A 72,089-nucleotide genomic window follows, 5' to 3' on the forward strand; every position below is an offset into this window, starting at 1 on the left:
TTTGAAGTAGACACTGATTATTGTTATGTGAATGTTGTGGAACCAAGAACTCAATATTTATCACCTATGGGTTACGAGATTGATTTTGACATCACACAACAACAAATTGATGCATTTCTTACATTACCAAGGCAGGCTACCGAGTTGAGGTATGGAACCTATGAAGAAGTGAAAGAAAAAGTGAAAATGAGCATTGTAGTACCCAGAGCTACAAGAAAGGCAACAAAGATGATAAATGCATTATCAGAAAAATTCAGAGAAGATTCTTCCTCCACACTTGTCAAAGGGATTATAGTCATTATTGAAGAGGAATCTGAAGCCCAAGAGGCAGCTATAACACTGAGCACCGAATTGCCTAAGGGAAAAGTGTTGAAAAGAAAGAAACGGGATTCATCAAAGGCCTCACCAACTCTTCCAGCAAAGCGAACTAACACTAGAGCATCTATAGCTTCACTAAGTAAGAAAACAAAGAGTGTTACTATTCCCAAGGTAACCAAAACTTACAAGAAATCTACTCGGAGACTCATTTTGGCAAAAGAGTCTAGTGACACCAAATCTAAGGATGCAAGCAAATTTCAGATTGTCAAGAGCAAGAAGGTAAATGTACATAGTGTTGAAAATTTTTGTACTAATCTGAAGGAATATGGTGGATTTGGATCATTTAGATATGTTAAGTATGAATCCAGAAATGATGATGAAAAGAGACAAATAGAAGAAGCTGTTATCTATACACTTCTAAAATTCTGATTGGTCCCATTAGAAGTCTCTAATTCTCTTCCAAAAGAATTATATGCACATATTGATAATAGATGACAATATGCCCTGGACTCAGAGAAATAGATCAGAGAAAGAAGTCTGGTACATCTCTTTCCTAACATGTCAGTAGCTGAAATAAAAGAACATCTAACAACCTACCATACAAAGTTCCTCATCAAACAAAAAGCCTTGAAACTGATGAATGGGCTGTATATTGAAGTGGAAAATGAGACAAAAGAAAAGTGGCAGGAAATCTTTAGAGACAAGGATGCCAGTGAGCAAGTTGAAGTTGAAATAGTTGATGTCACCGAGCAAGATCCTGATGTTACTGAGCAAGACCCTGCTGACACCATTCAAATAGATGAAGATATCATGGATATAGAGGCACCTGAATAGGAAATGATAGAAGGCAATGCATATGCAAAACTTTTATCTAGTGAATCAGTCTTGGAACAAGTTCAGCCTTATCCACTGGTCAAACAACCTGTCTCAACTAAAACTCCTCAGGATACAGATAAAGGCACCAAAGGTCACAAGTCTACAGCAGGAGAAGGTACTACTCAAGAATAGACATCTCAGGATCCTTCTAGCACTGAAAATGTTGCAACTGAGACACCGAGTACCGAGACACCAAAGGACACTTCAGAGTCTAAAGAAACTAACCAAACTGTTGCCTCTACCGAGCAACCTACCGAGGGTCCTCAAGCCTCACAAGCCATTGTACTAGTTCAATCGGTGAAGGGAAAAGAAAAGAAGATGAAAAGCATAGTTTGAAAGTACATTTGTCAAAACCAATAGTGTTGCCCAATGTTGATATATCCAAGTTAAAGGGGAAAGCACTCATTGATTTCGGTGAACTGTGCAAAGCAAAGGCCGAACAAGAGAAGCAAATGGCTATTCAAAAGAAAAATAAAGTACTTCAGAAGGTGAAAGCACTCTTAATAGATATGCTACCTGAAGCTACAGTCACCAAAGATGCAGCCATCCACATTCAACTGGATGAACTCCTAACAAAGATAGAGACATCTGGAGTAGATGCATCCAAACATTTGAGCAAGCTACAAGACAAGGAGCTCACTACAAAAATGATAGAAGAGGTATAGAAAGCTATAGCTATTGGAAAAGTTAAACTTGTCAAATTTATTGTTGAGTTGTCCCCTCAACTCAAGCACATTCATTATTTATTTCAGAAACTCTATACATTTTCTTTATTCATTAAAGACATCAAAAATAAAATAGAAGCAATTGAGAAAGAGATCACCGATCTCTCAAATAAGTTGACCATAGAGCCAAATTTAGTTCAGAATTTCTATACAAAGTTACAACAGCTCATGGCTCAACAATTGGACCTAAGAAATGAAGAACACAAGATCAGGATGGACATAATGATACTTCAGACATTATTCCTTCCTCATCTTTCATCCATCCAAGAACAGATCAACCGAGCCAGATATTTATCTACTACACAAGAAGGAAGCACTTTAGATGGCTTAATATCATTATTGGCTGATATTCAAGTGCAAAATTCTTTAATGGACAGTGTAAAGGATGCCCTCTCTGTCGCTCTCACTGAAGCATGGACAAAGTACAAATCCATTTTTGACCAATTGCCACCACTGAATGGTAACTAAATTTTTATGTTTGTCAAAAAGGGGGACTGATATAGTATTCAAAGCATCAAAGTATAGCATCAAACAAAAGGAGTGTAGTAGACAGGGGGAGTATACTAAGCAGAGTGAGCAGAGTATCCAAGAGAAGTGAACAAAACAGTACGCAAAGAACAAGAGCAGATCACTGAGCATACAAATCAAAGTTTTGTACAATATACTGATAAGGGGAGTATATCTAGATTTGCTATTTCATTGACTATTGTATATACTGTCAATATTGTCAAATTTTGCAAAGTATATAGATTATTGAGTTATGACTTTGAAAGTAGTTTTGTCAAACATCTCAACTAATTTCAAAAGGGGATATTATTACTACTTATCAAGTTTCCATTAGTTTTATGTTCAAAGTTATTCTATTTACTCTAGTCGGTTATCTCTACTGAAATATTCAGTCGGTATGCATAGTCCAGTTGGTTAAAGAAGAAAGTAGTCAAGAACCTAGTATGCATCGAGCTGTCTATCAAGCAGCAAATATGACACACTGAGTTGATATACATTGAGTGAAACGTGTTACCAGATTCATTGAACCTGGACATACATATGAAAATGTGTTACAAGATCAAGGAACATAGAACCATTATCACATTGGAAATTGCACTTAAAGATTGTGTATGATTTTGATGTCATCTAACCAATGAAGTATTTTGCATGGTTATTCATTTGATAAAACATGTTTGTAAGATCAAAGAAATGAATGGATCACCGACATAAGAGATCTGTTGGTATTTTGGTATTGTTTTTTCATTTGATGTCAACACCTGCTAAAATCACCTACTTTGGAGATCCAGCAACATTCACCGGCAATCAATAAACTGTGCAAACAGTTACTGGTATATGGTTAACTGATAGGATATAATGTTCACCGGTACCTACATTGACATGGAAGTCACTTGGTAATGTCGAATACATCATGTGGACACTTTACTTTGAAATAATAATCATTGGTATATTCTTATTTGCATATTTGCTTTTGCCGGCAAATAGGTCCAGGTTATCTAGGGTTACACCGGCAAGTTTATTTTTTCCAGATCAGCATGGCACACTATGGAGATGATTTATTATTGTTGTAAATGCATTAAGCTGACATGTTCAATCAGTTATTGTATCAAATATTGTATTATTTGTAAAATGTTTTTATTGTAATATCTTGTAGAGCCAACCTACTAAAATTGGTCTTAGGGTATGGTATAAATGTAAGATCTTATTTGTAAGATCAAGTGGGAATGTGAAAAATATTTAAGGATATATGTGAGATCAAGCAAAGATATACATGAAGACATCATTTGAAGGTGAAGCTAGGTTTTTGTAGAAGCATATCAACATTACACTGGTATTGAATCCAGCATATGAAGATGCTATTTTGTGCAGTACATTCTCATTGGATTTAACCATCCAATTTTAGTCTATGTGACTCCCATCTATGATTTAGCAGTGAGCTCTAGGCTGTTGGCCTTTCTGCATGTGCAGACCCCTCTTTGTACACTTACTATCTGTAGTAGTATCATCTGATTGTGGGTAAGGTTTCCCATAGTGGTTTTTCCCCTTACAGGGTTTCCACATACAGATATTTGTGTCATGTGTTGTGGATGACTTTATGTTTATGTTTCATGCATTAATTCTTACTGGTATAAGCAATTTTCTGTTAACACTATTTACCGACATACTTAATTGTTTTACCGATACTAAGCATTAAGTTGGTTAATAAGATTTTGGTTTGAATTTATTGGACAACTGATTCACCCCCCCTCTCAGTTATCCCTGGGACCTACAAGATCTATTTATACAACATGGATTAAGATCAAAAATATACATGCAGCATGATAGAAAGGAAGATATAGAAATATATCAAACAAGACATGTGAAAGCACTAAGTGTTATGACTGTTATAGAGACATAGAGGTCATCGAGAAGGATTTCAGAGAATAGTCAAAGAACAGAGTAAATAGAAGGGTTTATCGAGTTACTATATGCGTTACCGAGGTATGCTATAAGCAAGGTAATCTTATTCTGAGCACATAGAATCTGCTATAACATTCCAGATGTAAAGTTGTAGATATTTGTAATGATTTTATTGTAATATTTTGAAGTAAGAGAAACCTTTAATAGGGTAAAAGACTCTAATCAAGTCTATAAATTGTAAAGCCTCTCACCAGGTGCAGCATTTAGATGATATGTTGTAAAATCCTTTAGCAAGGTAGATCTAACAGATCTTGATACTCCTAATAGGGTAAGCTATCAAAAATAGCTAAACATGTAGCTCTAACTGAGCAACCTTTATTATTGCAGTAGTGAAGTTGTGGGTGTCATCCCCACCATATTTTTTCTCTCTAACCAAGAGTTTCTACATAACCAAAATATATGTGTTATGGAGTGAATCATGTATGATTGTTATTTATTTGTTTTAGCATTATATTATGTTACTACACTATTCAATTTATGCATAACAGTAAAGATATTGTTAAGAAGAAAAGGATTTGATGTACTGATCCACCCCTCCCCTCTCAGTACATTAGCTTTCCATATTGGGCCTAACAGAAAAATGCCTTCATCACACTTAGCATCAAATTTTTCAGTGTAATCATCTCTCTTAATATAAAATTTACTCCCAAAGATTTTAAAATAGCTTACACTAGGAGTCTTTCCATGCCATAATTCATAAGGTGTTTTGTTATTACGTTTTTTGACAAGTACCCGGTTCAAAATATAGACAACAATGTTGATTGCTTCTCTCCAAAACATCTTCAGTACTTCACCTTGAATCAACATGGTTCTAGAAGATTCAACAATTGTTCTGTTCATTCTCTTTGCTATCCCATTTTGGTGTGGAGTTATAGGAGCTGACATCTACCTCTTAATTCCATGTTGATCACATTACTTCACAAACTAATCAGAAGTAAATTCACCTCCTCGGTTAGATCTCAAACATTTTAGATTCTTCTTGGTTCTTTCTCAACAAGAGATTTAAAGGATTTAAACTCACTAAGAGCCTCAGACTTTTCTCTTAAAAAATTTATGCACATCATTTTGGAATAATCATCAGTAAAGATCATAAAATAATTATCACCAAAATAGCTCTTAGTCCTCATAGAACCATAAAGATCAGTATGAAACAAATCAAGAATATTCTCTAAAGGAAAATACTTACTCTAAAAGGATAAAAAGGTCATCTTACCCATCTTACAATCCTTTCATAACACATTGTATGGTTTCACAAGATGTGGCAAACCTCTAACAATACTTGACTTACTAACTTTAATCAAATTGTCAAAAGTGACATGACAAAATCTCTTATGCCACAACCAGTTGTCTTCAATATTCACCACCAAACAATCATTTACATTAGTATACAGATGAAATAAACTACCTCTAGTCTTCTTCCTAGTAGCAATCAATTCTCCATTATTTCCCAGAATTTTGGACACTCCACTTTTGAATTCAAGTAGATATCCCTTATCATTAAGTTGTCCAACACTCAAGAGGTTATGTTTTAGTCCTTCAATCCAAAAGACATCATCTACATTACTCTTCCCATTTAATGAAATTGATCCTTTACCTTTAACCATGCAAGCAGAGTTATTACCAAATCTTACAACACCTCCATCAAACTCTTCAAGAGATAGGAACTTACTTCTGTCATTGGTCATGTGGTGTGAGCAACCACTATCTATTATCCATTCATCATTGTTATCCATATGAGACACCAAATCCTTCTCATTAGTCAGATCCTCCTTCACAACAACAAATACTATCTCCTCATTGTCATCTTCTTCTGATTCATCATTGGTCACACCTTCATCCACTGCAACATAACAATGTTTCTTTCTTTTTCCTGTGAATCTCTTAAACTTATCTTTCTTATTAGTGTTAGGGTAGTTAGCAGCTATGTGTCCAATCTTACTACAAGAGAAACACTTCAACGGTAATTTACCTTTATATTTACCCATTCCTCTTGGGAATCTTCTAGCCAGTAATGCCTCAAGTTCCATCAGATCATCTTTATCATCACCATCACCTTTTCTACCTCCATGACTAGACTTCCAGTCATGATTATGACAAGCATCTTTTCCTTTCCTTGCTGATGTACCAGTTACTGAAGCCTTAAAGGAAGATTCAAAAAGTTTGGAAACACTATTATCAAAACTGTTAACTTCAAATGCAGTTAACTTTCCAATTAAAGAATCAATAGTAACTTTATCTTTTGAAATGGATCTTAGTTCTTGAATAGGAGACACTCTGATAGAATAATGTGGTAAAAGAGTTCTAAGCATTTTTATAACAATAGTATCATCTGCAATCTTACCTTCGACACTCTTTATTCCACCTACAACTTCCTTAATTCTTTGTCCATATTGATTTTGTTCTCACCGTCAATCATTTTCATATCATCAAATTTTCCTCTTAGACTCTCTTTGTTTTCCCTTTGTACATGTTCATCTCCTTCATAGATTAATTTTAATTTCTCCCATACTTCATTTAAAATTTCTAATCCATGAACATCAATATATTTAGGGTTAGACAAAGTACTTACAATCTCTTCAAGAGCCTGAATGTTTTCCTATTGTTATTTGAGCTCATTCAGTGTCAAGGGACTGGTAGTAGGAGGAACATACCTGGTTATCAAATTATTCCAATACCGTGAACCCATTCCTTTAATGTAGATCTTCATCAGATCACTCCATATCTAGTAGTTGTGCTTGGTAAACTTGGGACCCTCCTTCTTCATCATCTTTCACAGAATCTTTCCCTCAAGCTGTTAGGCTTTCTGCACTTAGAGGACCAACACTCTAATACCAATTGATAAACCTAGAGGATCCAGTTAATACTGAGAGGGAGGTGAGTTAGTATTAACAAAAATTGAAACTTTCAACACCAAAACAAACTTATCTCAGATCTGAAAAACATTCAATACTTAAACCAAATCTTCATAACATATTTCCTTATTAGATCTAGATAATCATTTCCAGATCAGTCATCAAGTCAATATCAGATCAACAAAAAATGTTACCAACTTATCAACTAATTAGGATGCTTCATCAATCATATAATCATCAATACCGATAATCACTTTAAGATCTCTGAAAAAACAAACATAAACTGTCTTTACCGGTTATTAGAAATAAAACATGAACATCACAAGAAAAGCATACCACACATGAACACCATGATTTTTATGTGGAAACCCAAATAGGGAAAAAACATGGTGGGAATTGGTACCCACAAATATTTTGCACTCTTTCAGAATGCACCCTATTAGGAGCCAAGACCGGTTAGAAGCTTACAATGATGCCTTGTTAGGAGTAGACCATGTTAGGAGTCACCTTGTTAAGAGATTTACCTCAGCCCTGTCAGAAGCTTTTATTTATTATGATCAACCTTGCAAGAGGATTTAGAACTTAGATATTGAGTCACCTTGTTAAAGGATTTTACAATGTGAGGCATGTTAGGACCTACCCGGTTAAGGGATTTTAGTTGTTGTAATTGTTAGAGAACAATAGTGAATGATCCGTGTATAGGACTTTACTACTTGCTTGATCAGATGAAATTAAGTTCTAAGTTTTCATCTCTCTGGTAGATCTTCTCACACTCTAGTTTGTCTTCCCACACTTCTCAAAATCACCGACACTTCAAAACATCAATCTTGTCGACATAAATAACTTTTACAACTAGGTCAACGTCAAAACCCTAAGACTTACTACATAGATCATCACAAATCTTTACAATTCATTACAGATCATCATAGGGATCATTACAATCAATTACAAATCAATATTGGTCATTGAATGATCATAAATTGTCATAGCAAGTCAATCTGGTAAAAAGCCAAACCCTTAGCACATTTTGCTAAGCTTTTTTCACATTCCCAAGAAATGTATTCTCCAAATGCACCAAAACATCTTCCAAACACATCACATAGTTTGTGCCACATTATCATCAACATGTGAACTTGATGTAGATCACTGCCAAACCAAAAATCATTACCGGTTAAGAGAATTCTTTACCGGTCCTTAAACCCTTATTAAACCCTAGCAAAAGTTTATCATAAATTCAAAACATGCCTTTCGGTAATCAACATAGGATGTGGTTCTGGTCACACACTCAAATCCATCATAAAATCTTGTGTATCAAACTACAAGTCACCAAACATTGCCAATCATGTGATTCCATCAAAACTTATTTGCTTTATCAGTTAAGGTCCTAATTCGCAGTCTTGTCGGTAAAATCTATGAAACTATCAAACTCTTACCCTGGTAGACCAAATCACTTAGCAAACAAGTCAATCACCAAAATCAACTGTAAACATCATTAAACATCAATTGAACCTAGTTGACATCAATGCAAATAAAAATAACTGATCATGTCATCTCCTTCTACCAATATAGTCATTCACCATCATCTCATCTTCATCAGTTATGCCAAACATGCCAACAAAATCACCTTTTAAATGTTTTGCATGTAATAAGATAGGTCATTTTGCATCTAGATGTCCTAAAAGGAATTCAAGATTTGGAGAGAGAGCTAGAAGATCTTTAAATCCTAACCCTAGATATCAAAACAAGTATAAGTAAAGGAAAAACAAAGATAAATCATGCTAGATTGTGGGTGAGGAAGGTGTGACTGATTCTAATGATGAACTGACACAAGACTCTGCTAGTGGTTTTGGAAATGGGAAGGAATGGGTGTTCTTGGCTATCAAGGAAGATGTTTTGACACTAGAAGAGAATGTACCTAAAGAGAAGGAACTTGCTCCTAAATTGAAGATAAGGATGAATGGGTAATTGATAGTGGATGCTCACAAAATATGACTGGAGATAAAAGGAAGTTTCTATCTTTGGAAAAATTTGATGGCGGTCTGGTTATATTTGGAGATGATAAAGCATGTATGATCAAAGGAAAAGGAACTATATCATTAGATGGTAAGCACAATACTAAAAATGTTTATTATTTTGAAGGTTTAAGGCACAATATTTTGAGTGTAGGACAATTGGTGGATAAGGGATTTCAATTACAATTCAAGGATGGAAAATAAAAAATCATTAATAGATCTGGATTGGAGATTGCAACTAATACTCAGACAAAAGGTAATATATTTCATATAAATTCTAGTGAGAGGACATGTTTGATTGCAAAAATTGATGAGAGTTGGCTAATGAGCCAAAATAATGGCTCCGTTTTGATAGATTTTTGTCATAGAATTCCTTCTTACGTATTATGTCTGGGTGATATTTGGGTTAGAAGAATTTCTTGGTTAATGTTTTTTTAAGTGTTTCTGGAACTGGTTTATCATAAGGATGTTATCTAATATTGTTTTTTAATGGTCCATCTATGAAAATTATCGAAATCAATCTTAGAATGTGATTTAATTTATGTTATGTCAACATCAATAGATTCATATGTTTTTGTGCACATTAATGTCATGATGTAGGGTTAGCCAAGACAAAAGAGAGACTAAGCTGGCAGATAGGACGAACATTAGTGTGCCGCTAGGATGTTGGCCTAGTCAAAATGAAGTAGTATTGAAGAAGATTATAACCACTTGATCACTTCCTCAATAGAGTGGTTTGTGGAACATTCATAATTGATCCAAGTGGAGCTTAAATCTAGGAAGGAGGTTGCACTATATTTTCTCAACTATAGGATAGTTGTTATTCTGTTTTCCTGTATTGACTTCTTCTTTAATGTAATAAATCATATTCACCTATTCCTTTGGGATGTGAGTTGATCAATTAGGAATCTCTTATAAAGTTTCATTATAAATAAAGGGTCTCTATCTCCTCTCAAGGGAATGGAATGATCATATAATTTGTAGTATCCAATTTTCCAGACTTGTGTATTTTGCAGTTAATTTGAAATAAACAGGACAATGTTATTTTGAGCTTAATAGTTGTTATCTAGAGTTCTGTATATAGACACCCAAGGGGGCCCACTTGGTGAGTAGTCCCTTTGTTTTTTTAAGTTAATTTCCATTTTGTTACAGTTGTTATTTTTTCATTCAACTACTCCTATAGCCACTGGAAACAGTTCCCATGTCTGTTCCTCCAGCCACCATGGCCAGAGTAGTTCCTATCTATTGGCCAGAACATTATCATTCAGTAGCAATTGCTTAAGTTACCTTCAGTTGTGAGTTCTGATAAAGTATTAGTTCATCATGTTTTTTAACATTTATTTAAGAGAATTTCCTTTTTCAGTAGTAGGATAGAATGGTTGCAATTTGAACTTAGTGCACATACAATGCTGGCTCGTTTCAAGTTTTCATCCCTGGTTGATAAAATAAATGAGCCTTTTCTATAGGAGAGTTAGTTGTTCAGTAAGGATGTCCAATCTTTGAAATAAGTATTTTATAACCTAGTTGTTATGCTAGTTGTGAGGACCAAGATTTTTGGCATTGTTGCCGAAGATGGTGCCAAATTAAGACCCTATTGTAGCCATTAGTTTTAAATTTTTAGTTTTCTTTAAGAATTATCTCTTAGAATTCCTTCATAAAATTTTCATGCATATAACAAGAAGAGATGCATTAGGAATATTTCTTCCCTCACATTCCACTCGTGAAATAAGAGTAGATCAAGCCCCAGAAATAAATCCTTTTGTTGAGACTTTTGTGCAAGCTAGAAACCTAGGTGTTTTTGATTTATTGGAAGGAGGCCTCAACTTCTTAAATGAACCCCCTAAACAAAATATTTCACCTTTAGTTATTTATCAAGGACCAATGGCAGAAAATCCTCCACCTTCTCCTATGAACCCAACATTTGAGTTTCCTATTCCTAACTAGCATGATAATGCAAACTTGAAGAATATACCAACCTCCGCTCTTCCAAAGATTTATGGCTTGGTTATAGAAGATCCTATTGGTATTTTGGATATGTTGATATGGTTTTGTCATTGATGTCAACACCTATTAACAATTATCAACTCTGGCACTTTGGAGAATTGGCAAATGTTCACCGGCAAGCAAGTGACTTATGCACAGTCACTAGTATCTGGTACATCAGCAGGATATATTATTCACTAACACTTGGAATGACATGTAAAACACTTGGTTATGTTGAAGACATTGTTTGGACACTTTGTCTTGAATATTTTATCATTGGTACATTCAAGTTTGCATACTTGCTATTACCAACAAATAGGTCCAAGATAAGCACCGACGGGCTTATCTATTCTAGATCAGCACATCACGCTATGGAGATGATTTATTATTGTTGTAAATACATTAAGCCAACATGTTGTATCGATTATTGCATCGGTCATTGATTTACTTGTAAAAAAATATTATTGTAATATCTTTTAGAGCCGACCTACTAAAATTGGTCTTAGGTTATGGTATAAATTCAAGATCTCATTTGTAAGATTGATATGCAAATGTAAGAGGGATTGTAATTTGGTATATGCAAGAATAAGTAGAGCTATACACACAGACATCATTTGAAGGTTGAAGGAAGGTTTTGTGAAGGCATATCAGAACTGAACTGGTACTGAATCCAGCATATGAAGATGCTATTTTGAGCAATACATTATTATTGGATTTAACCATCCAATTGTAGTCAGTGTGACTCTCATTTGTGTTTGAGCGGTGAGCTCTAGGCGCTTGGCCTTTCTACATATGCAGACCCCATTTGTATGCACATACTATCTGCAGTAGTATCATCTGATTGTGGGTAAAGTTTCCCACCATGGTTTTTCCCCTTACAGGGTTTCCATATACAAATATTGGTGTTATGTGTTGTGGATGTTATTATCTTTTTGTTTCATGCATTAATCTTTACCGGTACTGCAATTAACTAATAAACTGTCTACCAACATAAAGTTTGGTTCAACGATATTAAGCATTAAGTTTGGTTAAGTTGTTTTTAGTTTAAATTTATTAGACAACTGATTCACCCCCCCCACTCTCAGTTGTCTCTGGGATCTATCAGATCTAGATACCTTTTTTTTGGATTTAACATCCTTTGTCAAAGTTATGACTATACCATTGATGCCCATAAACTCAAGTTATTTATTTCTACTCTGAAAGAAGGTGCTCTTAAGTGGTTTATGAGTTTAGGTAGAGATGTAATCACTACCTAGGATGAAATGAAGGAAAACTTATTGGAGAAGTATAAATATTATTGCAGAGGAATGGATTCGCATGGTGATGATATCTTCTAGATGACACAAAAAGAAGATGAGAGTCTAGAAGATTATCTTGAGAGGTTTAAGTTTAGTGTTAAGAAATCAGAGAATAACACCTTGACTGACAAATCTTTGAAATTGATTTTTCTAAGCAGAATCAAGGAGGACTACATTGACTCATTGGAACTCATGGGAGGAGGAAATATTAATCAAGTAAAATGGGATGACATTAGGAAGATCTGTCAAAAAATATTCTTGAGCTTCTGCCAAGAAAGGAAGACACTATAGGCCTAGGTCTTCAGCAACAAAAGCATCTACAATAGTTTCAAGGATGGAGATAACTCATATGCTGAAAGACATTAAAGAGGATATTATTAACAATATGGCTACTAAGTTGGATACGCTTCATGCAAGGAAGAAGCATGAAGAAGCAGAGGCGATGCTCGTGGATTTTTGTCTGCATTGTAGGCAAAAGAAAAAGGATTGCAAGTGTAAGCTCCTTGCTAAAATTGATAGCCAACAGGTTACTCCAAATTTTAAGCCAGTCTATGGGGATGATGAACAACTCTTTTATGTTGCACAACAAAAGCCTTGGCCTCCAAGACAAGGTATGTCACAAGATCCATTACCTTATTTTGGTCCTTATATGAACTATAATGCAAAAAAGAACCAGTGGCAACCTCCATATTCTAAAAACTTTGGGAATTATACTCCTCAGTCTTGGAATAACTCCAAAAACCCTTGGCCCAATTATCATAGCCCTTCCTCTCAATGGAAGCAACCATAAGGGAATTGGTCACCACCTTAGGGTAACTGGCAACAATCACCGCAATGGAGGGGAAGTTCACAATGGTCAAACCAATCATCAGGTTTCCTGCAGCCACCACAACAGTCCGAGCAGCCAACTTTAATTCCACTAGCTCCCAATGCTACTCCACGCAAGACAAGTCAACTATGAACATAGCCTATGCCAAATCCCAATAATAAACCTCAATAATAGCAGCAAGTTTATTTAGTCGATCGTAATCAATATCTTGCATATTCTCTTAATATAAGTGATATTCACTTACGGTCAGGAACAACTTTGCCTACCCCATCTCCTCCATTTATAATAGAATTACCATCTGAAGATATTTCTCAAGATATTGCACCTAACCCACCTGCAAACCCTAAGAAGGTACCTCAATCTGAGACTTTAGGCACACCTATTATAACACCTCAATTTCCTCAAAGATTGTAGGTAGAAGTAACTAGGCAGTAGGATGACATAGCTTTTGATCTTATTGATCAATTAAAACATATGTGTTAATAATCCACTATTCCAAGATATTAAGGAGGCATGTTTAAAAAAACTTGGACAAAAGAAAAAGGACCCACAAATAGTACATGTAGTAGGGAAACTATCTAATATTATGTTAGGAAAAGTTGTTGTCCCTAAATATTCTAACCAAGGTAAGTCCTATTGTGAAGGCAGTCATCAATGGAACTCAAATTAAAATTGTCCTGATAGATTTGGGAGCAACCATAAATGTGATGACAAGGGATGTTATGCAAAAACTTAGTATTACTAGTCTTAGGCCTACCCCAACAGTATTATAGCTTGAAGATAGCTCCACAGTCCAACCTGATGGGATGGTTGAGGATGTTGTTGTCACACTAGATTCTTGGGAATATCTAGCTCATTTTGTGATACTCTCTCGTAAAGAAACATTGGGGGGATATCTAATCATTTTGGGAAGACCTTGGCTTTCTACAGTTGATGCGTACATAGGTTGTAGATCAAGGGAAATGACCGATTCAGATGGTATTACTACTAAAAATCTTGCACCTTATTCTCCTACACAATGAAAACTTGATCAAGAGCAAGTAGTATGGTGAGATATAGGAGAGGAAGCAAAGGAATTTAATTTTGTTCAATAGCTTATGATGTTGAATAGGGAACCATTCATAGAACTCCAAGAAGATGATAAGGTACTCTCTAACATCATAGGAAATTATTATGGAGCAACTCAACAGTTGCCTCGTATGCCAATATGTCTTTTCTATACAATCCTTCCATCTACAAGTTCTTTGGATTCTCCTATAGCTGCAAATATATTTCATACCTTGTTGCCACAGGAAATCCAAACCTCTTGTTAGTCTGAAACATCTAATATTGAGTCAATCACTCAAGTAAAATTTGCTTTAGGAAGGAACTTGAATATCAATAGTTGACTTACAATAGACCAAAGATTATCCTTAATAGAACTACTGAAGACCCATAAACAAGCCTTTGCATGGGATTATCATGACATTAAGGGATTAGATCCTACATTGTGTACTCATAGGATTTATATCAGAGAAGAGTGTAAACCAGTTAGACAACCTCAGTGTAGGATTAATCCTACATTAAGGGAAATAGTTAAAGAGGAATTACAAAAGTTACTTAATGCAGGGTTCATTTATCCTATTTTAGATAGTCAATGGGTATTTCCTCTGGTTATAGTCCCTAAGAAAGGAGGTAAATGGAGAGTTTGTGTGGACTACAGGGAGCTCAACACTACTACTAAGAAAGATCATTTCCCACTTCCATTCATTAATCAAGTATTGGATTCTTTAGCAAGAAAACAATACTTTCCATTTTTGGATGGATTTAGTGGTTACAATCAAATTAGAATAGCTCCAGAAGACCAAGAAAAGACAACCTTCACTTGCCCTTGGGGAATGTATGCCTATTCAGTTCTCCCATTTTGTCTATACAATGCTCTTGCAACCTTTCAAAGGGTTGTCCTCAATATGTTTTCAAATATTTCCCATGATTGTATGAAAATATACATGGATGATTTTATGGCTAATGGGGTCACCTTCTAGGAAGCATTGCAAAATCTTGCCAAAGTGTTGCAATGGTGTGAGGATCATAATTTGTCCCTAAATAGTGAAAAATGTTTCATGATGATGCAATAAGGGATAGTGTTGGGGCATTGTATTTCTCAGTCAGGCATTCATGTTGATCCAACCAAAATTGAGGTAATGCTTAACCTTCTTGCTCCTATAAAACAAAAGGATGTAAGAAGATTTTTAGGCTATGCAGGGTATTATAAGATATTTATAAAGGACTTTAGTAAGATGGCATGACCTCTATATTTTCTCTTAACACAAAATGCTAAGTTTGAATGGACACCAACATGTGAAGAGGCATTTTCTAATCTTAAGGGAGCCTTAACCCAAGCTCCTATACTCAAAGGACCCAATTAGTCTCTTCCTTTTCACATTCACATTTTGCAATTGGAGCATTCTTGGGGCAAAAACAAGGAGTTTTAGAGAATGCAATATATTATATCAGCAAAAATTTGTAGGGACCTAAGCTAAATTATACTGCTACAAAAAAGGAAATGTTAGTTGTTATCGATGCCCTCAACAAGTTCAGACACTATATCACTAGCTATCAAATCTTTGTGCATATTTATCATGTAGATATCAAATACCTATGAATAAAAGTTCCATTTTAGGTAGGTTGGTAGAGAGGTTATTGTTAATGCAGGAATTTAACATCATTGTTATCGACAAGCTAGGAAAGGCAAATGTAGTGGTAGACTTTGTGTCCAGACTTCAAAAATAGGATGGTCATGAAGCCATTGATGATTCCTTTCCAGATGAGCATTTATTTTCAATTAATGTGAACATTCCATGGTATGATGACATAGCTAACTACTTAGCTACTAGAAAAATCACCTCTTATTTCTCACCCAAAGAAAGAAGGTTACTTGTAGAAAAGAGTATCAATTTTTCATGGATAGAAGATTTCTTGTTCTATATAGGGCCAGATCAAGTTATGAGATGATGTATTAGAGAAGATGAAACTTATGATATCCTTCATGCCTACCATGATGAGAATTGTGGAGGTCACTTTCATGCCAAGAGAACAACTCTAAAGATACTGACTACAGGACATTATAGGTGTTACAAGTGTGGTTGTCATTGCACCAAAATATCAAACTATCAATGCCCGATACAACCACTAGACTTATAGAATCCATAGGAGGCTGTTAAACCATGTTGTGAATCCACATGAGGGACACTGGCCTAGTACCAAAAATCCCCCTCCCAGCATCACTCATCATGGCCTGCGTGATTCAAACCTATGACCAAGCTCTGATACTACTTGTTACAAGTGTGGTTGCTGTTGCACCAAAAGATCAACCTATCAATTCCTGATACAACCACTAGACTTATAGAATCCACGGGAGGTTGTTAAACCATGTCGCAAATCCACATGAGGGACGCTGGCTCACTGTTAATAATAGGTCAACTTTGCACAAAGATGCAGTCAAGTATACCCAAAAGTGTGATAGATGTCAATGTATGGGCAGACCAACTCGGTCTAATGAGATGCCTTTGCATCCACAAGTGGTTGTTACACCATTTGACAAATGGGGGTTAGATTTTGTTGGGCCAATTGATCCATCCTCAAATGGTAGGTCATACATTCTTGTGTGTACTGACTATGTTACAAAATGGGTTGAGGTCAAAGCATTCACACATTCCAGGGATAACAAGGTAGCAAAAATTTTGTATGAGGAGATCTTTACACAATATGGAGTTCCTAGAGAGATTGCGATTGATCAAGGGGCACAATTTACTTCCACTTTGATCACTACCCTAGTCAATGAATATAATATAATGCATAGAAAATCAAATCCCTACCATCCTCAAGCAAATGGGCAAGCTAAAATTACCAATAGGGAGCTTGAATCCATATTAACCAAGATACTAGCCCTTCATCATAAGGATTGGTCTAGTAGGTTGTTTGAAGCAGTATGGGCCTATCGAACCACATGGAAAACCACTATAGGACTTACACCCTTTGAGATGGTGTATGGGACAAGGGCTATGATGCCTATGGAATTTGAGCATAAGACACTGAGAATAGTCATAGCTTTGGATATGACTCTCTCTGCAACACAATAGGATAGGCTTCTGTAGCTTAATGCCTTGGATGAAATTAGGAAGTTAGCCCTGCAACACATAGAAATAATTCAGAATCAATGCATGAAATGACATGATACATATATAAAAGACAAAGCATTCAAGCCAGGTGATTGAGCCCTTCTTTATGATTCCAAGTATAAGGACAATTTAGGAAAACTGCAAATGTGTTGATTAGGGCCTTATGAGGTGATTGAAAGATTTTCCAATGGTGTAGTATGCTTGTCCATAATTTATCTTGTCAAATTAAAATTGTTGGTGAATGGTCATCGCCTACGCCTCTATCATTAACCTCTTTCCAAAGAGAAATTCCTATAGCAGTTCACTACTCCAACAAATGTCGAGATTCCTGTAGTAGCAGGCGGCGGGCTTGGTGTCTCGCCTTCTTCCTAAATATTTTTTGCATTCTCATAATAAATACTTCCATATTCCATGGAATTACTTGTCTTTGCAATAAATATTCCATTTCTGTATTCACCCATTCCCTTCCACTCCCATCACTCATTTCTCCAGCTCACTTGCTCTGCATTACGAATTGGCTTCATACATAATGAATTTATCCAACAACCATCATGATGGTATGATATTAGGTACACTTGTGTGTATTTATTTTTTATTGCATACATTTAATTAAACCATACTTATTATCATAATGATATTTGCATAGTGTACTTTTAAGTCCTCCTCTGCATGTGTGCACACTTTTAAGTCCTCCTCTACATAATGATATCATGGGAGTACGATGCCAATTATTCTCACAGATAATTCTTATGTCATCTCAAATTTAGTTTAAATTTATAAATTATTTTGGTTTGATGTGATATTATGAACTCTGTTCCTTTTGTCTACCATGAGTTAAAGTTGCGTTCTTGGCAAATAGAGCATATTTATTTTGAAAGTTTGCAGTTGGGCATATTTCTACCATTGGTGAGTTGAGAGTTTCATTATTATGATGGGTGGTCCACCAGTTCATCATGAACCTATAGTCCATGATATCCTTCTGCAAGACCAGGATTGTGAGCTTGCATTCTGCAATAGTGGGTGGTTAGATTATTTTCTGATTCTAACTAGGTTCAATGAAGAGGTTTCAAGAGAATTTTGTTGACAATTGACACTCTATTGGTTGGTTTCATTATGTTTTCATTGATGGCAACATGATTTTGTGTTCTGGCTTCATATGGTGTACAAACAGGCACTTCACAGATTCTTCATCGATACTGGCACCGACAGGTCAGAAAGATTTCTTTGGTCACTGACAATGCAAGCCAACATGGTATAATAAAGGTTATCAGTATTGGAGGCCAACATATCTTGGATCCGACATCGACAATTTATTTCAATGTTTATTCATTTTTTTTATCTGGCCGACATGTAATCTGAAATTGCATATATATTTGTAAGTTGACATAAGGCATAAATTTTTATAGGGTATATAGGGTAGTTTGATTAGATCATTTTGAGATAAGGAGATAGGCATGATATATGGAATGGATCATGATGAAATGTAATTTGATGTGAAATATATCAGAAAGATTATGTATGTGAGAAATATATTGTAAGGATTATTCTGGTAAAGGGGTTTAGGGTTTCTAACCGGAACAGATAGAGCTTAAACCAGAACTATATTTTGGTATAGAAGATGCTATCTTAGTAGTTAACACTTCTCCGGATTATTTTCTTGAGTTTTATATAGTCAATGAGGCTCCTATTGTGATTGAGCAGTGTTCTCTAGGCTGTAAGCCTTCTTGCAAGTGTAGGCCCCTCATATTGTGTAATATCTCTTCATATGGCCAGTGGATTGATATTATGGGTCACAAATCCCACAGTGATTTTTCCTCTTTGAGGTTTTCCATGTATAAATCTATGTGTTATGATTCTCATTTATGTGTTTGGCTTATTGGTTTCTTTACTTCTTTCAATTTTGTTTATACCAATATACCAGTTGGTGTATGCATGTTTTGTTAAGGCTAAAATTTACTATTCCCATATAATACTGATTCACCCCCCCCTCTCAGTGTTATTGTGGAAGTAAATGGGTTGCCAGCAGAGGGGGAAAAATACCCTAGATCAAAGGACGCATGAAGTACAAGAGCAAAATTTACATGACAAGGAGACCCACCTTTAGTAATAGATAAGCAGGGGGCAAGACGAGAATCCGTTCCACCTAAATGGAGAAAAATAGCATTATATGTCATGAAATATTTAACTTATGAAGGGAGATCCTCATGTCTACATTCCCATCATTTCAAACTTTTGACTCATCTACACCATTGAAGAAGAATGAATGTTCTGAATATTAAATACAATCTTCTTTCCATTAGTGCAATAGAAACGTAGAAAGGTAGGCCTCACTCTGTTTCTCATCATTATTTGATTAAGTTGTTGATTGAAAGGTGTTTAAGAGATGTTTCCCAGATGTCCTGGGATGAATTTGTGAAAGCTAGAAGATTTAGGGTAGATAATATGGGTCTAGCAGAATTGCTCCCATCTCAAGAGAGAGAAAAATTAGAAAGACCCAATCCTCTTATTGAACCCTCCTCCTCTGAGATATCACCAAATCAAAATGTTCCTACAGTAGAGGAACCCTTACAAGGTGAAGCTTTGTCTGATGCAGAAGAAGCCTCGGTAGGGGTTCGTTTGCAAATCCTAATAAGAAATGTGGTTTCTACAAGGAAGGAGAAAGGCAAAGAGAAGCATATTGACATTAAAAAATAAGGAAGAGAAAGGAAAAATTGAAGATTTAGCCTCTCCTATTGCAAAGAAAAGAAAATTTGCAAAAGAGGTTTCTCTTGCAACCACTGCAGTAGCTGAGGAAGCAACTAAGCAATTAAGTACAGTAATTTATTCTGCAACCACCTAAGAAATGTCTCAGAGAAGGAGTGGCAGGCTTCAGAAAAAGTCTAAAGATCAGAAGAAATCAGAGGAGCCAAATGTCAGCATTTTGGTTGATTCTCCAGAGCACGAGTCACATAGTCCATACCAGGATGATGTTCCTTCATCCTCACATAAGGAGCTTAGTAAGGAAGAAGATAAGGATGAGGAAGAAGAGCTACAAAACCCTCATGAGAAGCTATAGGAAGGTATAGGCTTTGATGGGCTTAATAGTTTGGCATCCGCTGCAGAGCAGATTGTTGAAACAGGAAGTGGGGCTGGAAATTCAAAGCCTAAAGTACCTATTCATAGACCCTCATCTTCTCTTATCAGTCATGTAGTTGCACTTGCCTTTTGCCAAGAATGGGAATTAGAAAAAGAAAAAATGCAGACGCTTATTGACCAAAAAAATAAGTTTATTAAACAGAAAGATGAGGAGATTGCTCAGCTTAAAATTTAGGTGGAAACAGTAGCCACTATGGTACCGCAGCTAATGCAATGTAGAGCACCACCTCGAGAGTACTCCTTGTATTTGAAGGAACAACATATTTGTTTTCAAATGATGATAATTGTTATGGATCTAAGATCCTCTTTAAAAACACCTGAGGAGTTCTATCATGTCTACCAAACATCTCCTACAACCATCAAGAATTTTCTCTATGAATTTTATTTACATAATTACGCTGTTCCCGATGACGCTGATTGGAACCCTTTGCTTTACATTGGAGATATCCAGCTGAGAGATCTCATGTCATGGGTTCAAAATGAAATTACAAGGGGAGAATAATTTAAGATACACAGGAAGAACTTAATCTCTCCCTTCCATTGAGAGATGAATCAAGAAATCCAAGAAGACTTTATTATGACTAGTAGAAAATTGTGTATCAACCAGATTTTAGGAAAGACATTCTACTCCTCAGAGAAGAAACATATAGGGAATATAAGCAGATGGCTATAGGAGAAGGATAGGTAGCAATAGGACATTTATTCCAGTGCTAGAATAGCCTATCGAATGAGTTGAAACAGTCTAAGCCACACTCCTTATCAAATTATCATGCAATGCTGAGGAGGGCACACAAATATATACATTTGGGAAGAATGAAAGGAAGACACTAGTTGCTCCTTATCTTCTAGCCACCAATTCTCATATGGCCACTAATGGGATGTAGGAATAATGACCCACTATATGATGAAGCAGCGGAATGCTCCAGGTGGACATGATTGGAAAATATTAAAGGGTTCTATTGGAGTTTGTCTATAGGAGGTTCTGGGTAGGTTACCCCCACCAATTTAAAAATCAATGCCAGAATTTGAAACTTTCCTATTGTTGGAGGATCAACAAGAAGCTAGGTTGGGGGGCAATGATGAACCAAAATAATGGCTCTATTTTGATAGAATTTTTTCATAGAATTCCTACTTAGGTCTTGTGTCTGGGTGATATTTGGGTTAGAATAATTTCTTAGTTAATGTCCTTTTAAGTATTTCTAGAATTGGTCTATCATATACCTAAGGATGTTATCTAATGTTTTTTTTTAATGGTCCATCTATGCAAATTATCTAAATCAATCTTAGAATGTGGTTTAATTTATGGTATGTCAACATAAATAGATACACATGTTTTTGTGCACATTAACGTCATGATGCAGGGTTAGTCAAGATGATAGAAAGACTAAGTTGGCATATAGGAGGAACAACAACGTGCCACTAAGGTGTTGACCCAGTAAAAATGAAGCAACATTGAAGAAGATTATAACCACTTGATCACTTCCTCAGTAGAGAGGTTTGTGGAACATTCATAATTGATCCAAGTGGAGCTTAAATCCGGGAAGGAGGTTGCACTATATTTTCTCAACTGTAGGATAGTTGTTGTTGTTGTTCTATTTTCTCGTGCTGACTCTTCTTTAATGTAATAAACCCTGTTCACCTATTCCTTTTGGACATGGGTTGATTAGTTAGGAATCTGTTATAAAGTTTCCTTATAAATAAAAGGTCTCTATCTCCTCTCAAGGGAATAGAACGATCATAGAACTTGTAGTATCCAACTTTTCAGACTTGTGTACTTTTCAATCAATCTGAAATAAAGAAGACAATGTTATTTTGAGCTTAACAGTTGTTATCTAGAGTTCTGGATATACTCACCCAAGGGGGCCCACTTGGTGAGTAGTCCCTTTGTGTATTTTCAGTTAATTTCCATTTTGTTATAGTTGTTATTTTGGCATTCGACTATTCCTGTAGCCACTGGAAAAAGTTCCTATGTCTATTCTTGCAGCCACCACGGGCATAGTAGTTCCTATCCACTAGATAGAACATTATCATTCGGTAGAAGTTCCTTAAGTTACCTTCAGTTGTCAGTTCTGATAAAGTATTAGTTCATCATGCTTTTGCACATTTATTTCAGAGAATTTCCTTTTTCAATTTTAGGATAGAATGGTTGCAATTTGAACTTAGTGCACATACAGTGCTGGCTCATTTCAAGTTTACATTCTTGGTTAATAAAATAAATGAGCCTTTTCTATAGGCAAGTTAGTTGTTCATTAAGGATATCTAATCTCTAAACTACATTTTTTATAACCTAGTTTCTATTCCAATTGTGAGGACCAATATTGGCTATGGCATAAAAGGCTATGTCATGTGAATTTTGGTTACATGGTAAAGATCAGTTCAACTAAGGTAGTTATAGATATACCTAAGATTGTGAAACCCTATAAACCGATATGTAAAGAATGTCAAATGGGAAGACAGGTCAAAACCTCTTTTAAGAGTATACAAGACAAATCTAATAATGTTCTTGATCTTATTCATATTGATTTGTGTGGCCCTGCTAGAATTAAAAGTTTTCAAGGTGAAAGATATTTTATGCTTATCATTGATGATTATTCTAGAATGACGTGGGTTACTTATCTAAGGGAGAAATATGAGGCTTTTGAAAAGTTTAAAACTTTTAAGGCTAAAGTTGAAACTAAGACATGATTGAAGATTAAGTGTTTAAGGTCAAATCATTATGGAGAATTCACATCCAGTGAGTTTAATAACTTTTGTGAGAAGCATGGCATAAGGAGACAATTTTCTTCTCCCTGGACACCTCAGTGGAATGGAGTTATGGAAAGGAACAACAAAACTATCTTGGATGTTTCTAGAACCATGATGATGGAAGATAATCTATCTCATATCTACTAGAGAGAAGGAGTGAGCACAACAGTCTATACATTCAACAGAGTTAATATCAAAGGAGAAACCAGTAAGACACCTTATGAATTATGGTTTGGAAATACACCTATAGTTAAGTACTTTAGAATTTTTGGTAGTAAATGTTATATCAGGAGAGATGATATCATTGGCAAATTTGATCCTAGATGTGATGAAGGAATATTTTTTGGTTATTACAATGAAAGCAAAGCATATAGATGTTATAACAAGAGATTGCAGAGAATTGTGGAGAGTGCTAATGTCAAGGTGGATGAGCTGAATAAAAGTCAAATCAAAGTTTATGAGAAAGAACCAACAGTAGAAATGATTATAATTGAACCGGTAACACGTTTACCAGAACAAAATGTTGAACCAGTTACTCCAACAGTATGAGAAAATTCAACAGTAACTGAAGAATAGGAAAGAGGAACAATGAATCAGAAGACTCCTAGGTATGTAAGGTTGAATAATTCAAAAGATTAGATCATTAGGGATAAGAACAATGGAGTGATGACAAGAATAGGATTGACAACTAATGAGGCATGTTAAATTTCTCAAGTTGAACCGGTATCAATAATTGAAGCATGTAAAGATGAATGTTGGATGAAAACTATGGAAGAAGAATTAGATCAGATAGAGAAGAATAACACATGCTCTCAATGCTTGCTTCAAACCATATAGTACCTTGTTTAGTTTACACGCCATATCCTTTTCATCAGTCAAAGCATAACCATCTGGCTGCTCAATGTATACTTCTTCTTCCAGTATTCTATTTAGAAATGCCAACTTCACATCCATTTGATATACTTTGAATCCCTTATATGCTACAAATGCAAGTAGAGTCCTAACACCTTCCAATCTAGCAACTGGTGCAAATGTGTCACCATAGTCTTCTCCTTCTTCTTGTGCATAACCTTTTCACACCATTCTAGCTTTGTTTCTGACTACTACTCCATCTTCATTTAGTTTGTTCCTGAATACCCATTTAGTACCTATCACATTTTTATTCACCAATCTGGGTACTCGGGTCCATGTATTGTTCTTCTCAATCTGGTCAAGCTCCTCCTCCATAGCTTTAACCTAGTGATCATCTCCAAATGCTTCCTTAGCATTTTTAGGCTCAATAGTGGAGATCATGCAATAATTCTCTCTGATTCTTCTTCTGGTTAATACTCCAACATCTTTATCTCCAATAATCTAGTCAGGATTATTATTGAGTCTCACATATCTTGGAATGGCATGATCATTATCCTCAGGTTCTTCTTATTTACTATCATCCTCTTCTTCTAAATCTACCTATTCCAGTTGAACTGGTACAACATCATTCACTTCACCAGCTTCTGGCTTCATCAATTCTGGATCCAAAATCAAAGTGCAAGGTTCTTCATCATTTTTCTCCTTACTAGTTTCTCTTGAAACTTTAGGACACTCATCCACTCGAACATCAACACTTTCAATGATTCTCTGCATCCAGTTGTTATAACATTTATAGGCCTTACTCTTGGTGGAGTAACAAGGAAATATGCGTTCATCACTTTTAGCCTCAAACTTACTGACATAGTCACCTCTCTTGATAAAACATTTATTGCCAAAAATCTTAAAATAAATGACATTAGGTGATTACCATACCAGTATTCATAAGGATTTTTATTCTTAACTCTTTTTACAAATATCCAGTTCATAGTGTAGACAGTTGTGCTGACAGCTTCTCTCTAGAAATTTTTTGCTACTCCTCCTTGTATAAGTATCATTCTAGCAGCTTCAACAACTAACCAGTTGTTCCTCTCTGCACTACTATTTTGTTGTGGTGTCCTCGGTGCAGAAAGATGCCTCTTTATTCCTTTGTCTTCATAATATCTAGTGAATTCCTCTGAAGTGAATTCACCACCTTGATCAGTCCTTAGACACTTTATCTTCTTACCACTTTCCTTTTCAGGTAAGGCCCTGAATGCCTTCAACTTACTAAAGGCTTTTGTTTTGTCCTTCAATAATATGACCCACATCATTTTTGAGCAATCATCAATGAAGATCATAAAATATCTGTCACCTTGAATACTTTTAGTCCTTATTGGTCCACAAAGATCTGTATGAACCAAATCTAACAAATGTTTTGCTGAAAAAAAATTTCTCTTTAAAGTTGAGGATGTCAACTTTCCTAACTAACATTACTTACACAAAGCATTTAAAGGTTTGTCCAACTAGGGAAAACCTCTTACCGACTTGGACTTAGTGACCTTAACAATGTTATCAAAGTTTATATGACAAAATCTTTGATGCCAAAGCCAAATATCATCTACTTTAGCAATTAAAGAGTTGTTGACTTTAGGATTCAGGTGAAATAGGTTACCTTTTGTCTGCTTACCGTTCACCTTTTCTCCCATATATTTTGCACATTCCATTCTTAAATTCCAATGGATAACCTCTGTCATTGAGTTGGGAAACATTCAAAATATTGTGCTTTAATCCCTCGCTGTAATAGATATCATCTGCACTTCTCTTTCCATTAAGAGAAATGGTTCCCTTTCCTTTTACCATGTAGGGTGAGTCATTTCCAAATCTCATAACTCCTCCATTGAATTTCTTCAAAGTAATAAATTTACTCTGGTCACCAGTTATGCGGTGTTAACAACCACTATCAATGATCCAATCATTAGACATATCCATGCGAGAAACTAATGCCTTCTGATCATATGTCTCCTCTTTAATGGCTACAAAGACAATGTCTTCATTAGCATCTCCCTCAGATTCTTCATCAGATACCACCATCAACTGCAATGAGACAATCCCTTTTCCCATTTCCTTTGTACTTCTTGTACTTCTCATGCTTATGCTCATTGTCACCATTAGGACAGTTAGCCACACTATGTCCAATCTTATTACATGCAAAACATTTTAAAGGTAATTTGCCTCTATACTTACCAGTACCTCTAGGCAACTACTTGGCCAATAATGCTTCAAGCTCAATCAGACTGTCTTCATCATCAACTTCTCTACTAGATCTAGATTCATAACTGTGACTAACATCTCTTCTTTTCCTCATAGGAGGGTTAGAAACTGAAGCTCCGAATGCAAATTCAGAGTTTTGAACACTACTATCATAACCATTTAAATCTAATACAGTAGCTTACCAATGATGGAATCAAGGGTTACCTTAATGTTATCAATAGACTTTAGCTCCTAAATTGCTGCAACTTGGATAGCATAGACCGGTAGAAGGGTTCTAAATAGCTTACTAACCACTGTGGCATCCTCCACTTTACCACTAGCACTCTTGATCTCACCAACTATCTCCTTGATCCTCTAACCATACTGTTGTATATTCTCTCCTTCAGCCATCCGCATGTCATCAAATTTACCTCTTAGACTCTCTTCTTTAGCAATCTTCACATGCTCATCACCATTATATATTTCCTCAACCTTCTTCCACACCTCATAAGCAGTCTCCAGACCATGGAAATCAACATACTCTGAATCAGACAAAGAACTGATAATGGCCTCCAATGCTTGATTATTTTCTTGTTTCTCTTTCTTTTGATCATCAGACATAGTCCCACTAGGTGCAACATATTAAGTACCAACATATTCCCAGTATTGACTTCCTAGACTCTTGATATAGATTTTTATCATATCACTCCATATTCTATAGTTTTCCCTGTTAAACTTCAGACCTTCTTTCTTCATCATGTTCTTCAAGATCTTTACATCAAGTTGTAAGGCTTAGACACTAGAGGACCTAAAATGTTCTGATACCAATTGATGGGATGATGAATCAATAAGGATCCGGTCAACTACTGAGAGGGGGGGTGAATTAGTAGATAGAAAACTGACATTAACTTTCCACCAAACAAAAACAACCTCTCAAGACAAAATTAGAACTGACTAGTTCAAACACTAAAATAGAAATTGCAATATCACTGTCAAGTAAACCGGTTGACTGTCATAACAAAATAATAGTAAAACAACTCTGAAACTCTCAAACCTTTTGTCCAAAACATCCAAATACTTTACTGACAAAAGTAAAAAGATCATTTCAGATTGTTGCTGGTCAACATATCATATCTAAGTGGATTTAGCAGTTAAGCAAATTAACCATAGCAAACATAACCACAAAAACATTCACCACTTGACACAATGATTTTGACGTGGAAACCCAAATGGGAAAAACAACAGTCGGGATGAATACCCACAAGTATTATAAACTCTTATGAAGTTCGCCCTATTAGGAGCCAAGCCTATTGAAGATTTACAATAAGTCCTGTTAATAACAGATCCTATTATGGACCACCCAGTTAAGGGATTGACTATAATTACCTATTAGAAGCAATACCCTGTTAGGAGTAACCTCGGTAGAGGATTTGAAATCCAAGCTAATGGATCACCTGGTTAGAGGATTTAGATAACACTAAGCTTGTTAGAGCTTAACCAGTTAAGGGATTTGACTTATAATTGTTAGAGAACAACAAGGGTTTTCTGATCTAGTGAATAGCGCTACTCTTCTTGATCAGATCCTTTTCATGCTCCTATCTGCCTTTACACATACTATAGATACATCATTTGGTTTGACAACCAATCACTCTTACATTCAACCAATATTGCCAACACTATAAGAAAACAACTCATCAACCTTATAAACAAAACAATAGGTCGGTAACACATCACAAACCTAAGATCTCATAGAGATTACAAACAAATCGATTCAAGTATGACTTTTGGATTACATAGAAAACATTGCACATCATTCAACACAACCTCAACCACTCCTTGATTACCTCTTCATCGAGCTGTGTAACTCATCAAGTGGTTGTTAGGACCTAGAGGCAACTAAGAGTGGGGGTGAATCAGTTGTCTCTTAATTTCAACCCAAATATAAATTAATCAAACTTGATGCATAATACCAGTAAACCAAACTTAATGCCAGTTGATAGTTTAACAGATAATAATAGTATTGATAAAGTTTAATGCATGAAATAGAAAGACAAATAACACCCATAACGCATAACATGGATATTTGTACATGTAAACCCTGTAAGGGGAAAAACCACGGTTAGAAGCCTTACCCACAATTAGATGATACTATTGTAGATAGTATGTGTGTACAAATGGGGTTTGCACATGCAGAAAGGCCAACTACCTAGAGCTCACTTCTCAATCACAAAATGGGAGTCGCATTGACTACAATTGGATGGTTAAATCAAATGATAATGTACTACTCAAAATAGCATCTTCATATGGTAGATTCAGTATCGGTTAAGCTCTGATTGCCTTCTTCAAACCTTCTTTTAATCTTGAAATAAATTTTGCGTGTATAGCTCTACTTATATTTGTATATACCAAATATCACAACCTTGTAATACCTTAATGCATTACCTATACCAATCTCACAAATGAGATCTTACATATATACAAAAACGTAAGACCAAATGTGTAGGTCGACTCACTAAGAATATTACAATTAAATCAATTACAAGTAAATCAATATGGGATGCATCATGTCAGCTTAATGCATTTACAATAATAACCAATCAATAAATCATCTCCATAACGTGTCATGCTGATCTAGAATAGATAACGCTTTCCAGTCCATAACCTAGACCAATTTTATGGTAACAAAAAATATGCAAACTCGATTAGACCAATAACCAAATCACCAAAACCAAGTGTCCAAGCCATGTCTTTGACATAACCAAGTAATCTCCAGATGATAACAAATCATCCTTAGTCTCAGTGAACAATATAACCTATCAGTGAACCAGATATCGGTGACTGTGCATAAGTCACTGAACATGTTGGTGAACATAACCAAAGATCTCTAGTGCTGATAAGTGTTGACAAGTATTGACATCAATGACAAAACCATTGCAACACATCCATAATACCAACAATCTCCCCCTTTGGCATTGATGGCAACACAAGATGGAAAAACCATCTAAGTGCCAAAGCAGAAATGCCAAAAACCAACAATCTCCCAAAGAGATCAATTACCAAAAATCAAAATACATAATATCTCTCCCCTAGAAATAATCTCTCCCCAAAAGATAATGTGTTTTCCATAGATATCTCTCCCCTTTTGACATCAAATTCCAAAGAAATACAGAAACCAGATACAATCAGTTCATAGAACTTATTAAAAATACCAACTTATCCAATCTACTCCCCTTGAGAAGTAGCTCTCCTTCATCAAAGCTGGAAAAAGGTTTCTCTATTAATTCTTGCCAGTTTGATGCCAATCTCCAACTATCTAAGTTTCTACCAGTGAGGGTATTACACCAAGCTTCTCTCTGAGATATTCAAAAGTTTCCTTAGGCAAAGGATTAGTAAAGATATCTGCAATCTGCTCTTTAATATTCACATAAACCAATTTCACTTCTTTTGCTTCAACATTCTCTTTCAGAAAATTGAATTTGATAGAAACATGTTTAGTTTTAGAGTGAAATATCAGATTCTTTGATATATCAATTGCTTCCATATTATCATAGTAAATGATTATAGGTTCTTTGCATTTTACCTTTATGTCCTTCAGCATTTGCTTAAACCATAATACCTGAGTACAATTAGTTGCTCCTGCAACATATTCTGATTCTACTGTTGATAGTGATGTACAACTTTGTTTCTTGCTCAACCATGAAATCAATCTGCTACCAAGAAAGAATGCTCTGTCAGTGGTTCTCTTTCTGTCATCTACATCTCCTACCCAATTTGCATATGTGTATGCACATAAATAAAAAATTTCATCTTTAGGATACCATAAACCAAGATTTGTTATTCCTTGTAGATACCAGAAAAACCTTTTTACTATTGATTCATGATTTTCCTTAGGATTACTCTGAAATCTTGAAATAATACATACTGCATTCATAATATCAGGTCTTGTTTGTGTCAAATATAGTAAACCTCCAATTATAGATTTATATCTTGTCAGATTAACAGGTGTTGATTCATCCTTCAATGATAGTTTACCAGTTTTAGTCATAGGAGTACTTACCGGTTTAGAGCTTTCCATACCAAATTTCTTTAGTAGTTATTTCAAGTACTTTGATTGATATATGAATATACCTTTATCAGTTTGTGAAATCTACAATCCTATAAAGAATTTTATCTCCCCAATCATGGACATTTCAAATTCTTCCTGCATCTAATTAGAAAAGTATTTACACAATCCATCTTCTCCTCAAAAAATGATATCATCAACAAACACTTCAATAACGAAGATGTCATCATTAGTCACTTTGTAATATAAGTTGCTGTCAGCATTACCTTTAGTGTAACCAAGCTTCAAAAGATATTTATCCAATCTAGCATACCAAGCTCTAGGATCTTGCTTCAATCCATATAAAGCTTTCCTTAACCTGCAAACCATATCTTTGTCATCTATCAAAGAAAATCCATCAGGTTGTTCAATGTAAACTTCCTCTTCAAGATCACCATTCAAAAATGCACATTTAACATCTATTTGATATACTATATAGTTCTCATGTGCTGCAAAAGCTAAGAATAGTCTTACTACCTCAATTCTAGCTACTGGTGCAATCAATTCCCTCTTTCTGTGAATATCCCTTACGCACTAATCTTGCTTTGTTTCTGATTACCTTACCATCTTCATTAAGTTTATTTCTGAATACCCATTTAGTTCCAATTACATTTTTGTTTTTAGGTCAAGGAACCAATGTCCATGTGTTATTCTTTTCAATTTGTTCCAATTCATCTTCCATAGCCTTAATCCAATGTTTATCTTCACATGCCTCAAAAATAGTTGTTGGTTCAATTTGATAAATTAGACATACCTCTTCATTTGCCAATCTTCCTCTAGTCATAACACCTTGATATTTATTCCCAATTATGTGACTTTCAAAGTGATTCAATCTTACATACCTGGGTGCAGGCCTGGAATTTGATAGGCTAAATGGTCATTTTTGAACCGTATTTGACAGCTTTAAATTTTTGTAGAACGTATGCATTGACATGCTATTTTTTTCTAAAACCATATAGATGACACTTCAAATTATAAATAAACCATAAAAAGATATAGTAGATAATATATATCATAGAATATTATAATTTATAATATTGATATATATTAGTTTAGAATGTTTATTATGAAATACAAATTTATCTAGAATATTTTGAAATGGAAGGATGTAGTTGTTTCTAATTTTATAATATTTTATTATGATTTTTTTGAATAGTTATTTTTTTTCATATGAATTTAGAAACTTGTCATAATTGAAATGATAGAATATAATTGATAAAATATTTTAATATGAATTTTTACAATATATTCTATTTTTCTATATATGAATTTAGAAACTTTGTCAATTTAATTTTTTAAATATATTTAATAAGATTATTATAGAAACTTGTCATAATATATATAATTTTAAAATTTTAATGTTTATTACTACTAAATTAGTAATTATTAATTTATTATCATTTAATGTTAATATATAATATATATTAGTGTATTAATTTAAAAACTTATTTAGTAAATTTAAGATTTTTGCATATATTACTAATTTATCATTATTTTTTATTAAGACAATGATTTTCATTTCTTCCCAAGAAAGATGTGCATTTCATTTTGGTGTGGCTTCAATATTCTACTTTTATATTTTTCTTAAAACGTCAAATGAAAGACATTGAAATGACTAAACCGTCATCAAAAAATCATATGATAGGTAGGGGTGACCATCAAATTCCAGGCCTGCCTGGGTGTATTCACTTGTTGTTGTTCTTCAGTCACTGTGGAATTCTCAGATGATATCAGTGTGACTGGATCTACATTCTGTACTAGTGCATTTAGTGTAGTTTCATTTATGATTATTTCAATTGCTGGTTCAGAGTCCATAGACCTTGAATTACCTCTAAACTATTCATCAATCTTTACATTTTCACTCTCAATGATTTTCTACAATCTCTTATTAAAGCATCTATATGCCTTGCTCTTAGATGAATAACCAAGAAATATTCCTTCATCACTTCTAGTATCAAATTTACCAATATAATCATCTCTCCTAATATAACATTTGCTTCCAAATATTCTGAAATATTTAAGAGTAGGAGTATTACCAAACCATAGTTCATGAGCGGTCTTACCGGTTTCCCCTTTGATGTGAACTCTGTTGAATGTGTAAACCGATGTATTGATTGCTTCTCTCCAATACACATGAGGTAGGTTTGTTTATGATGTCATGCTTCTAGCTGCATCCATAATAGTTTTTCTCCTTTTGACAACTCCATTCTGTTGGAGTGTCTAAGGCGTTGATAGTTGTCTTCTGATTCCATTTACTTCATAGAATGTATTAAATTCCTTAGATGTGAATTCACCTCCTTGATCTGATCTTAAACATTTAATTTTCTTACTGGTTTCATTCTCTACCATTACCTTGAAAAGTTTGAATTTTCCAAAAGCTTCTGATTTCTCCCTGAGAAAGGTAACCCAACACATTCTAGAATAATCATCAATGATCAACATAAAATATCTATCTCCTTGTAAACTTCTAGTTCTTGACAGACCACATAAATCACTGTGAATTAAATCAAGAACATTATTGGATTTCTCTGGAATACTCTTTAAAGTTTCTCTAACTTGCTTTCCAAATTTACATTCCTTACATACCAGATTGTGAGGTTTTACAATCTTTGGTAAATCCCTTAATGCCTTAGTTGTACTAATCTTCACAATGCAATCAAAATTTACATGACAAAGTCTCTTATACCATAACCAACTTTCATCAATATGTGCATTCAAGAATGTCTTCTCATTGTTATTCAAATGAAAGATATTACCTTTAGTCTGATTATCGGTTGCAATTTCCAAACTAGTTCTATTCATGATTTTGCATTTACTATTATTGAATTGTAACTGAAATCCATTTTCAACTAATTGACCAACACTCAAAATATTATGCTTCAAACCTTCAACATAATAAATGTTGTCAGTATTGTGCTTACCATCAAAAGATATAGTCCCTTTTCCTCTAATCAAACAAGCTTTATCATCCCCAAATCTTACTAGACCTCCATTATATTCCTGAAAGTTTAAGAATTTAATTTTATTACCAGTCATATGATGTGAACATCCGAAATCAATGATCCATTCATCCTTTTCTTCAATTTTAGCTACTAGGGCTTGCTCTACCAGTTGTATAGTAGGTGTTGGTTGATCTTCTATTATTACAACAAAAGCCCATCCATTGTCTTATGGTTCCTCATCAGTAACTCCTTCATTAGCATAGTAACATGATTTGTCTCTATTCTTCTTAAATCTATATCTCTGATATTTAAGGTTAGGCTTATATGTTCTTTTAGCTTCTTCTTTCAATATTGCATGTCTATCAGGACACCTAGATGCCATATGACCAATTTTATTGCAGTTAAAACATTTAAATGGTGCTTTACCTTCATACTTACTTCCAACTGGACCTTTAGGCATTTTCCTTGCAAATAGTGCTTCAAGCTCTTCAAGTTCTTCATTTTCCCTTCTGATATCTTCAAGTTCTCTTGCATAAAGTGCTTTCCAATCAGATTTCTCAGATAATGAAGATTATGATGATGTAGATGATGATGCTTTGAAAGCTAAATTTGTCTTAATTGTAGCAATAGGACCAAATTCCTCAAGTTCAAAAGCTGAAAGTTTTCCAACAAGGGTATCTCTAGATACTGATGTATTAGGCATTGTTCTCAATTCATTAATAGGAGTTACTTTCATTTTGTATGCCAGTGGAAATGCTCTTAAAACTTTAGAAACAATTTCATCTTCACTTAAGGATCCTCCACAACATTGTATACCCAAAACAATTTCATTAACTCTTTCCATAAAAGCATAAATCCTTTCATCTTCTTCCATTTTCAAATTTTCATACCTGATTCGAAAACATTCCAGTTTTGCAATTTTGACAGTGGTATCACCTTCATTCAATGTCTCCAATTTGTCCCAAATAGCTTTAGCAGTAGATCAGTCTGATAATCCCATGATTTGCTGATCTGACAATGCACTTAAAAAGTGCTTCTCTATAAAGACGTAAATCGAGCTAACTTCAATAATGAGCTGAAATACCCTTTATTCTTAAATAAACTCATAAATCAGTTACTAAGTCTATTTCATTCCACTTTTACATCCATTGCTTCATTTGATCATTCCATTAAGATCATAATAAACACAAAATTTTTGTAAAAGATAAAGATTCTTTATTCCATAAATTGATAAAAGTAGTATCTTAATCATACAATACTTATGCATTTCAAGTTGTCGTAAGTTCAATAGAAAAATAATACAAAGTAAAGGGTGAGATGCATTCGTTTATCTGCAACCCAAGCTATCTCCAATTCAATCTTTAGCATGAAGACGAGAACAAGATTCAAGCGCTTTTTCTGCCCAACCTTGAAGCTTACGCTTCCCCGGAATTCTTGGTCAATCAAGAATACCCGACCCTACACGAATTGCTTAGCAAAAGAAATTCGAAAGGAAAGATGGAATCTGGTGCATGCCTAGATGATACAAGCATTTTAATTTTTCTAATTCTTTTAAGAAACAAGCATTCATTATCAATCTAAGATATGGTAGAGAGCATAAAATAAAATAACTCCATCTATTTCAATGGTCAATTCAATTTGATTACTTGGCGAAGTATAATGCCATTCATAGCAAAAATAGATAGTTGGAAAAGCAACTATTCTCTCTATAATCCACATTTGGCACCCGTCCTGGAAGGTAACTTTCCACAAACACAAGCCTATCTAGCTTTGTTCACATAAATCTAGAATAAATTCATATAGAGGACAATCTTTCGCCTTTCAATTGTAGCTTCCTATTTCTTGCAAGATAAAAATACTATGCTAAGAAGACAATCTTTCGTTTGAATAGAAATTGATAGAGTAAATCTTTTATTACAACCAATCCTATTTGATAGGAAAAAATCTTTTATGTATAATCAAATATACATAAAAAAAAAAAAGAATCTTTCCCTTCTATCTTTCAAGCAATTTAAAGACAAGATTAAAATATTAAGAAGGTATAACACATGTATGTATCTTTGCATAGAATTTGAAGAAAATGAGCACACATTCTTTTATTCAATTTCCAAAACATTTAAATAATGTAATCATTAACGTGCATTCCTTTTCTTATGGTTTAGAATTCTAAGTTTATATCGTCTAAGCTCTCTATATTCCCATGTGTTCTGGTTCATTTACCTCTTTTCTCAAACACCACTATTTAATAAATCATAATCCTAATATCTCATCTTTTTCGTAGTTCAATTCTAGAGTTTCTCTTTCTATCCTCTGACTCTATTTCTAGAGGATTGGGTAATCTAATTTCTAAGAGTTTCACTAAGTTTTATCAACCAACTTTCATAAAATATATCATTAATGCATCTATATTTGCATGATTGTAATTTAAACAATTATAAATTGATTGATATTGTGACTCTAACTCTTCTATTAGAATATTTCATAAGTATAAATCTAGATCATTCTTAATCTCTTAAATTCTTTAAACAAAACATACTAGATTTGAGCCTACCACAAGAAGCACGATCCATGGCTATTACGATCCTTGATAGCTTCAAGTTGTCTACAATACGTCCAGATTCCAATGGTTTCCTTCTCGACACTCTTCTATCTCATGAGCTCTCTATTCCTAATCCATATCCTTTCTATATTCTGGGAATTCCTCTGATAATAATAAAGTAATTAACACTCATTCACGAGTGTAACCTCTAAATTTGACACTATACTGGAGATGATCATCATTGATCTTTTATGACTCGGTCGTAAACACATCCAAATATCCATTATTCTATTCTCTCAAATCTCTTTGTCACTGTTCTTCATTCTTGCTCTCCTCTATCTTGCTTCCCACTAACTTCCTATCTTCTTCTATATTCCATTCTCCAATCCTTTCCTAATCTTTTCTCTCTATTCTTTCTAAAATTTTCTTTTCATTCTTCCTCCCCCCCTCTTTCCTCGAGCTTTCACTATTATTTATACTGTCCTCATTCTAAATTTGTTGCTATAATCTTGGCCATAAAAATGACACCACTGTCAATCATTAAAGTTCTCTTTTAGTTCTAATTGATTTAGAACTCTAATGGTTACATATATGTCAACAAACTTGCATCTATGGCTCTAAACATCTGATAGATCTACTCGCCTCCTTTCCACATCTACCTATCTTCTCTGATAGCTAATGTTTTGTTTTAACCGCAGGTGCTAGATATTACTGCAGGTTGTGGCTACATGGCTACAACTTGACTTGTCATGGAAGGTAATAAAGGAGAGGAGGAGTTGTAGTCGATGGCGTGTCGACTCCCTCTATTATGCAACTATACATTAGACTTGCCAACTCCCATATCGGTGTCACCTGCACTAGTTCCATGATTCCTAATTTGCAACGTGGTTGGTGTTTGTAGAAAAAGGAGGAGTGGTCGGTGGTTGTAATCAACCCCACTCCTTGCCATTAACAGCTACGTGGGTTTGAGTACAACCCCAGCATTAATCCCTACCACCGTATAACTTGTTAGATGTGGCTGCAATGTGGTTTGTAGCAATATAAAAAGGGAGGAGGGGTGGTCGGTGGTAATACCAACCCCTCCCATTAAATAAGGGGGTGATCAATATTACTATCGACCACCCTCATTATTGTTTAATTCCCTTCTTTTAAAACTTAACCCGCCACTCAATTGTTATTATTATTTCTAATTTTAATTTTTTATTTAATTTAGTTTTAAATTTATATTTATATATACATAAATAATCACTTCATTTATATATATATTAAACATAAAACATTAACAAATTCTTTAATAAAGTATTTTCTATAATGAAATATACATTGGTTTTTTATTAAATAATTTAATTTCATATATCTATTTACATATGCCATAACTACATATGTATTTATAAGTACATGATTGAATTATTAGAACTTATATGTCATGCCCAAAATTTAGGGCAAAACACAACCGACAAATTTTTTTTAAACACATAATTACAAGCTAACAATTTACGATAGTTCCTTTTAACAAGTGGGGCGAATAAAATTTATAAGGGAATATTAAATTCACTCAAAAGTCTTCATCATTTAGGTTGCAATTATTAGTACATAATTCAATCCATTCCTCTTATCTAGACATTAACATAATTACTGGGCTTTACATTAATTATTTATTACATATCAAACTCCCTCCATCCTATAAATACGTTACTTCTTAATAACTCAATTTTACAAAGAAAATGGCTCCTATTAATTTAATACCAACGCTCATTTTATTGCGTTAATATTATCAAATGGAGCAGTTACAATTTTAAAGTGCCTAACATCATTAAGATGATTTAATTTACCTGGTAAAAGTTTCCACTTGGGTTAATAGGGTTCACTAGACTTAGTCCACTTAGAGGGATTTATTTTTATGCCCCCACTCTATCCTCTTAGATTAATTATTTAATTACTTTATTTAAATATATCATTTATTTATAAAAAAATTCCATATAGATCTCCAAAATTAATTTTCCAAATTCATCCAAATCTTTCATAAGATTGAACTCCAGAACATTTAAATTTATACATCCTTTTAAAATATGCCCATTTGATTATCAAAAGCATATATAAGTTTATAAAAATATTTAGACTAAAAATTTGCCCTATTCATCCATATTTTCAACTTCTATAAATATATTGCAATATATATATATATATATATATATATATATATATATATATATATCAATATTAAATCTTTTTATTTTTATTTTACACAGATTTATAAAATATACATGCAAACCCTAACTAGAATGTAAATTATAAAATACTCTATTTATCCTTCTTAAAAATCATTTCTCTTCTCATGTTACCCTAACCCTACACGGGCTAGGGTTTTATTTATTTATTTATTTTATTGCATAGTAAGGCCGAACGAATTCAATATCACCGAGGAGTGGCCGAAGTTTATACATTTTTTGAAAGTGGGAGAGGCAGTGGCGTGGGAGTTATACCCGGCCGCCACTGTGTGCGCACACAGTGGCGGTGCGGGCGCCACCCACTGTGTGCCCACACAGTGGCGGTCTGCGGGCCGTCCACTGTGTGTTCACATAGTGGTGACGCAGGCGCTGCCCACTGTGTGCCCACACAGTGGCGATCCACGGGCCGCTCACTGTGTGTACACACAGTGTCGGCGTTGGCGCCGTTCATTGTGTGCACACACAGTGGGTTTCGGCCCTCCGCCCGGAAACTCCCTTTTTTTTTTAATTTTTTTTTTTTTAAATTTATATATAATATAAATATATATTTATATATATATATATATATAAATTTTAAAAAAAAATTTAAAAAAGGGAGTTTTCGGGCAGAGGGCCGAAACCCACTATGTGTGCACACAGTGAGCGGCCCGTGGACCACCACTGTGTGGGCACACAGTGGGCGGCGCCCGCGCCACCACTGTGTGAACACACAGTGGACGGCCCGCAGACCGCCACTGTGTGGGCACACAGTGGGCGGCGCCCGTGCCACCACTGTGTGCGCACACAGTGGCGGCCAGGTATAACTCCCACGCCACTACCTCTCCCCCTTTCAAAAAAAGTATAAACTTCGACCACTCCTCCATGATATCGAATCCGTTCGGCCTTGTTATGCAATAAAATAAATAAATAAATAAATAAATAAAACCCTAGCCCGTGTAGGGTTAGGGTAACATGAGAAGAGAAGTGATTTTTAAGAAGGATATATAGAGTATTTTATAATTTACATTTTAGTTAGGGTTTGCATGTATATTTAATAAATCTGTATAAAATAAAAATAAAAAGATTTAATATTGATATATATATATATATATATATATATATATATTGCAATATATTTATAGAAGTTGAAAATATGGATGAATAGGGCAAATTTTTAGTCTAAATATTTTTATAAACTTATATATCCTTTTGATAATCAAATGGGCATATTTTAAAAGGATGTATAAATTTAAATGTTCTGGAGTTCAATCTTATGAAAGATTTGGATGAATTTGGAAAATTAATTTTGGAGATCTATACGGATTTTTTTTATAAATAAATGGAATATTTAAATAAAGTAATTAAATAATTAATCTAAGAGGATAGAGTGGGGGCGTAAAAATAAATCCCTCTAAGTGGACTAAGTCTGGTGAACCCTATTAACCCAAGTGGAAACTTTTACCAGGTAAATTAAATCATCTTAATGATGTTAGGCACTTTAAAATTGTAACTACTCCATTTGATAATATTAATGCAATAAAATGAGCGTTGGTATTAAATTAATAGGAGCCATTTTCTTTGTAAAATTGAGTTATTAAGAAGGAACGTATTTACAGGATGGAGGGAGTTTGATATGTAATAAATAATTAATGTAAAGCCAAGTAATTATGTTAATATCTAGATAAGAGGAACGGATTGAATTATGTACTAATAATCGCAACCTAAATGATGAAGACTTTTGAGTGAATTTAATATTCCCTTATAAATTTTATTCGCCCCACTTGTTAAAAGGAACTATCATAAATTGTTAGCTTGTAATTATGTGTTTAAAAAAAATTTGTCGGTTGTGTTTTGCCCTAAATTTTGGGCATGACATTTTGGTATTAGAGCCAAGTTCAAACACTGGTGAACATGGGCTCCATTTATAACTTAGTTGAAATCAAACTATGGCTTGACGTATAACACCTAGGTGAAAACTTGTGAAATAACAAAGTGAAACATAAGTGAAAATGCTTGTGGATCAATAGATCAATATATATCAATTCAAGGGGTTCCAAGGGTCACTAAAAAAAAACCCTAAAATTTGAACTCATTAAGTCATAATATTTATGGCTTAAATAAAACCCCAAAGGCTGTGAAATATTCAACTATTTATTCATATGAAGTAATTTCGGTGTCTATTAACCTTGGAGATAAGAACTAAACTGATGTATGACAGTTCCCTTGATCAGAGAACCCTAGTAATACTATAGATGAGTTAGATAAAGAGAAAGGCGGCATGAACTTCTCGGGTAAAAACATGTAATTACAATAAACCCTAAGTTCATCCGTGGATTATATGATTGGGGAAACAAGCAATTAAAGCCTCAAATTAATTCCTTTATGGAAAGATAACCTTGGCAAAAGTAAATAATGCAAGAGAGAGGAGAGTTGATTTGGGAATAGAACAAAAGGTCCCCATTGAAGTGCAAGGGGTGTAAAAGTATTAGGATCCTATAATCTAGGAAGGTGTAACTAGATGTCATTTAGAAACTAAGAAGCAAAGTGCAACCCAATCATGGTTAGTCGTTAGGTACCAGTGAAGAACATGCAGATAGAAATGGCTTATGGAAATATTGTATAATAATAAATATAATACTAAAGTGTTAATGAGAATTAGTTGGCAGTATAAAATATTTGATGAGAGCATTGATAAGGAGCCAAGTTATGTGGTTAGCTAAGGATTTGGAAATTATGGGAGTCTTAAGACATTGGTAATTGTTGTACATCCTTATGTTATGCCATAATAGGGTAACTGGATATAGGATGGTAAGATAGTTTGTTTAGCTTGAAGAGATCGAAGGTGTGACATTCTGGATTTGGCTAGTAAGTTAATATAAACAAGTAATATGGGATGAGATAATTTCCCTTTTTACTAAATTTTAATTAAAAGGATGGGTGTTGGCCACTTTTCGGGTGCACACCCCTTGATTTCAGAGTTGCTTAAGTAAAGTAGGAGGAAATAAGTCCACTCTTCGAGTTGTTTGAATTATGTCGTGAAATGTGTGGGTGGGGATTGTTGACAACCATTATTGACCTTACTTAACAATAATTCCACCCCAAATGGCTCTTAACCTAAAGTGTTAGTACTTGGGCAAAAGCTCCTGCCTAATGAAGGCAAGGGAATGTTAAAGGTGAAAATACAAGGAGTTGGCATAAGATGTTAAGAAAGACAAATCATGTCCCTAATAAAATTATATGATTATATTATTTCAAATCATAAGAGATTCCAAGTAAACAAGTGTCATTTTTGTACCAAACTATTAACCGTGTGTGTAAGACATGAAAATGTCGATGCTTGAAGCTACCACGTAACACTGAGTCAGGGCTTAGCATATTAAGATAATTAATGGAAGTCCAAGAGGAATGGATGGAGAATGGTAGAGTTAGTGCAATCACCTGCTAGATATAATTAAGGATGTTAATAACCCTAAATAGATAGTGGATTATATCGGAAAGTGTTGCTTGAAATAGTTAGCACGTGAAGGTTAAAAAAAATCGAACATGATTTATAAAAATGAATGTGATCTCTTGCATATAAGAATGTATTTCATAAATTGATAAAGGAGTTTAAAGAACCTAAAATCTCAAGAGTCTAATAATCACTACCTAACACACTCAGGACGTGTGATCCTGGGTGATGAGTTGCGGTTACTCCCTAGGGTATGACCAGTACGGTCATCTTGTTTCGAGTTTGATCCGACATTATTATATTTTTTATTTTTTTATTTTATTTACTTTCTCTGAATAGGCATCTTGTGATCTAGGGGGCTAGTACTTTCTGTTTATTTATAATTTTCATTTTATGATGAAAGGACCACTAAATTGATGTTCTTTTTATTGGAGTTATGGCACTTGCCATGTTTCTAGTTTTAATATGTTTTCAATTGCCGGCATTTTTCTTCTTTTTATTGGACTTGGCAGAAGTAACTTGTATTTTTGAAAAGTGTCAAGTGGTCATTTTGATGGTTGATATAACTAGCCCTAGTGATGTGATTTGTGTAATGTTTATCATGTTCGTTGAACCACTGATAGTCTGTCAAGGGAGAATACCGCCAGGAGTGAAATTAGGCACAAGAATTAACAAAGAACGTGTTTTTATCAAATTAAGATAAAGGAAGGAATATCCTCCTAAGTAAAATTAATTGCAAGTAATCGAAAAGAGAAAATTTATAACAATAGTGTGACCTAGACCTAATGAATTTTGAAAGTAATGATTTTCGACTGGTAAATTTGGCATGGGTATGGAGAGGATTGCGTGGATGATATCTAAAATAAGTATTAATAACTTCTATCACTCCCTTAGAATGGGGTTGTTGTGTACCTTAATCGTTGGAAAATTGCGAATGATGCTCCCTATAAAGCTTAAACCTTGGAGACTAGAAATATAAAAAAAAAAAACATGTTAATCCCTAGTGGTAGAAAACTACCCTATATAAGGGTGGGATTGAAGAACCTAAATTTGCTTTTGCCTTGTCACCTAAGAAAGTAGGAAAAAATTATGCACCTAGGATGATTTTATGAATATTATATTAACACCCTAATAAGGTGCCTCGAATGTAGAATAAGTAGATTCATTGTGCTTAAGTGTGATGTCGATTTCCTTAAGTAACATGTTTGGACTTGAATATAGTAGGATAAACATGCTTTTAAACAAATCCTAAACAAGTAGAACTCCTAGAAAATTCTATATGTGTAACTTTGATTATGATTTGGAGGGTGAAATAATGTAAGTCATTGAAAGATAGAGCTTGTAAAACACCTACCTAAGATCGAAGGGAGATGTAATAAAAATACTAAGAATTTAACCTTGTGAAGATAGTAAGTTAATTTCAATAATAAGTTGATTTTGGTATTTCATCCTTCTAGTAGGCAAGGTAATAGTTTGAGTAACTTATGGGAATGGAGGGAAGGGTTATGTCCCTACTTCGAAATTCTACTCATGCGACTTCCAGGAGTAAGTCGAACCCTAGGGGAGGAGGATGTAAGGCCTTCCCCAAACCAAGCTTTGATTTACTTAGTTGACCATGTTTGACCTATTAATAAATGCTTTATAATTCAATTGAATGGACTATGTTAGGCAGATAGGTTTGTGAGAAAAATAACTGAACCAAGTTATAGAGTTATCGCACCTAGTGGTGTACTTTTGATGTGTTATGAAGTTGAAATCCTAAAAGACCCATTGATTGGATAATCTTGATTTAACGTATGTCAGCTATGTCTAGATGTAGAACTTATATGATTCTGTGATTGGGTAACAATTATGAATGTGGATGCTTCATTTATATGCTTTATAGTTACAAAACTCTAGATAATCCTAGAATAGGATAAACTTGAGAGGAGGTATGTCATTATTGGATTTGCAGGACTTTAGTATGATGATAGGAATAGGAATGTATGTTTTAATGAATGGATCAAAATTATGTGAATGATAATAACTGTTATGTGGAGTTATTCAGATAAAAGATGTAGTTAATCTATGTAGATGAAAATTGTATGCATGTGATGATGTGTATTGTTATACCTTTGAATTATATTATATGTGGATATTTGAAAGTACTAATGTGTAAATTGAGATGCGCAAGAAATTTACCATGTGACCATGGAAAATTACGGAGAACCAAACCTAGACTTATGTATGTTCGTAAGCCAGAGGTTGTCTATTTGGAGAGACAACACCCCATTTGTGTTGTATTTTATTCGTAATAGTGTATGTTGCATGAGTGTTAAGTGTCATTTAAATTTAATGTGTAAAACCCACAAGAGACGATTTCATGTTTTAAATTGTAAAAGTGTTTTATTTGTGTCACTTGACACATGTGTGGATTTAATTTTAATTGTTTTATTTTTGTCTCTTGGTGGGAAAGTGTTCAACTATAGCTCTTTCAAATAATATAACGTGTTGTCATAAATACCTTGGGAAAGGAATCTTTGGAGAGGTCAACATATGTTTGACCCGAAAATAAACTTCAGAGGGGTTTAAAAAGGGTTAAATGAACACCTAGGGGTAGTTTAATAGGGTTTCCTAAAGCCCATAAGGTATACCTAGGGGTTAGGGGTAATTTTAGGCAAGTTTCTACTTTTAAATGATCTTTTTGACGCTTTAAAAATTGGTTTTTTGAGTTGTGCGAAAATTGAAAATGGGAAGCTTAAATCTAATTGAGATTTTTCCTATTCGCATGGGAGTCTTTTTCCCATTTTGCTTTACTTTCCTTTTTGGTTTTTAGAAACTTGTGAGAACTCAGAGAATGAGCTTCTTAAGGAAGAATTTGAAAATTTGAGGGTAATCACCCACTCTCCATTTTTGGAGACAAGAGAATTTTGTAAAGAAAAGATAGAATATTGTTTTTGAGAATTTTAGCTAAGGGTAGAAAGAGAAGAACTGTGGAATTGGGCTGCTCATCCTCAACAAAACTAAACTACCTTTTGGGCAGATTAAGGTTGGTCGTATTCATCATATAATGGATTTCTTATTGCATGTGTTTGTAAGTAATGTTTGTGAAAAAGAGATTTGTTTCCATGCATGTACTTTTGAAAATTTATTTGGTATATTGTTTTATACTTTGTTTTGTGTTGGGAGTAATCAAGATCTCCTACTCTCTGGGAGAGAGGAGGATCTTGTGGGTGGTAGAGGTGATAGCCCTCGAGTGAGAGACTCTCATTATGAAAATGATCACAAGGGAATTTGTGTGACCCTTGCTGCATGGCTTGTTTATGCATTGGGGGTCATAAGGAGGGAAATAAGGCATGAATGCCTCAGGGGGCATAAGGAATAAAGGGCTGATTATGTTATACTTGATGTATTTTGGTTTGCCATGAGGTGGCTATATGCTTTAGTTTGACAGGAGGTGGCTATTTGTTTGGCCATACTTACAGTCTCCTCAGGGTACTTGGTCCACTACCACCCTTGTAAGGACATCACAAATGTGTGGTGTAGTGTAGCCCAGGTTGGGAGTGTGTTTTGAATTTGTGAGTATTTTGTCTTCTGTGTTGCATGCTTGTTACCTGTCTAGGGCTTGGTTCTGTGAGCTCGGGGGTGGCTACCAGTTAGCCTAGGCTGGGAGGTGAGCACTCTAGGCTAGGCTAACTGGTAGCCACCCCTGAGCTCGGAGAACCAAGCCCTAGACAGGTAACAAGCATGCAACACAGAAGACAGAATACTCACAAATTCAAAACACACTCCCAACCTGGGCTACACTACACCACACATTTGTGATGTCCTTACAAGGGTGGTAGTGGACCAAGTACCCTGAGGAGACTGCAAGTATGGCCAAACAAATAGTCACCTCATGGCAAACTAAAGCATATAGCCACCTCATGGAAAACCAAAATACGTCAAGTATAACATAATCAGCCTTTTATTCCTTATGCCCCCCAAGGCATTCATGCCTTATTTCCCTCCTTATGACCCCCAATGCATAAACAAGCCATGCAATAAGGGTCACACAAATTCCCTTGTGATCGCTCTCATAACGAGAGTCTCTCACTCGAGGGCTATCACTTCTACCACCCACAAGATCCTCCTCTCTCCCAGAGAGTAGGAGATCTTGATTACTCCCAACACAAAACAAAGTATAAAACAATATACCAAATAAATTTTCAAAAGTACATGCACGGAAACAAATCTCTTTTTCACAAACATTACTTACAAACACATGCAATAAGAAATCCATTATATGATTAATATGACCAACCTTAATCTACCCAAAAGGTAGTTTAGTTTTGTTGAGGATGAGCAGCCCAATTCCACGGTTCTTCTCTTTCTACCCTTAGCTAAAATTCTCAAAAACAATATTCTATCTTTTCTTTACAAAATTCTCGTCTCCAAAAATGGAGTGGGTGATTACCCTCAAATTTTCAAATTCTTCCTTAAGAAGCTCATTCTCTGAGTTCTCACAAGTTTCTAAAAACCAAAAAGGAAAGTAAAGAAAAATGGGAAAAAGACTCCCATGTGAATAGGAAAAATCTCAATTAGATTTAAGCTTCCGATTTTCAATTTTCGCACAACTCAAAAAACCAATTTTTAAAGCGTCAAAAAGATCATTTAAAAGTAGAAACTTGACTAAAATTACCGCTAACCCCTAGGTATACCTTATGGGCTTTAGGAAACCCTATTAAACTACCCCTAGGTGTTCATTTAACCCATTTTAAACCCCTCTGAAGTTTATTTTCGGGTCAAACATATGTTGACCTCTCCAAAGATTCCTTGCCCAAGGTATTTATGACAACACGTTATATTATTTGAAAGAGCTATAGTTGAACACTTTCCCACCAAGAGACAAAAATAAAACATTTAAACTTAAATCAACACATGTGTCAAGTGACACAAATAAAACACTTTTACAATTTAAAACATGAAATCCTCTCTTGTGGGTTTTACACATTAAATTTAAAGGACACTTAACACTCATGCAGTAGACACTGTTACGAATAAAATACAACACAAATGGGGTGTTGTCTCTCCAAATAGACAACCCCTGGCTTACGAACATACATAAGTCTAGGTTTGGTTCTCCGTAATTTTATATGGTCACATGGTAAATTTTCTGCGCATCTCAATTTACACATTAGTACTTTCAAATATCCACATATAATATAATTCAAAGGTATAACAATACACTTCATCACTTGCATACAATTTTCATCTGCATAGATGAAATACATCTTTTATCCGAATAACTCCACATAACAGTTATTATCATTCACATAATTTTGATCCATTCATTAAAACATACATTCCTATTCCTATCATCATACTAAAGTCCTGCAAATCCAATAATGACATACCTCCTATTTCCTAGATTTCTATTAAGGAAGACTCTACATGAGCATTTTTGAGGGTTCTCGATGGCATAGTTTATGTGGAAGATGTCAAAGCTTACATTCACTGCACCTTGGAGGATTTGGGTACTGAAGAAATCAAGGGAATGTATCAAACTGTGATACTTGGTAGCTCTGGAACAATCAAGCCGAAATATTAAATCATTGAAGACCTAGGGTTAACCGGAATACTGTACATCCCTAAATTCAAGGACGAAGTGATCAGATATGTTCTGAGTAGGGTTCATAACGAATTCATCTAGCTGGATCGGCCTCACATGATCACCCGAGAAGTAATTTAGGTTGTGACTGGCTTACCCAAACTCAGACATGAACCAGGAAAGAAGATCTCCAACATTGAGGTTGAGAAGCTCACTAGGGCAACACATGATGGAAGATCTATGAGGGTCAGCACCATTACTGATACTAATGTGGAATTTTCTAGCATGATCATTGGATACAAGGTAACTCAATCTAGTCGATTGAACTCTATTTCCAGTTCCTGAATCCATGCTGCATATCAGATGTTGAAGAATAATGGGAAGTATGATCTGTGTGAATTGGTGAGAAGTGAATTAATGATAAATCTTGTGAAAATTAAAGGTGTTAAGAAAGGTACATTTTTGTTTGGAAACCTTATTGTTTGTTTGATGTTATAGTTCATGAATGAGATACTGGGTTTGGGAAATAAGCATTGGGCTCATGACATACTGGTAGGTATGCAAATAAAAAATGCAATCACCGGTCTTGGTAGTAATAGGGATAAGGAGTTATGGGGATTCTTTAAAACATTCCAGGAGAACATGAGACTGAGGGAGAGAATCTCCAAACACATTATGGAGAAATACTCCACTGAAATTTGCTTCATGGTTAAAACAGATGAGACACTCATGGAAGCGATTGAACCTAGAACAATCTGGGTCACCGAGCTAGGATATGAAGTTGATGATAGTATTTTGGAACTTTATGCTAAGATGCTAATTGATCCTCCTTTGGATGACAAGGCTGAACACTTTGGTACTATAGGGGAGAAGGCTCTAGAAGTGAAAATTGGTTTTAACAAGAAAAGGAGGGAAAAGAAAATAGACAAAATGTATGCATTTGTTCAGAATGTAATACACCAGATTGATACTAAACTAGGTTCTGGATCTAAGCCGATAGATCAACTAGCAACAACTAGTGCTTCCTAAGGTAGAGAGGTCAGCAACAATCACATCTCCTAATTCTGATACAGAGGATAATCAACATCTTTCATTCAAAAGGGTTCTAAGGAAGAAATTTGACAAGCCTCCAGTAGAGGAGAAGAAGGTAGAAACTAGGAGGAAACTTGTGAGGAAGGTGATAGTCAAAGAACCAATTGCTACCACACCTTCAACAAAGAAACCTACTCAGAAGAGGAATTGTACTCTATCCACTCCTAGAACCCCCAGCGAAAATAAGAAAAAGAGTGATGAAGTGACTGAATCTGGTAACATGACCTGTGCTAAGTTGATTGATGAGGTATCTAAGGATGGAATTTTGAACAATGTATCAAAATTATATGAGCATTTAGATGAAAATGAACAAAATGAAATACAAGAAGCAATTTTGTTACATATAGATATATATAAGAAGGCTTTGGTAGAAATTTTGATGGAAATCCTTTTATCACTATATAATAAGTTAGATGCAAGAATATTAGATGCAGTTAAGTGGGACAAAGAGATAAAAGAAGTTGAACTTCTAGGCATGTGTGGCTCTATAAACAATGAGGAAATGAAGAGATGTATAGAAATGGCACACAGAACAATCTTTAACACCAAAAATTGACAAATAAGTCTAGTGATGGGCAGATTTAATGAAGTAATGAATGAGACCAAAGTTGGTTGGGCTAAATTCTTCCAAAAGAATCCTGATTTCCTTACTTCTCAAGAAGAATTTTCTAAGGCAACTACTCCCACCATTCCAAACAAATATAAAGAGAAAGGAATTTTGGGTACTTCAGAACATATTTTGAGTGAACCGGTAGGCAAATCTAAAGTTGATGAGAGTGTACAAACTATACCGCTGAGACAACATTTGTACAGGTTACGAATAACATTGTGGATAATGATCCATCGACAGTAATAGATACTGCATCAAGTGGCGAAGCCACCGATGCATTAGAGGTAGGGATAAGGGTTACACCAAGAGAGGATAGACAAAAGAAAGATAAGGAAAATGGTACTAAACCAACAATTGATTCATCTGGAACACTTTTGGCAATTGACACTTCTCAAGTTGAGAAGAAATCAATCACAGAGATGAGTCCTACAGAGCTTATGATGATGGCTACTCAAAAGTTAATAAAGGAGGGATATGCAAACAAAGTAATAATAGATCAATCAATAACTATTTTACATAGACTGATTCCTGATTGTTTGATTGAAAATGAAGAGAGCCCTTCTAGCAAGCTTAAGGCACTAACAGAGCATATATCTAAAAACCTTCAGTCACTACAATAGATTTCCAACTAGAAAGCACTTGAAAGGTTTACTTTGGCTAAGAGGGCCACTTTTGATCAAATTATTGAAACAGAGAAGAGGATGATTAAAGAGAAATTGATACTTATTGAAAATTCTTTTAAACAATGTACTAACATCTATAGGGTCTGTTATAACATACAAATTCTGACAGGAAACCTAGATCAGTGTTGTACTGTCTATGCAAGTCTGAGTGGTAAAGTTCGTGTAAACAAAACTCTTAAGTATGTGTTGTGTCATGTTTCCATGTTCAGCTGTCCACTCAATACGTGTTGTACTATCTATGCAAGTCTAATAGTATTGTGTTATTTTGTTTACTACTGCTTAAATCTTTTCATCACATCTTACAGGAGAGGAGGATCAGAAAGTAGATCTAGCTTTGGAGTCTTTAACAATACAGAAATAAGTTAAAAAATTAAAAGTATATCATTGACATCTAAGTACAAGAATGTGTGGTGCAAAAGTAAATCAGTGTACCTCAAACTTAATCCATTGTTACAAAACTTAACAAAGTTATTTAAATCATTATACAAATTGCAAACAATTCTAATTTTTAGATGAAAAGTTATCTTTTTATTATCTTATATTTTTAAGTTAATGTACTGGTAGAGAAGTGGTACTCTTGAAAGAGAGATCAGAAGATCAAAATTTGTAGGGGGTATACCTTCGACATGAGTTAGTCCCATATACTATAAATCATCTATAGATCCCCCAACATTAAGGACTATAAATATATCCATTTCTATTTCTATTTGTATCACAACATGGAAAAATATTTTGAGCTTAACAACATATTTATGAAAACTAAAACTTACAAATTCTCCAAAAAAATTTATTCAAATTTTATATTATTGATATGCTTCTATAATCAAACAATCATGTTCAATGTTTCAATCATACAAAAGGAATCACGGAGAAGGATACATTTTTTCCTTAATTTTGACCTATTCAAATTTTGATATATTTCTTTAACATACCTCTTAATTGAAAATTTTCAAGGATACAAAAGGAATCACGAAGAAGAGTAATTGGTAAGCAGGTGTAGAATCTGATAGTTTAACAAACCGGTAGAGCATGAACTAGTAAGGTAGCAATAGTGTTGAGAGGAGAGTAGAGAGAGAGAGTATGAAGAGATCAGAGAGAGAAGAGACAGAATGATATATAGAGAATTGAACCAGTAAGGCATAGGAGGAATGAAATTGGTAGAGGAATCCTTTGCAGAGGTTACAAAACACATTTGTAACCGGGTAATAACTATTGTACTATTTTGATGTGATCTATTGTAATCAATGAGTTGGATCTCCGTGCAAGGGTTGGTGCTCCTTTGGGTTGGTGCACATAAATCGGTAGGTGTTGGTTCTCCTTGGGTTGGTGCCCTAAATGTTGTAATAGTGTTTTCATTGTGAGGCTGGATTGGAGCAGTAGACTCCAACAACATTTCTCATCGAGGTTTTTCGCACTTGGGTTTTTCTCGTATAAACTATTGTTATGTGATGTGCCTTTGCGTGCATTTTCATATTGATCTCTTTCCTTATCTCATTGGTAGGTTTACTTGGTCTTTCGATTGCTAACGGGTACTCTCACTTAGGATTAACAAGGCTAAAAATTAGAAACCACTAATTCACCCCCCTCTCAGTGGCATCTTGTGTCCAACAATTTAAACATTTTTACTATCACATGATTTAATACAAACTTAACACTCATCAAGAAAAAAATTAAATGATTACTCATGTTTCTTAATCAAGTAAAGTTATATGGGTGATATGATTGGTTGCAGGGTACACAACAAAGGTACCACCCAATGCCAATATTGCCAAATTACTAAAAAACAACATTTGATAAAAAAATTCCCTCGATTGGTCAGGACTTGTGTTGGTATAAAAATAGTTGCATCTTTAATAGTCACTTAAAGACAGTAGCTTTACCAATAGTGAAACAAGATTTGAAGAATTGTGAAACGATGATAACAATATTTGACAAAAATTTTGATAATAAAATCAATTTTATTCAAAAACTATATAGACACTGAATAATATGCCTCCTTGACATATACTTTATCTATAGGCATAACCCTTGCCCCCTTCTGATGCAAAGTGCTAGTAATTATTGATGTCTGACGTATTGCTTCCAGGGAGAGGTGACATAATCCGGATTCTTACTAGATAGCGATAGGCATAATCCCCATTCCTTCCTGATAGCGGCTGACGTAATTCCATATTTCTTTAGAGTTTGTATTCTAGATAGCCACTAATGCAATAATCCTGATTCCTTCAAGATAGACTAGAACGTCATGCTCTGTACTCTCATGCTCTGGTTGCCACAAATGAGCATTTCGGTCATTTTGGGTCTCTATTCTGATAGCCACTAACGTCATGCCATATTTCTTTCGGCTCTGTATTCTGATGCTGTGGTAGCGACAAATGAGCTTTTGGGTCATTTCGGGTCTATATTCTGATGCTCTGGTAGCGACAAATGAGCTTTTCAGTCATTTTCGGGCTTTAATCTGATGCTCTGGTAGTGAGCAATGAGCTTTTCAGTCATTTATGCTTCGGGTGTTGAGCTTTCCAATAAATACACACTTTGTAAGCCTATATAAGGGGAAAAAATACTTGTATTTGGCATCCGTTGGTGTTGTTTAGTTTAAAGGTTTTGTTTTGTGTCGCGAAGTGGTTGAGCAAGTGCTGTCAACAAACAAGCTCCTACAATGTCAGGCGCATTCGCTAATCAGCAGAACAGCGGAACAATCAGGAATCAGCAGAACAATCGTTACACCACAAGGGGAAATCAGAACATTCAGTCTAATTATGGAAATGGCAAGCAACAGAACATAGGCACCCAAGCAGGGGGCACCAATAATTGGTAAAACGCTGGTGGGACATCAATGAAGACTGAGCGGTAAAGTCCGCGTAAACAAAACTCTTAAGTATGTGTTGTGTCATGTTTCCGTGTTGAGCTGTCCACTCAATACGTGTTGTACTGTCTATGCAAGTCTGATCGGTAAAGTCCACGTAAACAAAACTCTTAAGTATGTGTTGTGTCATGTTTCCGTGTTGAGCTGTCCACTCAATACGTGTTGTACTGTCTATGCAAGTCTAATAGTATTGTGTTATTTTGTTTACTACTGCTTAAATCTTTTCATCACATCTTACAGGAGAGGAGGATCAGAAAGTAGATCTAGCTTTGGAGTCTTTAACAATACAGAAATAAGTTAAAAAATTATCAGAAAGTAGATCTAGCTTTGGAGTCTTTAACAATACAGAAATAAGTTAAAAAATTAAAAGTAAATCGCTGACATCTAAGTACAAGAATGTGTGCTGCAAAAGTAAATCAGTGTGTCTTTATATGCTGTTATGTTACAAGTCCAAATGAAATCTTTATTGTTTGTAAATAAAAATCTTGTAGAATATATAAGAATATTGGACGCACTATACATCGATCGCTTCATATAACGTGTGTAGTTTACAGTTTTATTCGGCAACAAGAATTTACACAATTACAAAGAACCATGTGTTTAGTTTACTCTTAAAACATACATCTGTGAATATTAACCTTTCTCACCTGCTATTTTTTTGAACAATATTTATTTCTAAGGAAAAACTTGGTTTGTGTAGGAAGAGGGTGGCGATAGAGCGAGGAATTATTTGGAAAGCTTCTGGCTTCTCTTTCTTAGTCCATTTTAGTCTGTTTTAAATCTATGTTGTTCGAGTTAATTGTTGTTGTTTTTATTTGGTTTAATATTTTGATTTAATTTAATACATGGTTAGGATTCTATTTGGTATTGTTAGAATCAATGACAGTTCCAAAGACACTGAGAGGGGGGTGAATCAATGTCTAATCAGTTTACAGAATATTTATACTTATTTAAAGCTTTGCATCCCAAAACAGTGTATTGATAAATAAGAATTAATGCAGCAAATAAGAATAATAGAGACATCTGTGAATATTAACCTTTCTCATCTACTATTTCTTTGAACAGTATTTATTTCTAAGGAAAAACTCAGTTTGTGTAGGAAGAGGGTGGCGATAGCGCAAGGAATTATCTGGAAAGCAACGCTTCTATCTTCTCTTGCTTAGTTTGTTTTAGTGTGTTTTAAATCTATGCCGCTTGAGTTAATTGTTGCTGGTTTTATTTGGTTTATTATTTTGATTTAATTTAGTACATGGTTAGGATTTTATTTGGTATACCGTCAAACTTGGTATAAGGGTTCAATTTAGTTTAGTAGTAGTGTTAGGATTCAATTATGTTTAGGATTGGAGTTGGGGTTTTATTTGGTTCAGTGTTTAATTAGGTTTAGAGTTATGGTTCAATTTGATTTTGTTGGTGTAATCATTTATTCTTATAAGATATAATTACACTTTACTTAAGTTGACTCAAGATAATGCATCTCATCGTAGTTTGGATATGAGATACCTAGGGAAGTGTGCACATAGGGATGATGCTTGTAGGAGAAATTTCACCTTTTGTGGTCTTATCTTGTTGTTACATTCCACATTTAGTGGGTGATCCACCTCTTGTGGAGTATGATATTATTTCTCCTACCTACCCCTATTTTTTCCTACTTACCCTTGTTTCTCATTGAGCCACATGTCATGATTGTGTGTTCACATATCCATTTGGCTTTGCCTATATAAGCCAGCCCATATTCATTGTATTGGTTAATCCAGTTGATCACTTTTGCATATTGATGAGAATACAGTTTGTTCTTGTGAAACTATTGCCTTTGTTTTGTTGGCTTTTCATTGTGCTCTTGATCTTGGCAAAATCTTACATGGTATCAGAGCCATTGGGGCTTCATTGATTGTTTTTGGGAGACATCTTGGAAGACTTCTAATTTTGGATCTGAGGTACTATACATTTTGGAGGCATCCTACAACATTTTCAACCTCACCATTGCGTTTGGGAGGTTTCCATAAAAATCGAGTATAAACTCGACCTATTTTGGCGAAAGTCAAATTTTGGGTGTTGGAGAAATTTTTTACATAATTTGGGTAGTATGGTATGGATTTAAAAAAATAAAATATTTTTTTTATTCTGCGAAAATTTAATTTCAATCAAAACATTTCGTAGATTTTTTAAGTTATGAAAAATTTTCAAAAAAAATTATATTTTCAGGAGGGGGGGGTTCGTTGACCCTACCCCCCATACCTTTACCTTGCATACTCTGCAGGACATACCACCATACGCCATCCGCCACCGTATGTTGTCCACCACCATATGCCATCTGAGCTTCCTCCCATCAGCTCCGCAGTGGCCTCCTGCCGACAGCTCCCACTGGCCCCGACCACCCCCAACTTGCTCCTTCCGCTACCAAACCTAGCCTGTGCACCTACGATTGCTTCCTACCAACGACCTCTGACAGCTTCTGCTGGTGATTGCAGTCTCAACTAGCAACCACAACCTCCCGCTATTCACAGCCAGCGATCGCAACCTCCCACCATTCACAGCCTGCCACAAGAACTGTTGTCTATAGACTACCACGCGGATTGTTGTATAGAGCTTGGCACGCAGCCTGTCACATAGATAGACACATGGCTCTCACACAGTGCCACATAAGCATCCATACAGTGCATACTGCATAGTTAGCGACTCTATCATCTTGCAACGTCAACCTATCAATACAATCAGTAGAGGGTGTGACATTTTTTTGATGGTCATACGAACGTCAAATTTAACGTAGTGAAGTGCTGACATCATCCTACATCAACACCTTTTTTGAAAAATTTAGACCCCTCACCATTGAGCAATTTGATTTTTTGGGTCAACTTTGAAGGCCCATAACTTGCTTAGTTTTGCTCCTTTTTGGGTGCAATTTTTTTTAATTTGGGATAATATTTCATGATCTCCGCAATGGTGTGGTTATTTTCTGATTTTGGTGAGTTGGTGTTTCAAAATTTTTGGATTCTCTCAAAAGTACATGTCTAATCCTCAATTTTGCAACTTCAAAGGCTTCGTTTGGGCTCATACAATCTCCTTTTCAGGTGCCATTTTTTTTTAAAGCGCATATTTTTTTGGTCAACTTTCATAATCTTTCATCAGTTTGTAGATATTTTGAGTGGATATTTTACTATCGGAAATTGGTCTTTTTTGGCTTACTTGGTACTTGTAATTTTATTGGATCTTAGTTTAGATCTCTTGCATTATCAGTTTGAGTCTCTTTTGGCCTATTTGAGTCAGTTGTAAAGTTGAAATCAGAAGCCCACTTTGCCATTTTTGCAAGCGGCCCATTGTACATGCCCTAAGTATAAAGTGTCAAATCATCATTTTACGGGGGGGGGTGTGAAATTCTTTGATTGAGTGAATTTGGGGGGGTGTCCTGTGTGATTGTGCCTCTCTTTCCTTGTGCTCTTTCATTTTTGTTTCTATGGGTCCTCATAAATTTCCACCTTTAACTCCACATAACTATGCATCTTGGAAAATAAAAGCATGGAGAAAACTAATGGATAAAGGACTCACGCATTAAATAGATGGAACAATAGAAGCACTAGCAGATCCTACGATTGATCCTAATGCTCAATTAGAATGGCTCACTAAAAATTGTATGGCTCTTGAAACTTTGCATAAGTATGTACATCAGATGACCTCATTTTTCACATTGAGAAGAGTTCTACAATCAAAGAAGCTTGGGATATCTTTCAGAAATTGTATGGTCAAGTTGATGAAATCAGAGGCTACAAGATTGACAATAAGCTCACCAACTTGGATCCCAAGAGTTTTGATACAATCCAGGATTATGTCACCAAAGAAAATGAGCTAAGAACAAAGCTGAAGGATTATGGAATTGACAAAAAAGATGCTCAATTGATATTCAACTTGTTGGACAAGCTTTCACCCGAATATGCAGCATTTGTTTCTAGCTTCCAAACCCATCGCTTGACAGTGGGGAGTTCCTATACTATGCCTTCATTTGATGCTTTCACAGAAATGTTGATGTTGGAACAATCTAAGTTGTTAAACATGGAGATTCTCAAGTCTTCAAAGTCCAAGGCTTTGGTGGCTAATCAAGGGAGTCAAGGTAAAGATTTCAATAACAAGAAGAAGTAATCTAAGTCAAACCCATGGTAGGAAAAAGGACAATCATCTTCTACATCACAAGGCAATTTTTCATCCTCTTCCAAGGAGGGGAATACACCTAAGAAGGAAAAAACCAACTTGTGCTTATTGCAAGAAGTAATGTCATGATAAGGATCGATCCCACACCAAGAAAGTTGATGAGTTGACAAATCTCCTCAAGAAGAACAACATCAATTTTCCATCTGCCTACAACAAAAAAGAATCATCTCCTTCTAGTTCCTCACAGTCTAAGGGAAAAGGGCAAGCATTTGTGGCTACAACAAGTTCTTCACAGCAGTGAATAGTTGACTCGGGTGCCTCTTATCACATGGGTTCTACAACGGAGCAATTTTCTTCATTGGAACCATCAAAGGTACCTCACATTTACATAGGTGATAATACACAAGTTGAGGTTGAAGGGAAAGGTTTGGTTTCCATGGATGATGGAACATTTGAGAATGTTCTTTATGTTCTTAACTTGTCTACCAATCTTCTCTCTATCTACCAAATCACTCACTATGGGAAAGGGAAAAAGGTTGAGTTTACACCTGATTCAATTGTGCTAAAAGAACTTGATAATGATGCCTTGGTACCAGTGGGACATGTCAATGACAACTTAAGGGTTTATTCATTCTCTCGCTTTGTGCCAAGTTCTCCTTCTAGGGCCTTGCTTATTCAAATTCAGAAAGTAAGCTATGGCATGAGCGGTTTGGTCACCTCAACTACTGCTATCTTCAACAGCTTAGCACTAATGACATGGTCATAGGTGTACCTCAAATCAATTTTTCAGAGGGTGTTCAAAATGTTCCATGGGAAAGCATCCAGAGGAGAAGTTTGTTAAGGGGAAATCTTGAAGATCTTTGGAAGTTATTCATCTTGTTCACAATGATGTAGCAGGTCCATTTCCATCACCTTAATTTAGTAGGGCCCGCTATGTCCTCACCTTCATTAATGACTACTCCTGATTCACTTGGGTCTATTTTCTTGTTCATAAGAGTGAAGTGTTTGACATATTTCTAGACTTCAAGGCTCATGTGGAGAAGCAATTAGGGAAATTGGTCAATATCCTTCACACAGATAATGGACGGGAATATGTGAACAAAAGACTTAAGGATTTTTATACATTTGAGGGGATTGATCTTCAACATTTGGTTTCCTACACTCCACAAAAGAATGGAGTTGTAGACCATAAGAATAGAACTATCAAGGAAATTGCTAGCTGTATGATACATGCACATTCCCTTGATCCCACCTTTTGGGCAGAGGCTATCACTTGTGCTACACACATCCAAAATTGGGTTTCTCACAAAAATTTGATGGGTATTGATAACTCAATGATGAACAAATAGTACCAAACTGGTACTGAGAGGGGGGGGTGAATCAATCTAGACAAAAACACACTCTTAAATTGGTTTGTCAGCAGACACTGTGCATTGACAGACAAACAGTAACACCGGACCTTAAACAGAGTACAACCAGAAAACCCAGAATAACTAAGACAAGCATAGACTGGTTGACACTTATCTTCTTATACAATCTAACACTTCATTTCCATTTCACCCTAATGCATGAACAGATAATCTACCATCAAAGATATACATATAAGCAACTAGATCAACATGATTCACCGCTTGACAGAAAACAACATAGCATCACATGAAGAAGACATCACACATGACACACATATTTTTCACATGGAAACCCAACTGGGAAAAACCATGGTGGGGATGAATACCCACAAGCTTGTTTTTGAACTATTTATAAGTTCACTCTGTTAGGAGCCTTGTCTAGTTAAAGATTGATACAATACGTTCTATTAGGAACCGATCCTGTTAGGGATCACCTGATTAAAGGATGGCTAGAATACCCTGTTGAGGGTTAAACCCTATTAAAGGTTACCTTGTTAGAGGATTTCAAGAACTCAATGGTTTTGAGTCACCCTGTTAAAGGATTTACAAGAAACCAGTTACAGCTACCTTGTTAAGGGATTTTCCAACTGTTGAGGTGGTTAGAGCTCAACAGGTATTTCAATGATCTAGTAACAGCACTCAATGCCAGTGCAGATCTGCTTTAGCTCCTCTTTACCTTCTACACTTATACTCTGCAGGTATCACTTCTTTCCTCTGGTCTGGCAAGAATCGAGTATCTCTTCTCTTGGATACACACACACAACGTTTGCCAACAACCTCAGAAAGAAACACAACATCGACCTTATAGGAAAATAGATAGGTTTGTAGCAGAAACCCTAAACCCTAAACCTGTTAGGTTAAGGAATTCAAACTGTTCAATCCTGACTGTTGAGCCCACTGCATTAAATGCAACAGTCTTGATCCAATCTCAAGACATTCTCCATTGTTTGTTTTCCACTCATTTCATGGCGACTGATAACCCATCACACGTTATCACCATTTACATACTTCGCATATTCCTGAGGTAGATAGGAACAATCTCCTTAAGGCAAGATCCTTCATGAGCACAAGGCTTATGTGGCACCACGATCTGTTCTTTGTTACCATGCTAACTCATCACACAAAGTCACCAATTGAGCCACACAAGCTTGAAGCACTTCAACTGGAAACTCTGAAGTTGAGACTACCAACCGGTAGTCATACAATGCTTCCATGTGCTAGTTCCCACAACCATATGTCGATTCACCTTGAACAAACACACTTCTTCACTTTGGCACAAATGCCAGTTCACAATGTTATACTGGTTTTCTTCTCTTCATCATATTGACATCAATGACAACACACAATGTCATTATGTCCTCATACTGGTTTACATAATGCCAACAATCTCCCCCTTTGGCATTGATGGCAATATACAAAGATAACTCTCCACTTCACATCTTTTCCCCCAATTTCTTCAGATGTCTTCTCCACTTCACATCTTCTCCCCCTTTGACAACAATGCCAAAGTGGAGGCACAAGTTGCCCTGTTCCATTATGTTGCTCCCCCCGAGGAGTAGCATCCTTCAACACATCAATCCAAAAAAAAAATTGACTATGCAATACCTGACTGATGTGGAGCATATGCCTTTAGTTTACCTCCTGAAGGGGCAACACCCCTAGTTCACCTCTTAAGTACATAAATGTAGCCTTTGGGAGAGGCTTGGTGAATATGTCTGCTAACTGCTCCTTACTGGAAACATGTTCCAGTGCAATCTCTTTGTTCTGAACCTTTTCCCTCAAGAAATGATACTTAAGCTCAAAGAGTTTGGTTCTAGAATGTAAAACCGGATTCTTGGAGATATTAATTGCACTAGTATTGTCACAAAATATACTTACCAGTTCAGATACATGAACTTTGAAGCCATTTAATACATGCTTCATCCAAATTGTCTGAGTACAATTCATGAAAGCTGCAACATACTCTGCTTCCACTGTAGACTGAGAGATACAACTCTACTTCTTACTCATCCATGAGACCAGTCTACCACTGAGAAAGAATGCACCACCGGTTGTGCTTTTTCGGTCATCTACATTACCTTCCCAATCAGCATCTGTGTATACTTTTAAGTTGAAATCCTTGCTATATGGATACCACAATCCATAATCAACAGTTCCCTTCAGATACTTAAGAATCTGCTTGAGTGCAACCAAGTGGGATTCTCTTGGGATTTTCTGGAACTTTGTAGTAATGCCAACTGCATGTGCAATATCTGGTCTGCTATGCACTACATAATGCAACTTACCAATCATTGATCGGTATTCCTTCTCATCAACCAATGCTGAGTCATCCTCTTTGGATAGTTTACAACTAGTCACCATTGGTGTACAAACCAATTTGCTATCTTCCATGCCAAAGGTCTTCAACACCTCTTTGACATACTTGGACTGAGTGATAAAGATTCCATCTTTCATCTACTGGATCTGTAGTCCAATGAAGAACCTAATCTCCCCTATGAGTGACATCTCAAACTCTTTCTTCATCTCATCTGCAAACTCATGACTCATCTTGTCATCTCCACCAAAGATAATGTCATCAACAAATACCTCACAGATTAGGATCTGATCTCCTTCAGACTTCAAGTAGATATTACTATCTTCACTTGTTCTCTCAAATCCAATCTTTACAAAATGGGAATGGATGCATTCATACCATGCTCTAGGTGCTTGCTTTAGATCATATAAGACTTTATGTAGCCTACATACCATGTCACTGTCTTCAGATAGGGCAAACCCATCTGGTTGCTCTATATACCCCTCCTCTTCAAGTACACCATTTAGGAATGCAGATTTTACATCCATTTGATATACTTTGAAACCTTTAAAAGCTACATATGTAAGAAGCATATGAACTCCTTCCAATCTAGCTACAGGAGAAAAGGTTTCTCCATAGTCTTCTCCTTCTTCTTGGGCATATCCTTTGCACACCAATCTAGCTTTGTTCCTAATCATTGTGCCATCCTCATTCAGCTTATTTTTGAAAACCCATTTGGTACCAATGACACTTTTATGCTCCGGTCTGGGAACCAAAGACCATGTACCATTTTTCTTTATCTGGTCAAGTTCCTCATCCATTGCCTTGATCTAGTCTTCATCTTTATGTGCCTCTTTGAATGATTCAAGCTCAAATTCAGAGATCATACATGAGTTTTCTCTGACCTTTCTTCTTGTAAGGATTCCTCCATCCTTATCTCCTATGATCTGCTTAGGATCATGATTCAGCTCAACATACCGAGGAATGGTCTTGATAGAGTCATCTTCCTTTTCTTCTTCATCCTCATCTCCATCAGTATCAACATCTACATCTACCAGTGTAGGAACACTGTTACTGGTACTCGATTGACTGATAGCCGGTTCCCAGAAGGTTACAACTGGTTCATTTACCGCTTTCTCACTACTGGTTTCCTCTATTTTCTCAGAGGTTTCATCAACTCTTACATTGTTTCTTTCTATGATTCTCTGAGTCCTATTATTGAAACACTTGAGAGATTTGCTCTTGGTGGAATACCCTAGGAATATTCCCTCATCACATTTCGCATCAAATTTGCTCTGGTGTTCACTCCTCTTGATGTAACATTTACTACCAAGAACTCTAAATTAGCTAACCACATGTGTCTTACCGGTCCAATACTCATAAGGAGTTTTATCCTGACCTTTCTTGATGAGTACCTAGTTCATTGTATAGACTGCAGTGCTCACCGCTTCTCTCCAAAAGGTGTGGGTTACCTTTCCTTGAATCAACATAGTTCTAGCTGTCTGGTTATTCCTCTCTGCTAGGCCATTCTACTATGGAGTTCGGAGGGTAGACAGTTGCCTCTTGATGCCACGTTCTTCATAATACTTGTTGAATTCACTGGAAGTGAATTCCCTTCCTTAATCAGTTCTCAGGCACTTGATCCTTTTACCGCTTTCCTTCTCCACTAATGCTCTGAAAGCTTTGAACTTTACAAAAGATTTAGACTTATCTTTCAAGAATGTGACCCACATCATTCTTGAGTAGTCATCAGTGAGAATCATGAAGTACCTATCACCCTGCACACTCCTAGTTTTCATAGGACCACACAAATCAGTATGCACAAGATCAAACAAATTGTCAGCAGTGAAAGATTTACCTTTAAAGGTTGACGAAGACATTTTCCCCAATTCACACTCTCTGCACAAGGTATCATCTGGTTTTCTTAGCACTGGCAACCCTCTAACTACCTTGATCTTATTAGCCTTCACAATGTTATCAAAGTTTACATGGCAGAGTATCCTATGCCATATCCAGCTATCATCAAATTTAGCCATAAGACATGTACTTATATTTACATTCAGCTAAAATAGGTTACCTTTGGTCTGCATGCCGGTAGCCACCAATTCACCATTCTTTCCTTTGATTCTACACACTCCATTATTGAATTCAAGAGTGAGACCACTATCATTCAGTTGTGCAACACTCAAAAGGTTGTGTCTGAGACCATCAATCCAATACACATTGTCAGCACTACTCTTTCCATTTAGAGAGATGGACCCTTTGCCTTTGACCATGCATGGTGCATCATTACCAAAGCGAACCACACCACCATCATACTCTTCCAAGGATAGAAACTTTCTCCAGTCACCAGTCATATGGTGAGAACAACCACTGTCAATAATCCACTCATTGGAACTATCAAACCAGGAGACAAGAGCCTTCTTGTCTGACACATCTTCCTTGACAGCAACAAACACAATATCTTCATTTTCTTCATCTTCTGATTCCTCATCTGTGACACCGTCATCAACTACCACAAAATAGTTTCTCTAGTTTCCTCCTTTGAATTTCTTGAACCTTTCTGGTTTGTCCTTGTTGTCGCCATTAGGACAGTTTACAACAATATGTCCTATCCGGTTAAAAGAAAAGCATTTCAAAGGAAGCTTACCTTTGTATTTGTCGATTCCTTTAGGAAGTTTTCTGGCAAGGAGAGCTTCAAATGCCATCAGAATCTCCTCATCATCCATTTCTCTACTCTGTCTTGGTTCACCACTAGTGCTAGGTTCTTTTCCTTTTCTGGATGATACAACAGAAGCTTTAAAAGTTGATTCAGTCTTTTGAACACTGCCATCAAAACTATTTAGCTCATAGGCTGTCAACTTTGCAATGATGGAGTCTAGGGATACCTTAGTCTTGTCTATTGATCTCAACTCTTGAATAGCAGCAACCCTTATTGCATAGACCGGTAATAAGGATCTCAGGACTTTGCTTACCATAGTGGAATCTTCCATTTTACCACCTACACTCTTGATATCTCCAACAACGGTTTTGATTCTTATTCCATACTGTTGAATGGTCTCACCTTCAACGATCTGCATGTCTTCAAACTTCCCTCTAAGGCTTTCTTCCTTAGCTTGTTTTACATGCTCATCACCACCATAGATATTTTTAAGAGTATCCCATACCTCTTTGGGATTTACCTTATCTTGGACATCAATAAACTTAATGTCAGATAAACTACTAATTAGGGCTTCCATGACTTGCCCATTCTCTTGCATCTCTCTCTTTTGGTCATCAGTGAGAGTGCCAATAAGGACAACATAGGCATTCTCAACATAGCTCCATTGTTGAGCACCCATGCTTCTGATGTATATCTTCATTTTGTCTTTCCATATACTAAAATTTTCTCTGTTAAACTTTGGACCTTCCCTCTTCATCATTAGACTAGGATCTTTACCTCAAGCAGTTAACCTTATAACACAGAGGACCTGGAGTATGCTCTGATACCAATTGATAACTCAATGATGAATGAATAGTACCAGATCGGTACTGAGAGGGGGGGGGTGAATCAGTACAAACAAAAACACACTCTTAAACCGGTTTGTTAGCAGACACTATGCATTGACAGACCAATAGTAACACCGGTCCTTAAACAGAGTACAACTGGCAAAACCCAAAATAACTAAGACAAGAATAGACCGATTGACACTTATCTTCTCATATAATCTAACACTTCATTTCCATTTCACCCTAATGCATGAACAGGTAGTCTACCATCAAAGATATACATATAAGCAACTAGATCAACATGATTCACCGCTTGATAGAAAACAACATAGCATCACATGAAGAAGACATCACACATGACACACATATTTTTCACGTGGAAACCCAACTGGGAAAAACCATGGTGGAGATGAATACCCACAAGCTTGATTTTGAACTCTTTAGAAGTTCACTCTATTAGAAGCCTTATCCGGTTAAAGATTGATACAATAGGTTTCATTAGGAACCGATCCTGTTAGGGATCACTTGGTTAAGGGATGACTAGAATACTCGGTTAAGGGTTAAACCCTGTTAAAGGTTACCTTGTTAGAGGATTTAAAGAACTCAATGTTTTTGAGTCACCCTATTAAATGATTTACAGCAAGTCGGTTAAAGCTACCCTGTTAAGGGATTTTCCAACTGTTGAGGTGGTTAGAGATCAACAGGTATTTCAATGATCTGGTAACAACACTCAATGCAAATGCAAATCCACTTTAGCTCCTCTTTACCTTCTGTACTTACACTCTGCAGGCATCACTTCTTTCCTCTAGTCTGGCAAGAATCACATATCTCTTCTCTTGGATACACACACACAACTTTTTCCAACAACCTCAGAAAGAAACACAACATTGACCTTATAGGAAAACAGATAGGTCAGTGGCATAAACCCTTAACCCTAAACCTATTAGGTTAAGGAATTCAAATGGTTCAATCCTGACCGTTGAGCCCACTGCATTAAATGCAACAGTCTTGATCCAATCTCAAGACATTCTCCATCATTTGTTTTCCACCGATTTCATGGCGGTTGATAACCCATCACATGTTATCACCATTTACAGACTTTGCATATTCCTAAGGTAGATAGGAACAATCTCCTTCATGCAAGATCCTTCATGCACATAAGGCTTACATGGCACCATGATTTGTTCTTCGTTACCATGCTAACTCATCACACAAAGTCACCAGTTGAGCCACATAGGCTTGAAGCACTTCAACTGGAAACCCTGAAGTTGAGACTACAACCGGTAGTCATACAATGCTTCCATATGCCGGTTCCCACAACCATATGTCGGTTCACCTTGAACAAACACACTGCTTCACTTTGGCACAAATGCTGGTCCATAGTGTTATACCGGTTCTCTTCTCTTCATCATATTGACAACAATGACAACACACAATGTAATTATGTCCTCATACCAGTTCACATAATGCCAACAGGTATTACTCCTTTTGAGGATTAGACTGGTAAAAAACCAATTGTTTGACCTTTCAAAGTCTTTGGGTGTGTAGCATGGGCTCACATTTCTCTGCAGAAACACAAGGCATTCGAACCTCAGAGTAGGCCTTGTATTTTTGTTGGATATCCAGAGGGTGTTAAGGGATATCAATTGATCGATCCAGAGACACATGAGATGTTTACTGAGAGGAGTGTTCATTTTGAGGAAAGCTCTCCTAGCTAAGCCTCACTTCCTCCTCTACCATCCTCCATTGTGGATAGTGATGATAGTGATTCAAATGATGAGACTTCTTCAACTCTGACTCGCTGGGTTACACCTCTATAGAGACCACTAGCAGTTGAGGAGCCTCATCCTCCACCTTGACCTAGACCTTATTGGGCTTGACAGACACTTGAATCAACAGGTTCTCTTGTTGGGGATCCTTCAGTCAATCAGAGGACTCTATCATAGCATTAGGACCTTCCACATGCATATATTGCTACCACTTCCGATCCACAGACATTTCAGGAAGCATCAGGGGTTCCCAATTGGGACCAAGATATGGAGGAAGAGTATAGTTCCTTGATGAGGAACAACACTTGGGAGTTAATCCCTCTCCCTAAGGGGAGAAAGATGGTTTGATGTAAGTGGATCTATCGGACTAAGTTTGCAGCGGATGGTAGTGTGGTAAGTATAAGGCTCAACTTGTTGCAAAAGTTTTCTCACAAGTTCTAGGTGTTTACTATACTGAGACCTTTGCGCCCATAGCAAAGATGAACTCCATTCACTTGACACTCGCTATTGTTGCAGCTCATGGTTGGGTTGTCCATGAGATGGATGTGAAGAGTGTTTTTCTTCATGGGGATATTGATGAGGAGATATATATGGAGCAACCATAGGGTTTCATCAAGGAATCTTCATTGGTTTGCCGATTGAGGAAATCTCTCTATGGCCTTATGTAGGCCCCTAGGGCTTGGTGTGACGCCCTAACCCAAGTCATCATAGTATTTCAGTTATTTTTATGCTAGACCTACTATTGATACTACATTTTGATGCATTATAGACATAGATTTTATATGATGTAGTGTTTGGATAACATTGATATGATTATGTCATTTACTTTGATTTTCAGTACTTTGTTTTGATGCTAGAAAATTATGGATGCATGCTCTATAAATGATTTAATTCCATGATAATTATGATGATATCATTTAGTAGATTATTTTATGTGGATGTTATTAGATAATTGGAAACTTGATTATTAGAAATGAAATTGTATGCCATGTCTGAATTGTATTCTTTCCATATGATAATGTTATATGTAATTTTTGGAATTACTAATGTGCAAAGTGAGATGTGCAAGAAAATTATTCCATGTGACCATGGAAACTATTCGAAGAATCAATCCTAGACCTATATGCATTTGTGAAGCCAAGGGTTGTCTATTTGGAGAGACAACACCTCATTTGTAAATGTGTTTTAATTTATAAATGTTATGCTTGGATGTATGTTTAATTTGGAAATTGTTTAATTTATAAATTTCAAAAAAGAGACATTTGCCATGTGTATTTTAGTGATGTGTAATTCTTTTGTGGTGTCACTTCACACATGTGTTGTAAAGTGAGTTGGAAATGATATGTCCCTTGGGAGGAAATTTGTTTTACCAATACATTTTTGAATTATCCTAGTATGGTCCCAAGAAAGTCTTGGATAGGGAGCGATTTGAAAGGTCAACTCAAGGTTGACCCGTAGGTAAATTTTGGGTGAGTTTCTAGAGGGTTAAACTAACTTCTAGGGTCAAGTTAGGAGCATTTTTAGTGGGCCATATGATGTACCTATGGATGAAAGACAAATTTAGCCATGTGTCCACTCCTTGGAGACTGTTTAGTCACCCCAAAAGTTGACTTTTCCAAGTTGGCCGAATTTCAACTTTTGAGGAGCTTACCTAGGTTAGACAACCCTCCTCATGAGTGGCAGTCCTCTTCCCCATTCCTTTAATCTTTTTGAGGTGCCTTGGCTAGATAGTTTGTAAGGTTTTGGGAAGACCAACCTATGAATATCCTTCACCCTTTCCAAAAGGGTTGGAAAGAGTGAGGAGTGTCTTCTTAGGGAATAGTTTGGGAGGGAGAAGTTTGATCACCCACTCTCCATTTTTGGAGATTTAGATTCTTGAGTAGTTTTGTAAGTTAGTCTTTTGGAGGTTTTTGGCTAAGTATTGAGGGGAAAAGATAGTGGATTTGGGAAGCTCTTCTACAAGATTCATCATCCTTTTGGCAGATTTAAGGTTGGTTGTTTTTCTAGCTCATGTATGTTGTTGTATTTTTGAAAAGATTGCTTGTTATAGTTGTTTTCATTGTTGATATCTTAGTATGTTAGGAATATGTTGAGTTCTTCCCTATGTCTTATTTTCTTTTGTTATTGTGATTTTATTTTGAGATTTGTTTTGAAGTTTTCAAGGCCAAACTCACCCTTCGGAGGGTAGAGTGGTCTTGAGGTGAACGGTTGTTTGACAGCCTATGAGTGTAAAGGTTCTCTTTGGAAGAGAGTGATTTGCAAGGAGTTTTGGGACCCTTACTACATAGTTTTTTGTTTATGCAATGGGGGTCATAAGGGGAGTATGCTGACTTGTATGTCTTGCGGGTCATCAGGGATTTATGGGACAAATTTGGAACTTGTGGATATTTTTCTTGGTAGCCTTGCAATGGCATTATGTTCTCATACTTGTAGAATTTTCCTCTAGGTATATGGTCCACCTTCACCCCACTTGAAAAGTCACAAAAGTGACATTGTTTATCCTTGGGTTGGGAGTGTTAATGTTGTTGTGAGTTTTCTTGCTTGTATGTTTATGGATTATGTGTATCCCATCTAGCCTGGGTTCTCCCGGGTCGGTGGTGGCTTCTTGTAAGCCTAGGCTAGGAGGTGAGCCTCCATGGTCACAACCTAAAATTTTTTATTGTAGGTTTGCTTGGAAAAAGGTTTGGAAGGGAAAGCTTTGAGATGATCCTATGTCTATTGTATTTAGTTGCAAAAATAAATGTAATGGATAGGTATGTGTACCAAGTTGTGGTACCAAAAGGGGGTCTTAAGATGCCACTTTTTTCTAGAAATCAACAAAGTTTGAACTTCAACGACAAATTGAAAATAGTTAGACTCCAAATTTGAAGATGCAACAAGAACAAGAGTCAGAGTGCTTCGAGTCTACATTCTAAACTACTAATTTTTTTTTAAAATGGTGGAGATTAAGGGCTTCAAAAAGGGGGGCCACAAAAAGTGGTCCTGTTTTTATGCAAGAAACATAACATAGCATATGTTGTGGCCCCCCTAAAATGTTAACTTTTTTTTTGAATTTTTAAAATCCCTTCAGTGAGAAATTGGCTAACACCTTGTAGTTTATGCTAGATATTTCACCTAATTTTTTAATGAGTATATGATTTTTACTAATTTTTGAAGTGGACACATCCTGAAAAATAGAAATTTGAGCATGCTCCCCCCTAAAATCATTGATAACTAATCAAAAATCAAAACTTTTTTTTTTTAAATTGTGTAGAATGGAGTCTAGTTTCTAAAAATGTAAGTTTCTTCAAAATCCGATGAACGTGTAAAAAACTATACCCAGAATAGTACATGTTGGTTTTTGACCAGAAATGAACACACTAACAAAAGAAATTATAGATGAAAGCCTTAACGAAATCAAAATGTGAAAAGAATTACATGCTTGGATAGCTAAGAGAGAGATTGAGTTCATTTTTTTCAGTTTTATTGAAACACGTGCAAACCTGATGGAGAGCACGGCCAAAAATATGTGAAAATTTTCTAATCCTCTGTTAAAAACATGTCTTAGGCCTAAAATTATCACCCAACCATTGGGTTGGATGCCCAAGTACAATCCAACCCAAAGGGTTGGTAGTTACCAATGCAAACCATTTGGTGAGCGCCAAATATGGTGCTCACCCTATTTGGCGCTTGCGAAATGAAAAAAATTGACTTTTCCCATTTGGCGCGTGCAAAATTTGGCGTGCACCAAATGAGAAAAGTGAACTTTTTTCATTTGGCGAGCGCCAAATTTTTCGCGCACCAAATGTCCTGCATTGTCCAATTTGAAGGTTTTGTTATGCAAAATTTTCAACTTGGGCATAAGTTATACCCATCATGAGAGGAGAATATATACATGAAATATAATATTTAAGTATAAATCACTTTAAGTTATATTTCATGTATATATTGGTGGGATGTTTGAGAGTGGTTTCAACTCTATAGGAGTTATAATGTAGATTCTTGTTTTTAGAGGATCATATTGACTTTCATACTTAGTCAAATTTCAGTAATCAACATTCTCCTATTAGCGCTCTTTAGATCCGTATCTCATTATCTTTATCTTCCCTAAAATATACACCTATCTCTCTCCCTCCTGTGTCTCTCTCACTTCTCTCTCCCCTCTCTAGGTATATCCCACCCTCTCTACCTTTCATCCCTTCCTTGTACCCTAATTTATATCCTTGGCTCCCTTCCTCTCTCTTATCTCCCACTCTCTTATTATTTCTCTCCCCTCCCACTCGTTTCTCTTGTTCACTACCGATCCCTTCTATCCTCTCTCTCCCCATATCTATGGCTCCCCTTCCCTCCCTATTCAGCTCACTACCTCTCCCTCCCTATATAATTACCCACCTCTCTCTCCTCCTCTAGGTTTCTCACTTATCTAATTGTCCACCCTCTAGTTATCTCCCTCCCTCTCCACCTTTCTCCCCCTTTCCCTTGCCCCTATCTATTTATGAACACTCTCCCCCTCTTCTCTCTCTCCAAACCTAGATCCATCTCCTCATTCTCTAGGTCTCTTTCTCCCTCCATTTCTACCTCTCCATCCATCACCTCTTACTCATCTCTTTGTTCTTCTATCTCTTCTCTTCTCTCTCCCTTCCCTCTCTAGATATCTCCCTTCCTTTCTTCCCCTCTCCATTTATATATCCTTCCCCCACTCTCTCATTATCTCTTTTCCTCTATTATTCTCTCTCTTCATTGTCTAGTTCATCAACTCTCCAATCCACCCTCTCTAGGTTTCTCCCTCCCTTCCTCTCCACCTATCTACCTTTGTATATAGGTCTCATTACCCACCTCTCTTTATCCCCCTCTATAAATCTCACTCCTCTCTTGAAATCTAGGTCTCTTGCCTATCTATATGTCTCCTCTATAGTTCTCTCTCTCCCTCTCTATCTCTCTCCCCCTCCTGCTTAACATACGACCCACAACAACACCAAGTGGTGTCCTAAGGGGTCACAAGACACCATATGACCCCTAACAACACCTAAGGATTCATATACTACCCTAAGGGCACACCATATGACACCTTAGGACACAATACAACCCATAATGACACCATATGATGTCCTTAGGGGTCATATGGTGTCCTAAATGGTCATAGGACACCATATGACCCCTTAGGATATAATATGACCCCTAATGGTACCTAAGGGGTCATATGGTGTCCTAAGGGGTCATATGACACCATATGACCCCTTAGGACATAATATGACCCTTAACGACATCTAAGGGGTCATATGGTGTCCTAAGGGGTCATAGGACACCATATGATGTCTTAGGACACCATACAACCCATAACAACACCATATGGTGTCCTAAGGGGTCACAGGACACTAGATGACCCCTGAGGACACCATATGACTCATATTGACACTATATGGTATACTAAAGGGTTATATGGTGTCCTAAGGGGTCATAGAACACCATATGACCCTTTAGAACATAATATGACCCCTAACAACACCTAAGGGGTCATATGGTGTCCTAAGGTGTCATAGGACACCATATGACCCCTTAGGACACAATATGAACCCTAACAACATGTAAGGGGTTATATGGTATCCTAAAGGGTCATTGAACACTATATGACCCCTTAGGACACCATATAACCCATAATGACACTATATGGTATCCTAAAGGGTTACATGGTGTCCTAAGGGATCATAGTACACCATATGACCTGTTAGGATACCATACAAACCATAACGACACCATATGGTGTCCTAAGGGGTCATAGGATACCATATGACCCATTATTACACAATATGATCCCTAATGACACCTAAGGGGTCATATGGTGTCCTATGGGGTCATAGGGCGCGATATGACCCCTTAGGACACAATACTATGCATAACAACACCATATTGTGTTGTAAGGGGTCATATGGTGTCCTAAGGGGTCATAGGATACAATATGACTCCTTAGGACACAATATGACCCCTAAGAACCCCTTTAGGGGGTTATATGACACCATATGATCCCTTAGCACATTATACAACCTATAATGACACCATATGGTGTCCTAAGGGGTCATATAGTGTCCTAATGGGCCATATAACACCATATGACCCCTTAGCACACCATAAGACCCATAATGACACCATATGGTGTCCTAAGGGGTAATAGGACACCATATGACCCTTTAGGACACCATACGACCCATAAAGGACACCATATGGTATCCTTCATCTGACACCATATGACTCCCTAGGACACCATATGACCCATAAAGACACCATATGGTGTCCTATGGGATCATATGGTGTCCTAAAGGGTCATATGACACCCTATGACCCCTTAGGACACAATATGATCCCTAACAACACCTAAGGGGTCATATGGTGTCCTAGGAGTTCATAGGACACCATATAACCCCTTAGGACACAATATGATCCCTAAAGACACCTAAGGGGTCATATCGTGTCC

The sequence above is a fragment of the Cryptomeria japonica genome, chromosome 10 (assembly GCF_030272615.1).
Source record: "Cryptomeria japonica chromosome 10, Sugi_1.0, whole genome shotgun sequence".
NCBI lineage: Eukaryota > Viridiplantae > Streptophyta > Pinopsida > Cupressales > Cupressaceae > Cryptomeria > Cryptomeria japonica.